We start from the raw sequence: 72,089 nt of genomic DNA, 5'->3' as shown, positions 1-72,089 counted from the left end.
GTTTTAGGTTTGAAATTTCAGAAATTTGGAATTGGGATCTTGGTGAGTGTTAGGTTGGATTTTTGGTGGAATTGTGTTGTTTAAACCATCCTATTGTTGTGATTATTAATTGGTTTTGAATTGGGAGCTTTGGGATGGCTTAAGGTGAGGTTTTAAGCTTGAAAATGGTGGGTTTTTCTTGGTTCGAAGGGTCGGGCCGCGGCCCTTGAAGGCTAAGATGCGCTGAGGATGGAGGGCGGGCCGCGGCATGGTCCTTGTAGGGCCGCGGCCCTTACCTGTTTCTGGGCAATTTTGTGGCCCTGTTTGGGGGCCATGCCGCGGCATGGTTGGGCCATGCCGCGGCATGGTTGGGCCATGCCGCGGCGCTTAAGGAATTTTGGGATTTTGAGAATTTAAGCTTGGGAATTTAACTACGGGTGCTCGGGATTGAATCTTTTTATATTTTTGGTGAAGTTCAATGTTCCGGGGACTAGAACTTGGTTTAGAAACTCATTTGAGATTAATCTTATTGGTATCCATTATCTTGGTTGTGACTAGGTGTTAAGCTAGTGCTCGGGAAGTGGATCGTGCTCGGGGGCCGTCATTTTTCTATTTAAAGCATTTGGAATTAAGGTAAGAAGACTATAACACCCGTAGGATAGGGCATGGGCCCATAGTATGATTGCGGGGCGCGGCCCTATATTGCATCACATGTTAGGGTGCAGACTTAAATGAATTAATATTTGATTGCATGTTGTTGTGTTATGTTATATGTGTGATTATAATGGAATGAACGGCAAGGGCCGAGAGCGGCGTAGGCCGGGTACGGCAGTGGGGCCGAAAGTAGCACACAGCACATGGGATGCTTATATTCAGGGTGGGACCCAAGGGATACATGAGTTATCCTCGCGGTGAGAACCGATACCCCAGGCTTCGGTAAGGCTCTGGGGCGGCATGGTCGTGTTTGCTTAGTCTAATGGTTGACTTGTTTATCTGTGGGCTATCTGATATGATTAAATATATATATTTGCATATGTTATGTTCTGCATGAGTTTTCTTGCTGGGCTTCGGCTCACGGGTGCTCCGTGTTGCAGGTAGGGCAAAGACTGAGTCAACCAACCATGAGTACGGAGAGCGTGAAGCGACGCGTACATGTTTGGCCTGCCCGACTGCTTTGGTTGGGGGTTTATTCGAAAATGGCTGTAATAATCTATGATTTTTATGATCAATCAACTGTAAACTCATTTCAAGATGTAAATAGTTTTCAAACCTTATTTTGGGATCCCAAATGTTTAATACTAGAAGTTTTATTGAAACGACGCATTTTTCTAAGATTACAGCCTTAACTTTTATTTAGTCACACTTTTGTTTAAAAACCTCGGTTAGCGAGCTCATTGTACACTGTTTTGTCTTAAAACTCACTTAGTAACGACTCTAAGGAAGTAGGGCCTTACAACTTGGTATCAGAGCGAGCCAAGGTTTATTGGTTCTGGAGATCGACCGAACATGTACGCTCGCTGTCAGTGACAAGCTCGACTCAGGGTTGGTTGGTATGATTGATTCATATGCTTGAATAAATGTTTGATTGCCCTATTTGCCTGCTTATCTATATGGAGCATGAGAAATGTGTTGGCATATGCATGAGATGCTGTTGGGCTGGGCCCTTGATTATTGCATGTTGAGATTGATGCATGCTGAATAATACTATTATGCATATGGATGAATATTGGCATAATGGTTTACATATTGAGTGTATGTGGTTAATTTTCTGAATTAAATTCATAAGTTATATCCGTTTATTTGCTTGTATGAAGCATGTTGAGACCTGGATATACTTAGTGATGTTAAATCTGGTAGCTAAATGTGTGACATTGTGGATTTGGCCTAATTATGCTTGTGTGTGCATGACATCTGTGGATATTTGGATCTGGATGCGGTTTGGTTCAGAGTAGGAACCACAGAGTTCAGGAGTTGGGTCAGTTTTGACAGGTGAACTCGTGTTGTTGGTTCCTAAAAGGATTTGTGGACCTGATATTGTGTTGAGAGGGGGATTCTAGATATAACTTGGAGTTAAGATCTTTAGTTGTCCCTGAAAGCAACAGCAAAGGGTCACTAGGGTGTGAGTAAGCTGTGGAGTTTGTCAGTCGTGACGGGATGGAAGGGTAGCGGATTTCTCTGGGGAAATAGCTAATTTCGAGGTTTTAACAGTAAGGTTACCGGTGTTGGTTTACTGTGAGGTATGGACAGATAAGGGTACTATATGAAAGGGGTATAGGGTGTTATCCTCTAGTGTTGAGGAAGGTTCGAGTTGACAAGGAATTTATCAATAGATGAGCAGAGTTAATTCCACCCTTGGTTAAGAGGACGAGAGATCCTGATTAGAGGGTTATGTTAAATGTTGAGGCAGAGGGATGCCTGGAATTGGTACTCGGGCTGAGGTACTGGCTTAATGGGTTGGAAAGAACCTAGATGATGAATGGTTAGAAGAGATTTTAAAGACATGATTTGAACTGTGGAGACGGGTGGACTAATAAGTTTGGTTTGGACTGTTGGGGGTAACAACAATGTAAATCAATGGGTTTGGTGAATTGGATAATTCATTTCGGGAATTTCTACTGGCGGATGTATCCGGAATTGATGGCGACCCATTTAAGGATTTGAGATCTGGAATGGTCTAAGGTAATTGGGCTGCTCTGAGGTAAGAGTTTATCGTCTGCATGTGGATGGCGGAGAGGGCCATGTTGTTCGAGGAATTGATGGTTGATGTATAGAGCATGAGTGCTAGAGCCGCAAGGGCAGTGCTTCCTTTGATGGAATTAGTAAAGATAGATTCGTGGTAGTCAAGTTAAAGGAACCCCGGATAGTTCTATGGCTTCTGGTTTACCAGAAAAGGGGAAAAGTCTGATTGATAAGAAGGTACTTGTGTTGATAGGACGCAGCGAGGTCGGATTCTCAATTTTGAGGTAGAAGGACCCCAGTCAGTGCTTGGGCACCTAATTTGAGATTGGAAAGAAGCCTGATCGAAAAGGTAGTTATCGAGATGGCGACAGGAACCAGGAAGGTTATTGGGTATGCATGAGGGAAAGGATGCCACCTGAGAGGAGGTCAGGCGAGGGCATGACGTCTACCTGGAATGACTCGGTATGATAGAATGGTTTTTCCCGTGGTGAGGGAACGAAGAACTTGAATGCCTCGCTACATTCGTAGTTCGAGGATGATTCCTCGAGGATGAGTATTTAACTGACGAGCTTATGCTTTGGGCATGTAACGAACTGGAAGGGCTCGGTGTTGAGAATGTTCCGAGAGGGAGATGGACATAGAGAGGTTACCTCAAAGGTCCCATTTGAGAGGCCGAGGACAGTAATACTTATTGAGAAGGAATTAGAAACTCTGGCAGATGGATTGTTGAGGATATCATCTGGAGTACGTAAAGGAGACAGAGCTGACCAGTAGGAAAGTTATGTGGGTATGCAAAGAAAGATTTAGGGAATACTTCAAGGTCAGACTACAGATAGGATTGGTATAAGGGATGTTGTAGAAGACGGTTTTGGCCGACAGAAAGTCTATTGGAGCAATCGAAGGAATCTGAGCCTGGTGTAGCTAGTGTGTTATACTGCGAGGATTGCTAGTATCGTCGGGTTAGGACGAAAAGTACAATGTTGGATACAAGATGGGACGATGTCCCCAAGAGTGATCTACGACCTGGTTATTGCCAGTTGGAAACCAAGGACAGAGACATTTCGTGGATTGTCTAGTTTGCGCCGGCTAGAGTGTGAGGAGTTGGTAACAAAGATTCTGGAATGGTTCAAGCTACAGCAGCACAGGTAAGTTCTTTAGACAGAGAATGCATGAACGGTGTGGGCCAGTCCCCTTCAAGCTCACGAGCAGTGCATGTGGATTACTCCCAGACGGAAATGGTGAGCAACTGGTTATTATGCTGAAGACGTTAGTACCCAGAAGGCAGAGTCTCAGGTAAGGTTCTACGGAGTGTTAGTTGGGTGTCGTCAGGAGTTCTCAGATTACAGCTGCAAGAAGAAAGGACAGGTAAGAGAAGAATTGATCTGAAGCCGCAAAGAAGCTAATGAAGAGCGTCTGAAGAATTGAAATCATAACAAGACTGGTAAGCGCGTCATCTATTGCACAAGCACCTCCGGAGACGACTACATCAGAGATGAGAAGAACAGCAAAACTTGAGGTTAGACGGATTGAGTGGTGTCAAATCAGAAAGAAATTCAGAAGACAAGGTAAGATTTGATTGGTTACGGACGATGATGGAATTTTTGTGTGTTATGATTAAGTAAAGAGTGATGGCATAAAGGACTTGATCTATGATGAGGACATGGACTTGTAGGGGTGCATCACAGATTAGGCACGCCCAGGCGCACCTGGCGCGAGGTTGGATCGAACCTTGCGGGAGACGAAAGTATGAACCTGGTTGATACACTTAGAACGTTAAGTTGACAGTTATGCATATCATAAGGTGCTTGAGTATTGGGTATTAGTAAGAAAGATAGCGTTGAAGACACAGAGGTGGTGAAAAGTAACGGACAGATGTTCAGTGTTTGAAATCCTCGATTGAGCGAGGGGAGTTATAATTGGAGACGGAACTCCTAGCTGTGAGGCATATGTCAGTCAGGGGATAGCGCCATAGACTGTAATAGAGTGGACAAGGCGACGACTGAGTTTAGCGTAACGCTAGTAGGTATGATTAGCTGGTGAGTGTCAATGATCTATGGACTTCAAAGTGTTGGCTTGAGTTGAAGCAGGGAAGGACCCTGCTGAGGTAGTACAAGTTGGGATACCAGGAATGGATGAAGGATCCAATTAGATTTGGTTTATGAACGAGAATTCTGAACGGATATCATTCCACCTCCTAGGGTACGTCGTACCGGGAGGGTCGAGCAGGTGGCAGAATCTAGTGTTTTCCTTTGGACCCTAAGGGGTTAAGTGATGTGGCAGTGTATGGTGGAAATAGACCACTCTAGACCTTGAGTAAGGTGTTTGGACATGAAAAGTTTTAACTCAGTTGATGGAATTAATGTGGTTGGGTCAAGTGAACTGGTTTCAGGATGGAGCGTCGATGATATCGAATTGAGACCCTATAGTATTTTAAATTTTGGAATGGATTTAGAGAACGAAAAGAACAGAGTGGGAATCTGGGATTATCAGTTGATTGCAAGTGAAGTGGCAGTCTGAAAGCTTATCGGATATCTTAAGAAATTAAGCACTGAGTAGGCGAATACTTGAGGTATTAAGGGAAGTGTAATCCCTGTTGAGTTGGTCGTGGTGGCAAATGCTGGCGTCTTGTTAAAGTAACACGACATAGGACATGGTAAGAGGTGAAGGATAGTGAATACTACGATTTGGCATTGGTTCAGAGAGAACGTCGAAAAGGTTGTTGGAACTCTTAAGGCAGGAGTGTCTGCCTATTTGAAAGCATAAGATCTGATAAATTGTTAAATTATGAGGAAATAAAGCTCCGGAAGGAATGAGTTGCATCTCTGCGTAATAACAGACGAGGATCTGTAAGGTGTTCAGAGAAAGAAAGGAGAGTTCTGACTCTTGATTCAACATAAAATTCTGAAGTTGTACTAAGGGTTAGGCCAGCGGGGCCTACAAGTTGATCCCACCTGGTAGAGGTGATGACTTTTGAGTATCTCTGGAATCAGGAATAAGACAATGAATTGGTCATTGTAATCTAGGCAGACCCTGAGGCTTCAGCAGGGTTGCGGTGTAAACGTGAGGCTATCGAGAGTAGGGCTATTAGACAAGATCTTGTGGGGCAAGATTGTTACGCCTGAAAGAGTGTTGTTGGGAACTAAAGTAAAGGCAGTGGACCTTGGGATTCAAGGTCAGAGTTGCGGGTTTACTGACTGATGTGTTTGGATAAATTTCGAGGACGAAATTTTTATGAGGAAGGGATAGTTGTAACGACCCAAAATCGCTAATAAGGCTTAAGGGCCTTGATTAGTGTGCCAGGAGGGCATGTTGGGATTTATGTGTGATTTTATGAGTTAAATGCATGGTTATGATTTAAAGCGTGTTATGTGACTATTTGATTATTTGAGATGCATGACTATGTATATTAGTATGCATGTAGGCCCGGATTGTGTTAGCAGGACATAATTGCAATTTTGGCCATGTTGGGCATAACTGTATTAATATGTGATGATTGTTGAGACCACAGTGGTATGTGGGTGTATCCGTGATTTGTAACTTTCGGCACGAGGCGATCCTAGAGCTGGATAGCGGGGAAAAGTCACAACGGGGCATTATGATTGACTTTGGGCAAGTCAAGGAGTATTTTTGGTATTGGGTTATGAAAATAAATAATTGGAGATATATTTGAGGTTAGGATGTCTAGGCGGGAATACTGGGGGATTTTACCATTTTTGCCTCGGGGATATTTTGGTATCCCGAACCTTGAGGTAACCAGCTTAAGTTATAAAAACAAAACAAATAAACCATTTGGAGACTTAGAGAAACCGACCCAGCCTCCACCCTCTCCTCTTCTTCTTTCTTTCCTCTTTCTTTCATGAAATCCACAGAAATCTTAGGAGAAATCAAGCTTGAATTTCTGAATATTGATAGTGGGATTTGGAGGTTTAGCTCAAGAGTTAATCAAGAACAAATCAAGGTAAAGGTAAGCAAGTAATTCTTTTTCTCAAGTTAAATTCTGAGATTTTGTTGGGTTGTGAATGTTTGTGGATTTTGATATTCAAGGTGGAGTTTGAGGCTTGAAACTTTGAAGATAGGTCATGGGATCCTTTGGGAAACGATTCTACAACTGAGGTAAGGTTTAAATTAAAGTTTGATGGTTGAAATTGAGAATTTCCATGGTTGGTTTTGAGTTTTAGGTTTGAAATTTCAGAAATTTGGAATTGGGATCTTGGTGAGTGTTAGGTTGGATTTTTGGTGGAATTGTGTTGTTTAAACCATCCTATTGTTGTGATTATTAATTGGTTTTGAATTGGGAGCTTTGGGATGGCTTAAGGTGAGGTTTTAAGCTTGAAAATGGTGGGTTTTTCTTGGTTCGAAGGGTCGGGCCGCGGCATGGTTCTTGGAGGGCCGCGGCCCTTGAAGGCTAAGATGCGCTGAGGATGGAGGGCGGGCCGCGGCATGGTCCTTGTAGGGCCGCGGCCCTTACCTGTTTCTGGGCAATTTTGTGGCCCTGTTTGGGGGCCATGCCGCGGCATGGTTGGGCCATGCCGCGGCGCTTAAGGAATTTTGGGATTTTGAGAATTTAAGCTTGGGAATTTAACCACGGGTACTCGGGATTGAATCTTTTTATATTTTTGGTGAAGTTCAATGTTCCGGGGACTAGAACTTGGTTTAGAAACTCATTTGAGATTAATCTTATTGGTATCCACTATCTTGGTTGTGACTAGGTGTTAAGCTAGTGCTCGGGAAGTGGATCGTGCTCGGGGGCCGTCATTTTTCTATTTAAAGCATTTGGAATTAAGGTAAGAAAACTATAACACCCGTAGGATAGGGCATGGGCCCATAGTATGATTGCGGGGCGCGGCCCTATATTGCATCACATGTTAGGGTGCAGACTTAAATGAATTAATATTTGATTGCATGTTGTTGTGTTATGTTATATGTGTGATTATAATGGAATGAACGGCAAGGGCCGAGAGCGGCGTAGGCCGGGTACGGCAGTGGTGCCGAAAGTAACACACAGCACATGGGATGCTTATATTCAGGGTGGGACCCAAGGGATACATGAGTTATCCTCGCGGTGAGAACCGATACCCCAGGCTTCGGTAAGGCTCTGGGGCGGCATCGCCGTGTTTGCTTAGTCTAATGGTTGACTTGTTTATCTGTGGGCTATCTGATATGATTAAATATATATATGTGCATATGTTATGTTCTGCATGAGTTTTCTTGCTGGGTTTCGGCTCACGGGTGCTCCGTGTTGCAGGTAGGGCAAAGACTGAGTCAACCAACCATGAGTACGGAGAGCGTGAAGCGACGCGTACATGTTTGGCCTGCCCGACTGCTTTGGTTGGGGGTTTATTCGAAAATGGCTGTAATAATCTATGATTTTTATGATCAATCAACTGTAAACTCATTTCAAGATGTAAATAGTTTTCAAACCTTATTTTGGGATCCCAAATGTTTAATACTAGAAGTTTTATTGAAACGACGCATTTTTCTAAGATTACAGCCTTAACTTTTATTTAGTCACACTTTTGTTTAAAAACCTCGGTTAGCGAGCTCATTGCACACTGTTTTGTCTTAAAACTCACTTAGTAACGGCTCTAAGGAAGTAGGGCGTTACATATTCTACTCACAATTTGGCACAACCAATGTTATATATAAACTGAATTTCAAATTGATGAAGGTACATCATAGAACCCCATTTCAACAAACAATTAAGAGAAATAAATTAAATTAGTTGAAAAGATAAAAGTAAACTCATCTTCAGGTCGCCATTTCGAGACTAAACCATTATCTGATGGACTGATGGGAAGACAAGCCTCAAAAGCCTCATGTCGAGATTCACACAAAACCATTGTTTGAGGAAAATAAGCCATACTCGTGGTAGTGGCAGTCGTGCCATTGCCATAACTACTACTAGCAGTCTTTGAATCCATTCTCTGCGAACTTAAATCAACATCATCATGGCTCAAACGTACTCTTCTTCCAAATAATTCGAAACAACCGCCACCGAAGATTGCAAAAACCTGGAGGCCATCGAATCCCCCAATTCCATTCAAATCGAAAAAGGCCTCAATAAACAGAACCAACAGCTCAAGAATAGATCAATCAACCCTTCCCTAATCGAGAAACCATAACTAAAAACAATTCAACCGATGAGCACCAGAACGCCGGAAAGATTCAAGAAGAAAAAAGAAATGGAATACAAGAATGATTCAGAGAACTAGTCAACGAAGCCGCTGAACCAGCGACGCATGGAGAGTCGTCTAATGAAAGAGAGAGAATCTAGCTCGAGAAACCCTAGAAAGCCCAACAGACTTCTCTGAAAATCCTAGGTCGGGAGGAAGAAGATTTGAGCCGCATAAAAAAATAAATAAAATGAAAATAATAATAAAATAACAGTGGCGGCACAAACAAAACATAAGGGAAAAAAACAGAGCAAAATAGGATTTTGTCAAAGAAGAGGAAACCAAAGAAAGAAAGAAAGGAAAAAAAGAAGAGAGAGAGAGTATATGCGAGCCGAAGAAGAAAACGGGGATTGACTTCGAAGACGTAGCTGAAGAAGAAAATAGGGTAGTACAAACAATGTAATTAAAAAAGAATTAGCTGGGAAAAATATAACTTTCACTAGTTATAGGCGCGCACCCAAAATAAATTACCGCCATTTTTTCCTTTTACCACATATAAGTATATCATAATACTTTTTCAGTAATATAATATTTTTATGTTATGAAAAGGGGTATTTGGTGTAGTGACCTATATTGGATGCCCAGAATGTAGTTTGCATCTCCCAAATCTTTCATTTGGAACTGCTTGGCTAGCCATTTCTTTACATTTTTCAATGTTCCTATGTCATTTTCAATCTGTAGAATAACATCAATGTAAAGAATTAGGAATACCACAATGCCATCTTTAATTTTTTTATAGACACAAGGCTCATCAATGTTTTGTTCAAAACCATAACTTTTGATTGTGTCATCAAATCTCAAATTCCTAGATCTAGAAGCTTGTCTGAGTCCATAAATGGACCTAAGAAGCTTGCAAACCTTTTGCTCTTGACCTTTTATTTCGAACCTTTCTGGTTGAGACATATAAATGGTCGTGTCAAGATAGTAATCAGAAATGTTTTCTTGACGTCTATTTGCCATATCTCATAATCCATGCAAGCCGCTATAGACAAGAGTATGCGAATGGATTTAAGCATGGCCACAGGAGAAAAGGTTTCTTCATAATCAACCCATTCTCTTTGAGTATAGCCCTTGGCTACAGGCCTAACTTTGAAAGTTTTCACTTTCCCATCCGCTCCTCTTTTATTCTGGAATATCCATTTGCAACCAATAAGCTTAACATTTTCATGAAGATATTCAAGAGTTCAAACGGAATTACATCGATTTCATTTCAAGGTTCATGGAATCTTTCCATTTTTCTTTGTTAGAATCGTCCACTGTATTTCTATATGTCAATGGATCATCTTTGTTTGTGTCAGACACAAGCATTTGAACTTCGTGTTAATAACAACTCGGCTGCGTGACAACCCTCCCATTGCGACGAAGCTCTCTATTATTCTTACTAGAATTTATGGCTTCTTCTGGTCATTGTTCATTGCGAACAGTTGGTGATCTATTTATTTGATCTGAGACCATCTCCTCTTATACAACCTTACTGTGAGGCTTGTGGTTGTTAATAAATTCATATTCAATCAAAGTAGCATTTGTCGATACAATTGTTTTCTTTTCTTTAGTACTATAGAATATACCACCTCTGGTATCTTTGGAATATCCCAAGAACATGCATAGTTCAGTGTTAGATTCCAGCTTTCTAGTCTTTCCTTTCAGCACATGTACCATTCCATAATTCTAACAGTGTCTTCTTGATAGACTTGGATGGAACAACATTCAATATCTACATTTCTCATTGAATGGCATAGCCCCAGAATGACAGTGGCAATGATGAATAGCTCATCATTGATCTAACCATGTCTAATAACGTCCTGTTCCTCATTTTTGAAACACCATTTTGCTGTGGTGTTCCATGTATAGTGAGTTGGGATTGAATTCCATTCTCACGAAAGTGGTCCTCGAATTCATAATCAAAGTACTTTCCTCCTCAATCAGATTGAAGAAGTTTCATTGATTTACCTAATTGCTTTTCAGCTTCAGCTTGGAATTCTTCAAACTTTCCAAAAGTTTCAGATTTCTTTTGCATCAAATATAGGTAACCAAATCTTTAATAATTTTCAATGAAGGTGACAATATATTCAAACCCTCCTCTCACTTTCACATTAAGTGGTCCACACACATCATTGTGTACGAGTTGGAGTGGTTCTATGGCTCTTGAACCTTTTTGCAAAGAAATGTCTTTTGCATCTTGCCTTCTAGACAAGATTCACAGACTGGAAGAGAACCAATAGTTAATTCTCTTAAAGGTCACTCCTTTGCTAGTCTGTTAATTCTATCCAAACTAATATGCCCCAATCTCAAATGTCATAGATATGTTTCACTGTCAGAATTAGTCTTTTGATGTTTAATAGACCTTGGGTTTTCAACTTTAAATATTTCATATTTGTATACAAATTGCTCTCTTGTCTTAAGTTTATACAACCCATCATCTGATTTTTCATGACATATTTCAATACAAGATTTTAAGAAACACAATCAAATTATTATTGAAATAAATATCAAAACCTTGTTCATGCAATGTAGAAAAAGAAATTAAGTTTCTAGTAAATCCAGGAATAAAAAAAACATTGTCCAAAATAAGAAATTTATTTTTATCAAATTCTAAACGGGTTGTTCCAACTGCTTTGGCAGACACAATCTAACCATTGCCAACCCTCATAGTCACCTCATCATCAGCAAGCTCCCTCGAAGAACTAAGAATTTGTAAATAAAAGAAAACATGGTTAGTGGCACCAGAATTAGCAATCCATGATGATGTATCGTCTTCCACTAAGGAGGCTTCTAAAACTAGTAAATCATATTTACCTTTCTTCTTCTCTTTTAGGTCCGAGAGATACTTAGGACAGTTTCTCTTCCAATGACCCTCAACTCAACAATGAAAGCATGTCCCTTTGGGTTACTTTTTCTTGGAAGTTTTGTTATCCTAATTCTCTTTGTTCTCCTTGCCTTTATATGACTTTTTAGGCTTCTTTTTGTGTATGTCATTGTCCTTTTCATTAGATTTCTTTCTCTTCTTATTTTTCCCTTTTGAAGAGGAAGGTTTAGAATCAGCAACATTTGCTTCTTCTACTTTTGAATTATTTGAATTACTCTTATTGAGTGATTCGAAAGTCTACAACTCATTTAACAGCAGAGTCATATTATACTCCAATTTGCTCCAATTTGTTCATAACATAGTTGGTAGTAAATGTGGAAAAAGTTGGTGTGAGTGATTCAAGTATCTGGTAACTTGAGTCTTCTCATCAATGGTTGCTCCATGAACTTCTGCATCATGCATTGTATTGATCATGTTTAGAATATGTTCTCTGATTGAAACTCCCTTCTTCATTTTCATGTTCATGTAGGCTTTAGTAGCCTACATGCACTACGGAAGGTTTGAGCCTACTTCCTGTTGACGGTGATATCTCCTCAACGATATAAGGTTAGAAAACTAAGACTGTATTTCCAAGGGTATCTTAGAAGAAGATGGAGAAAACTTGAAAGAGTAAATATGCAAAACTACACTGGAGTCAAAATTGTATATTACTTAACAACCTTAGCATACCATCAATTTTCCAACCCCCTTTCTGGAGGGCTGATGATCTATTTATAATGGAGCTCTAATGGCTCCTCATACATTTTGGTCCCTGGGGACAAGATTGTACATAGGTACATTGTCAGGGTAGTGACACAGGTTATGGTGGGACAAAAAGTCATGGTGTCGGCCTGGTATCTAGTCAGAGGCATGCATGTAGTGCTTCCACTCTCTGTACAAATCCGTACCTCCACTACTTGTGTCATACAGATGTCATGGTCATGCTTCTGTCATCCTCATGGTCATACGTCCTACACCCGTACATGTATGGGTGCTTTGTACCTGATGGTTATGCATGCGAGGCATGCGAGGGTGCGAGGCCCAACGTAGTGCGAGACCCTCAGGCGCATGGCGAGGCATGACAAGGTGCGAGGGTGCAAGACCCTCGAGTGCATGGCGTGGCATGTGAGGGCACGAGGGTGCAAGACCCTCAGGTGCACGGCGAGGCATGACAGGGTGCGAGGGTGTGAGACCCTCGAGTGCATGGCGAGGCATGCGAGGGCACGAGAGTGTGAGACCCTCGGGTGCGCGGCGAGGCATGACAGGGTGCGAGGGTGAGAGACCCTCAAGTGCATGGCGAGGCATGCGAGGGCACGAGGGTGCGAGACCCTCGGGTGTGTGATGAGGCATGATAGGGTGCGAGACCCTCGAGTGTATGGCGAGGCAAGCGAGGGCACGAGGGTGCGAGACCCTCGGGGGCGTGGTGAGGCATGCGAGGCACTTGCAAGGGTACGAGGGTGCGTTGGTTGCGAGGCGCTTGTGAGGGTACGAGGGGTGCGAGACCCTCAGGTGCACAAGGCTCGGCATGGCATGGAGGGCCTCACTGTGCGAGGCTGGCCGAGGCAAGGAGTGCCTCGCTGTGTAAGGCTGGCCGAGGCAAGGAGCGCCTCGTTGTGCGAGGCTGGACGAGGCCTATGGTGTCTCGCTGCACAAGCCTAGGCGTGGCATGGTGCGAGACACCCTTCTAGGCATGAGGCCCATCTAAGGCATGAATCGCTCTGATGGTGCGAGGCTATTAGCCTAGGGAAATGTTCACCTATAATTTCCATACTTCCATCGGGGAAAGCTCTAAGGGAAATTATTCCATATTCCCAAGACCTACATGTCCGAGCCCAATAGCATGAATACCCGACCTTTAGCCATGTGGTCTAACTAGGGACCAAAGATTTTTTCCTTGGTCAATTTTTTGCATTTACACATCCAAGCACACCCTATACATGTTCTCACAAACCAAGCCTTGAGGTAGATATTGGCTAAGGCTGAAGTGTCAGGTCGACTCTTAAAGTTTGAAGTGGAACTCTGACAATTTGAGATCACATCTCACTTGAGAACAATGATAAAGGGCCAATCACTAGTTGATTTCATAGTTGAATGCACCAGCCTATCCAATGAAGAAGTAATAACCCCAACTCAAGAGCTGTGGAAACTTTACATTGATGGGTCTTCAAATGAGAGTGGATCGGGGGCAGAGATCATACTGGTAACCCCCGAGGGACATAGATTTCATTTTGCGTTGAGTTTTATATTTGATGCACACGAAACACTACTATTGGGGCTCCGAGTGGCTTGCAAATCAAAAGCCAAGGCCATACACTGCTATACTGACTCCTAACTTGTGGTCAACCAGGTACTAGGTGAATATCAAGCTCGACGGGCAAAAATTGCAGCGTACCTTGAAAAGTAAAAACAACATTTGAAAGTTCGAATACTTTACAATCAAATAAGTTCCAAGGGAACATAACTCGAATGTTGATGCTCTAGCTCGACTCGTAACCACTAGCGAAGTCGACACACTCAATGTGGTTCCAGTAGAGTTTTTTCCACAACCAAGTATCTCTGAGATGGAAACAAGAGAGGCCAACATGATTGATTCGTAACCAACATGGATGGCACCTATAATCGATTACCTTGAAACTGGGAATCTCCTTAAAGACTGAAATGAGGCTTGAAAATTGTTATAAAAGGTTCTAAGATATACCATCTTGGAAGGAAGATTGTATCGAAGATGTTATGCCATTGTTACGATGTGTAACTTCTCCTATAGCAAAAACAATCCTTGAAGAAATTCATGAAGGGTTCTACGGAGATCATGCAGGGGGGCATAGTCTTTCGAAAAAAGTAATAAGGCAAGGATATTTTTGGCCCATGTTAAAGGCTAACACATTCACATATGTCAAACATTGTGACAAATGCCAGCAGTTTGAATCAATACCTCGAGCTCCACCAACCGACCTCACCATGTTAACCTCCCCATGGCCATTTGCAGTATGTGGCATAGACCTCACAGGTTCGCTACCAATGGGGCGAGGTGGTGTTAAATATGCAATTGTAGCAGTCGACTATTTCACAAAATGGACCGAAGCTGAGCAATTAGTCCAATCACCTCAAATAAGTTCATAAACTTCGTGGTAAAGAACATCATATGTCAATATGGGTTACCGAGGAAGATAGTTTTTGACAACGAAACTCAATTTGATAGTGAATTATTCACTCGATTTTGTGAACGAAATGGAATTATAAAAAACTTCTCATTGGTGGCACACCCCAGGAGAATGGTCAGGTCAAGGTTGTTAATAAAACCTTGAAGAGCTCAATCAAAAAGCAACTCAAAGAAGCAAAAGGGAAGTGGCCCTGTGAATTACCACAAGTACTATGGGCCTATAGGACAACAACTTGAACCTCAACATGGCATACACAATTTTCACTAGTCTATGGCTATGAAGCAATGTTGCCAATCAAGGTCTAAGTATTAACACTACGATGTGAGATGTTTACGCAAGACTCGAACCAGTTACAGCTTGAAGAATCCTTGGACCTACTAGAAGAAAAGCGAGATGAGGCTTAGCTTCGAAATTTGCATACCAGCAATGAGCAATAAGGTACTTCAATAAAAAAGATCCAGCGGGCACATTGGACTGGGAGACACAGTACTCGGACGAGTATTTATGGCCATGTGAGATTCGATAGCCGGTGTACTCTGGCCTAACTGGGAAGGACCTTATTTGATCGAATTCATCATTCGGCCTGGAGTCTATAAACTAGCTCGATTAAATGGAGAATTGGTCCCACGAGCTTGGAACGACGAACATCTACGACCATATTATTAGTAAAATTTTGGAAGATGTTTATTTAATGTAGCAAAGATTCTATTCATTTTATTATTATCAATAAAATACTCTTCATTTTTATTTTTTATTTGTTAATTTTTTGCTTGGAACTCAATAACAAAACAACATAAGATTTTGCTTGGAACTCAATGACCAAAGGCTTGAAAAAATAACAAAAAATAAAATAAAATAAAATGAAGCAGAAGTGCAAGGAAATTGAACCTAGCATGAGCACGATATAACAAGTTCATAATAACCAACCAATGCACTCTGAGTTGGAATTTTTCTTGCAAATATTTTTAACTTCGAATTTACTTTGGGAAATAACAAGGTAAAAAAATATGATAAGTAGGAAAATAACTGGACTAATCCTTACTACAAATTTTTTAAATAAAAATTTAAAGTAGTTGTGATAGTAGTCAAGCTCATTTAAACGAGATTGAATTAGGAGCACAATCATGAATAACCATACATAACAAGTGTGGAAGTTTATGTTATGCTCGAAAATTACTTGTATGGACAAACAAGTGAAATCACTCCTTTAAATAGTGTAAGCTCGTAATATTTTGATACTTGATAAATATTGAACATACTATAAACTAAAATAGATATATACATAAATGAACATATAAAATGGCTCAACCATTTGAGCTATAAAATTGTCATGGCCCAAGGGCCTTAAATATTTACAAATTCAAAATAAGGGTCAAAGCCCTTGTAAGATAAATAAAAAATTACTCATGCGCAGTCGCAAACTCCACTTCTTCACCCTTCTCCTCGTCGGTCCTAGCCTCTTGAGTTGTGACTTCGACAGTTTCCTCCTCAGCAAGGTGAACTCACCATTTTTCCAAGAAAGCTTCCTCCTTGTCAGCTAGAAAGGAAGTGTCAATGTCAGGATTCATGGACCATATCCTACACATGGCCATGTCGGTAGAAGCGTCTTTCTTAGTTTTGAATTCTTCTGTGAGACGATTCTTCTCTTCCTCCATCACGTCAAAGGTGGCTTTCTTCTCCTCTTCGAGCTGGGCAACTTGATTCTGAAGGCGATCGAGCTCTAATTTTTTAGAATTAAACTTGGAGCTTTTAGTCTCGAGCTCAGTCTTTACACAATGAAGCTCGACTTTAGTGGCATCATGATCTGATTTAGAACAATAAATCTCATTCTTCTGATGCTCATACTCGGTCTCTGCAATCACCAATTTTCCCTTGGTTTCCTTAAGGGCATCCTCATCTTTAGTTTGGGCATCTTTGGCATCTTAAGCGAGCTTATGACTGACGGCCACCTGGAACGTCAAGAGGAAGTTCTGGCGATGGAGAATGAGTAGCCCATGAAATAGATAAAGTGTTAGGAAAAATAAGTCAACATTTATAAGAAGTTCTCAAGCTCAAAAGATACTTACGGAGACAATTAACGACAAACCCATGTCAAAAATGGAGGTTGAATTATTTCTCTTCAAGAACTCCCAGTTGAGGTCCTGAAAGTTGCTGAAGGTTTAACTGACTTGAGTCAAAAAGTATGAGGAAAGGTTGGCTTCTCAAGCACCAGCCGCATTGGCCAACATGATCTCTTTTTCACAAGTCGAGGCTATGAATTTTCAGACCAGAGCCAGAGCATCAGCAAGTTTCAACGCTGCAAGGTCGACAAAATTGTTTCCCTTGTCAATAGAAGGGACCTTGCTAGGAGGAGGAGGAGGAGTCTTTTCCATTGGGACAGGAGGATAAACCTGCTTCGAGGTAACAACAGGAGGCCCCGACACTGTTGTGGCAACCTGAGAGGAGGGGTTCTCAGTAACCTTTCCTACCTTCAAGGGAGAAGGTGGAGTTATTTCTTTCATTGAGGAGACTCGTCCTCGCCTCAAGCCTTTGGAGGCTTGGTGAGAAGATTGTCGAGGTCGGAGTCCATATCTCCTGCAAAACAAAGAAAAGACGCATGAATATTTTTTATAAATACTGGAAATAAAAGTTAATAATATAAAGTGGGAAACCTAACAGGAAGACCAAGAATCTAAAGAAAAGTCATCTGAGGATATCTTGATGACATGGGAAGGTTCTTCAGTTACTCCTGACTCTTCACCTCAGAATGTGGGAGACAACTTAGAAAGATCTTGCCAATCATTCGAGCCATATTGGGTCCCTAGACCTTCCCACATTTTGTTTATACAATGCATAGTTTAAAAATCAAATAACCAACTATCATCCCTATGTACAAAGAAGTCTACCCCCGACCAAGTCATGAAACTGTTTTTAGGATCTTCAAAGGAAACTATGACATTGGGCTCCCATTTGAAAAGTATGGGAGACAAACCTGATTGGTCGAGGACTACTTTACCTCCTCCAGTTGAGCTCTGAGACGCCTCGTCCTAAGCCTCGTTCCCTGAGCTAGATGGCTCAGTAGGGGAGGTGATAGAAAAGCTTGAGCTCGAACTTTTCTTCCTCTTTTTTCGAGATGGATCGGAGGGAGTGGGAATAGGAACTTCTTCACTTGAATTGTACTTGCATATTTTATCATCCTCAGTGGTCTCGCATACACCGATCAAACTAGACAAACGAAGCTTCTTCTCGTGCAGCATGTAACTCAAAGACTGCCTGCCATATGGAAGCTTCAATATTTCCTCATGATAGTCCACCATCTCTCTGGATGGCTTGGAATGATCGAAGTTAAATATAGAGCAACATAGTCGATAAGTAATTGAGCTAAGAGATTACAAGTAGTCTTAAGAGCATTAACGCAAATACTTACAGATTCACTGGAAGGAGTAGAATTTGGATTGTTCGAGACCATTGGTCCAGAAGAACTATTTTTTAAAGTTAGGAGGATGGTTTGGGAATGTCCTTGAACAACCTCTTCTCTCTGGGCCAGCTCAATAAATAATAAAACCCATCTCTTTGGAGGGCTTGGAATGATCGAAGTTAGCTACAAAACAACATAATGGATAAGTAGTTGAGCTAAGAGATTAAAATTAGTCTTTAAAGTACTAAGGCAAATACTTACATATTCATTGGAAGGAGTAGAATTTGGATGGTTTGACACCATTGGTTTAGAAGAACTATTTTTTGAAGTTGGGAGGATGGTTGGGAATGTCCTCAAACCACCTCCTCTCTCTCGGCAAGCTCGATAAATAATGAAACCCATCTCTGCCTTGAGCTTGAGTTGGGTTTCTTTTAAGGAAAAAGAGATACAGGATCTCGTATGCCGAGGGCTCTTCCTATTTCATCTCATGATATAGCGACGTTAGTGCCACTAGAACTCTGTAGGAGTTAGACTATAATTTGAAGGGAGCAATACCGACCCAGTTGGTAAAATAATCCTTTAAGGGCAATAATGCCCCAGCCTTCATATGCTCGCGTCTCCAAGCCATGAGCTTGTATGTTCAGTCTGGGTTGTCCTCAGCCAAATCATAACTACTTTTCTCATCTGGTTTTGGAGCTCGACAAACTAATTTAGCGTACAGTTTCAACCCATGTGAAGACAGGATGTCTGAAACCTGTCTAGTGGATTTAACCGAGCTCTTATAAAGATTGGCTTCGAAAAATTTACATTTGGAGGAGGGGAGGGAAGATACTTGAGGAGGGGCTGGGGTAGAAGACCTAGGGAGTTGTCTCGAATAACTCTCAACGAGTTTTAAGTAGAGCTCGTTGGGATGAAAGGCAATGAATGTCATAAGGGCACGGTCCAAATGTATGGGACAGATGTAGGAATCTCTCTCGGGGTGAATGGTTAATCAGAGGCTTTTTCTTTTTCTGTCTATTAACTCGATGATTTGACATCAAAAATGAGCATTGATATCCTCGAGCTCTATTCGCCCTTCGTACTCACGAAAGAGTCTTTGATTTTGAGAGAACAGAGACTCAGGTTGGGGTGATGGAGGTTGGTAAGGTATGGCGTACAAGGGCCCACAACAATTCTTCTCGGAGGACTACAATAAGTATAAAATAATAATTGGGAAGAGATATCTTGAAAATTCGAGCTAAGACAGGCTCGAAATAATGAGATAGTCATCTCAAATAATTCAGGCCATTATAGGCTCGAAACATCGAGATAAATCCCACTTAAAGTTGGAAGTTAACTTCCCTTTTGGGCTGTTCCGATTTTATAGACAAAAGGGTAGTTACCCAAAAAAGGGATATTATCGGTTTGTGTGCATTTAAACCCTACTTTTAAAATCCTATTTCTTGTACTACATGAAATCTTACTCTAAACAAAACATTTTTCCCCAAAATTCCTCATTTAAACAAATCAAAACCCTCTATTTCCATAAATTTTCAAGAAAATTTCAAGAACATGTCAAGAACAGTTTGAACAAAAAACTCTTAGTGCATGTACAAATATTTCGACAAGGAAATATACATGAAACTTACTCAAATAAGTTTGAGGGAATGATTGGATTGATGATTAAAGAATTGTGGGATTGGAGAATTCCTGTGTTTTTTTTTTTTTTGAGAACATGCAACAACTTTCCCGAAAAGATCTGGGCCCTTAAAATGTCTTAACACATGATCCTAGGGACAACATTTAATCTAAAAAATTGGAGGCAAAAATTTGGCAGATGAAAGGGCGTGGGTAGAAGAATAGTTATCGGTTTCTATTAATGTCCATTCCAATGCTCACACATATACCCACTCGAGTGTGGTAGCTGGGCACGTTTCGCAAAAGAGAAGTTCAAAAGTTTCTCTCTCTCAAGGCTCGAATAGATACTTTGGAGGGGGCAAAATGTTATACCCCAAATTTTGAGACAAATTTATCTAATCTCGAAATGTAGGCTCGTAAGACTGGGGACCGAATATATAAAGTAAAGGAAATATTACCATTTATAAAAATGAATATATATCCAGAGGCAACATCATTAGTCCTGTTCGAGCATGAGATGTAAGCTCGAAGAGAGAAGTCTGTCCTGAAGATCAACCTCGGAAGCACGATACATAAAGATGCAGATAGTAATGTGATAATGAACTCGAACCACGATGTAGGCTCGAAAGCGCAAACATAGTGGACAATAGACGGTTATAGCATGCCTATAATTGTGGGGTTACTTAAAACCGTATTTAAACAATCCTATTTTTATGGGATATTTGATATTTCAAATATTAGATTGTATTTTGAATTATTCTATTGTATTTTAAATTTGAATTAAATATCTGTAACCAGGCCTATAAATTTCTAGATTTATTCATTTATTTCTCACGAACAAATTTTGTACTCAAAGCTCTGTGAAATTTCCTTTAGGCTTTAACGCAGATTATCTCAATAATATTGTCTCATGGACTAGGTAGATTTAACTACTGAACCATATAAAAAATCTCTTCTTTTCTTTTCCTCCTTGATTATTCATGAAAACTTAATTTCTCTTATTTAATTTTGGTAGATGAAAAACGTCGTAAACATTAATCAATAAAATCCCTAATACCACATAATTTATAATTAATAAATAAACATAAAAATATCATAAAATAAAAACATATTTTATAAATATATTTTTAAAAACAAAACAGATATCGAAAAAAATCTGAAGCTTAGCGTCAAGATGTTAGCCCAAGAATGGCTCCCAATAAGTGGGTGAATTAGGAATTTGACACTTTTTCAGAATCTTAAAAACTCAACTATTTATTTGTAGCGTCTTATGAATCTTTTAAGTAATAAATAGATAGACAATAATATAAACACATTATAAATCATTTTAAGGGATAAAATCATGCAAGCTCTCTCTTCCGAGGTTTGGTTGATAATCTCACCACCTACATCCTCGGACTTCAAAGCACCAAGCCTTGAGTTCAACTAATGGAAAAGTTAAGGATTTTATTAATCCTTTTACAACTAGGATAGATTTCACCAAGGTACTACCCAAACCTCTTACAATAGACTTTCTCAAAGGCATTATCCCACCTTACTCGGATTGTTGAATCAGAGCCAATCTCACCATATGTTGGGTTGTTGTTTAAACCGGTACTGTTGCCAACCTTTGATTAGGTGTCAATCTGACCAATATAAGGATAAATGAAAGCTTAAGTACAAGAATCTAATCTCGCTAAAGATAATGAATAGAATGTAAAAACCTTGAGAAAGATACACAAGCACAAATGAATGGATTAAGTTTGGCTCAAGTGTGTGAAAAGTGTTTTGGAAAGAGATGTGAAGAAATATAAGTTTAGAATACTTAAAGGACATGTATATGTGATCTATAGATGGTAGAAGATTAGTAAAATGATAAAAAAAAAATAAGACAGGTCTATTTAAAGCTCCAAGTGAAAACTAGTCGTTGGCGACACATTTTCTGAAATTTGGAGTGTTGTCTGAAGCAAGCTGGTCGACCGACTTTGGTTACAAATCTGGGTTTTTTGGCTACAAATTTGTTATTTTCTAGTTATGAAAATACTAATTTTGCATGTTTGTTTGTTTGCATAAACTTATTTCCAACTACTGTAATATAATTTAAAACTTTGAAAATACTTTATGAAAATATTTTCAATCATTTTAAAACTTCATTTCATTTTTAAATGATTTTAATCATTTATAAAAAAAACAAATTTTTGGTTACTTGTGAAAAAAAATTGAGCCCCTAAATGATTAATTCAAGTGTGCTGCATGCAAATAAATTTACAAAAATAGAGATGATAACTCAACCTTAAGAATACTAGTCTTGAAATCTTTGGCTATTTGATGTCTTCTTGGAATGCACTTGTTTTTCTTAAATCTTTGATTCCATCTACTTGATTATGCTTTTGTTTATTATACAAGATAAGTAATTTTCTATAAAATCAAGAATATTTAGGGAAATCTATAATCAAATATTGTTTATCATCAAAATAAGAGTGACGAAGACTTTGAGTCAACACAAAAGGCTCGGAAGGGGTGGTCTTGTTATGCTCTTGGGGTGAGGAAGTGAGGGAGGGGGAGAAGGTGAGACTAAGGGAGAAGGGAGAATGTTTGAGGGTGGAGGGAGAGAGAGTTATTGAAAATAGGAAGAAAAAAAAATGGGGAAGGGGTGGCACCTAGGTTGTATAATTGCATAGACTTTTGCGCACTTTAAAAGTCTTAAAAGGCACCACCAAAAAAGGTTTTAGACCTTAATTTAACATGTACTTCGAAGCTAACCTACCATGGGACTTTTCTCAAGGATTTTTGGGAAAAGTGCTAAGAAAAGTCAACCATTTGACGCAGTCCAATTGTCAAAAGCAGGAGAATTCCCACTCAGCTTCTACTAATGCCTTCAATTAGAAAGTGTTGGCAAGAGCTATCTTTCCAGGCGCTATTTTTTTAGGGTTTGTGTCATATAAGCATATGTAAATACATCTTGTTATGGAATTAAATAAAAGTACATTTTTTTTTATAATTGAATGTTTGAATTATTACTAATTAATTACTATAAATATCAAAAAATTCCATATTCATTAATAAGAGTATGACCTTGTATGAGCAAGAGAGGATTAAGATCATATATAATAAATAAAATAGTCAAAAACATATTAAAGTATGAAATCTTTAATGAATGGTATCTAGTACTGTTCAGTAAGTATTTTTGTAATACATGTGATCTAGGTCCAGATCGCTGAAGTAGATAGACATCTTAGTGAAGGTACTTTATATAATTAGATTATATATGATTGGACCGATGTGAATTAATTTCTTTATAAACATATTGTTTGCTATAAAGATTTAATTCATATCAATACGATGATCATATGTAAATCAGTTAAAATCCTGATTAGTCATGAACTCCTGTTCATGTTTATCGGGTCTTTTGATTAACTCGTTAATGTTTTTTAGAATAATGAGGATAATGACTTTTATTTTGGAGATTCATCATCATGAATTTCTCGGAACATGATCTTACAAGATTTGGAATTCAAGCTTTCCTAAAACTCATTTTTCCAAATTTTTTTTCTTCATTAGTTCCCCATATCCATGTTTGTCCAGGTGAGTTCAATGTTGCATTATCTTATTTTGTACCTGTTATTTTTTTCTTTTAATTTTTATTTAGAAGATCGTTTATTATCGATCATCATTTTTTTCTCTTATTGTGATTTCTATGATCAATAATAACTAGTTCTATTTATTTATACATTTTTTTAACAAAAATGTCATGGGTTTGTATTGGACTAAACTTGAGTTTTCTTTGTATTTTTTCTTTTATATTTTTGCTGATTGAGTTGATCATTTTGAAATTGATTATTCGAAGTTTTTTAGTAGCAGTTACTTTGTTTCGAGTCGCATTTTTTAGTTTCGCAGTGTTTTTTTTTCTAGATTTTATGTAGTAATTATGCTTTAGATTTTGATTATTTATGTTTAGGTTTTGTTAGGTAACTAGTTTCAATGTATCAGTTTGATAGTTCATGTTTTTGTTAATTGTTTTTACTTATTGGTGTTTCATGTTTATTTCAATGGATTTAGGTAACTGGTTTATTTATTTTAATTTATCTTGCAATTTTCTTTTTGTTTACAATTTGTAACTTGTTTGTTGTTTATTTATTAATTATGTTAATGTGTTTATTTTTTTACATGGAAATTAATTCTCTTCAAAAGAAATCATTGCAAGAATTGATTTTGCCTTTTGCTAATTCTTCTGAACAACAATGTCTTCGTGGTTCTGAACAAGAAAATGTTCCCATTGGTGTTATTATTGTTGGGATAAATGTTGAGAGTGTTGCTCAAGGTATTGGATCCTCATATGGAGGTGGAGATAATATTTTCAATGTCTCTAATATTGCTAAGAAGAAGAATGAAGTTATTCCTAGGAAGACAACAACAAGTCATGTTAAGTGTGTTGCAAGGAAGAGTAAAACTCCTCCATCAAACGTTCATGGAAGTGATCCTCATGTGGTATGGTTTTTATGTAACTGGGTTATGTTGTTCGTTATTCTCTACTTGTTCATATAACTGTAACTTGTTTCTTGTTTAGTATATTTATTGTTATTGTGTGTTTGTTGTTTTGTATATTGAATGAAGCTCATTAGAAGAATGATCCCGAAGAGAGGTTTGGAAGAAATATTCAAACATTTAATGAGGCCATTGTTATTAAAGAGTGGAATGCTAAGTTTACCCATAAACAGAAGGAGTTGTTTAGGAAGACTCCCTTTGGTCATTTCTTGCAAGTTTTTGACACACTTTCAAACTAAGATTGTTCAACTTGTTTTGCTGAGGGAAATGTATCATGAGAGAGAGGTTGTTGAGATGTGGTTTAACATTGGAAGTGTTAGGATTGGTTAAAATACAAAGCTCGTGTGGTTTTACATAAGCTATGTGTAAAATACAAAATGGTCTCACATAGTGAAGATGTGAAATTTAATTTTTTGTTGTCGACATTTAAAATTGTGTTTTTGGGTCCAAAGTGATACATTGAGGTACCTGATGTTAAGATTTGATAAATATAATGGTTAGGTTGTTTACACAATGAGATGCAAAATAATTAAAAGTTTTCACATAAGTTGAAGTGAAAATATGAGATTGTGTAGTAGGCATCTATAATTGACTTTTATTGGTCTAAAGTGATACAATGAGATATCTATACATTCCCTAAAATTTTGGAGGCATTTGGAGACATTTTGGGGTCACGCTCGGGGTGTTATTGCAAAGGCATCTGCGTTGCCTCACTGTGGGAGGCGATGCAATCCCTAGAAGTGCCTCGGAGACAAAACCCCTAGCAAGCAATGCATCGCCTGTTGGGTGGCGACGCATCACCTGGCAGACGATGCATCACCACCTAGTGGGTGACGCATCGCTTGGGAGGTCCACATGGGACCCTACAATTATGTTTCTTAGCTCCAAATGATGTGTTTAAAAGCTCTAATCCTTTTGGTTAGACTTGATGATGATGCCTACACCATATATAAGGGTTATTAGAGTTTTAAAGCCTTGATCACACTTTACAACTCTCTCTCTCTCTCTAACCTCTCTCTCTTTCTAGCTTTCAAAGAACATTCATTTTCTCCAATAAACTCATCAAGAATTGCTTGACCTGTATGAGTTTCAAGGCTTGTTTCTCCACTTCTCATTCCACTTTTGTGAAGCTTCAAGCAATAAGGGAAGGCTTGGATAACAATATAATTATTTTGTATAAGCCTTAGATATTCCCCAAGTTTTAAGATTCAAGTTGCTCAAAATAAAAGGTTGCACCTTTCTAAACCCTAACTTTGTAATTGTGTTTACAATGTTAGTATTGATGATTAAATGTTTCTAGTTCATCTTATAATCATTTAATCATTTAATTCCTTATTATCAAGATTTTCATTCATACAATGAATATGGTTCTTTGATTATCAAGATATGCTTTCATACTTTGAATAAGGTTCTTGATTAGCATCTAGGGTTTCTAATATTGAACTATTCTTTTTATTCATTGTTGATTAAGAAAGTGTAATGTCATAAATTTCCAACAATAAAAATCTCTAATTCTAATTACTTTCTTTTGTGTTTTGCATAATCAACAATGAGGGAAATTTGTTCATCTTCTGCAATCTTTAAATCCTTGCTTCAAGATTTGGTTTGTGTTTAACACACAACCATGAGGGATCAAAGAAAATTCTATTTGGATATGCTCTACATGAATATGGATATGTGTTTACCCAAAAATGGTTTTGATGACATGGCAAATAATTCTTACACGTGGATTGACACATGGCGGAATTGAAGGACAAAGGTGCTGTTCGGCCATCGACCAGGAGCACACCTCATCGTCAGCATTAATTTTTTGATACGACCAGAATGATCGTGAAGCCTGATTTGTTTCCTTCTTAAGTTGTAATCTAATATTAACTGAATTTGAATATTTCTTCATAATTATCCTTGATACGCGATTATTAAGGAAAGATAGGACACGTTAGCATGTGTAACCCTCCTTGAGCCTATAAATATGCATGAAATAGCTCAAGGAAAGGACTTTTTTTATTCATTAGCTTTTTTGCTTGATATTGAGTGAGAAAGAGCTATAGTGATTGTTCATCATTTTATTGTAATCCTTCCAAGGTTTGTGAAACTCAAAGAACCCTAGTTTTTTTTATCACAGCTTTGAAGTTCAATAATAACAATGCACTAAGTGGACGTAGGTTGTTACCAATCTTTGTGGCCGAACCACTATAATTCCTTGGTGTTTTTTCCCTTTCCATTAGATTATCTTTTCAAGCGCGTTCCATATTTTGTCGTATATTTGACCCCATGTCGTTGGCTAATTCGAGGGTCAACATTTTGGTGCTTTCATTGAGAGCTTGTGAAAGAATCTAATGGAAAAAACATCCAAGAAGACCGAACAGGCCGCTGGCGCTGCATCATCCCAGCCTCCTCCTCCAAATGTGGCTGCGGACGAACCACATTTGGAGTTTGATGAGGAGGAGTTAGATTTTGAAACCTTGAAGGCAACACTGGGGGTGTTGCAGGATGAGTTGGCCAATCTGAGGGCCAATCAAGAGAATGATGTAGAGATAATGGCGTCGCAGCAAAGAGAAATAGAACGCCAGCGTCAGGAGCTAAGCGAGCGGCAGGCTGAGATGGATCGTCGACAGAAGGATGCCATGGCCGCCCTTGAAGCAGCCATCCAGCTGGCTATGAATCAGGATGCGCCAGCCTCCTAGCCAGATCAGCCACCAAACGGGCCGCCTCAAAGGGGTCCCAATCCTAGTCCTCTGCTCCAGCCAATAAGCCCTCAAAGGCCAGAGCAGCCGCCTATGGCTCAGGATGATGTCCCAACTAGGGATCCTGATCTGCAGCCTCCATCTCAGGCTGGTCGAGGCAATCCCCAATGCTAGAGGCATAATAGGGTCAGGCAACTGCCCCGCAGCCCTAGACGCCCAGGGGATGAAGAGCCGAATCTACCGAGCAGGGGGCAGTGTCCTTCTGCCAACAGGAGGAACTCCGAGACAGGCTTTGCGTTCAGGGGCCCCCCATGGCATAACAATGCATGAGGACCCACCAACCAGCACTGGCCTTCCCTTGATGCTCGGGAAATGCCAGCCCAAGGAGGCAACAAAGTGAATAGCCAGTCACACCATAGTCAGCCACAATTCAAAGATGGTCGCAACTACAATGAAGCTGATTCCGGCAGAAGAAATGCTGGTCGGAGGAACGAAGAAAGAGGTGGAGGCAGGTGCCCCCCACCTAGAGAGGACCAGCCAGCGGGCCATAACGCTGGGGGGCAGCCCAGGCAGCAGAACGTCTTTAGTCGGCTGGGTGCCAGCGAGCAGAGGCAAAGAGACGATGATCTGAGGGACATGCTTAACGACTGCCGTGAAAGACATGATGAGTGCATTCCCCCAGTACCAGTGGCCCCAGCAATCCCAAAAGTTGTTCAGGCTCAGATCGATGCCCTAAACCAAGTGGTGCAGCAGCTGGTCGGGGGCAAACATCCCACATTGAGTACGATCGAAGGAGAGGCACCCCTTTCGTACAGAGGATTGTTGTGGCTGAAACCCCCAGTAAATTCAAGATGCCAACACTGCCAAATTTTGACGGGTATGGAGACCCGGTATCTCACATTAATAAGTTTGAGATACAAATGGATATACAAAAGGTGTCAGAAGATGCCTGCTACCGTATCTTCCCCGCAACGCTGTCTGACACCGCCCAGGAGTGGTTCTTTAAGTTCCCACCTGCTAGTATAGTATCATGGGAAATGTTCGTAAATGAGTTTTACGGACAATTCTATGTGGGTCGCGTGCACCCCACTAAGGCCAACCAGCTGGTCGAAATACGCCAGAAAGAGGGAGAGCCTTTGAAGGAGTATGTTCAACGCTTCATGCAAGCTGCAGTTGGAGCCAAGACTGTGGGCGATGAAGGTAAGATGATGGCCCTAACTTCTGGGGTTAGACGCCATTCACCCCTCTGGAGCAGCCTCAGAAAGAATGGGGTAAGGAGCACCCACGAGTTCTTAGATCGAGTTGATCGGTACATCAAGCTCGAATACGCGATTGCCAATGAAGGGAAATCGCCAACAACAGACAAGGGGCCCAAGGAAGATCCCACCAAAGCCGCCAATGGATCGGAAAAAACCAATGGCAACGACAAAGGCAACAGGAATAGAAATGGTAGAAATGGTGGAAAACGGGCGAACAATGAACCCTCGACCTCCGAGAATAAGCGCCCCAAAGGCAGTCGGTATGAACCGAGATTCACCAACTACACTGCCCTTGTGGAAAGTCGAGCTGAGGTCTATCAGGCGACCAGCTCAAACATGCCCTACAAAGATATCTCCAAGAGAGATACAACAAAGTTTTTTCATTTTCACAACGACTACGGGCACAACACAAACGAGTGTAACAAGCTGAAGGACGAGATTGAGTTCCTGATAAGGCACGGGCATTTAAGAAGATATGTGCGAGCCACAGGAGGTTCTCAACAAGAGGCTCAAGGTAGCAACAAGCAGACGCCTGCACGCCAACGCTCCCCACCTTTACAGCCAGCTCCTGTGGCAGGCACTCTACTCACCATCTGCGGAGGCCCGCATCTTGCAGGAGATAGTGGCAAGGCAAGGGAACGATACGCTCGAACCTTTCACCACGACTAGGACATCGAGATGATGAGTGTCGAAGATCGAGCACCAAAAAAGTCTCAAACAGAGGAGGAACTGATAACCTTCTCTGACAATGACGCCCAGCATGTGCGATTCCCACACTCTGATCTGCTGGTTGTGGACGTGCATATTGCAAACATGATGGTGAAGAGTGTATTGGTCAATATAGGAAGATCGATCAATATCCTATACAAGTCTTCGTTGGAAAGAATGAAGTTTTCCATAAAGGACCTGGAGCGATGCAACCAAACCATTTATGGTTTTTCAGGAGAAGGGCTCGCCCCAACAGGGTCAATTAGACTCCCAATTACAGCAGGCACCGCACCTGCTATTAGGACATTACTCACTACTTTTATAGTAGTTGATTATCCTTCGGCATGCAATGCTGTAATTGGGAGACCGATTTTAGTCGACCTGTGAGCCGTCACCTCGATATGGCACCTCGCCATGAAATTCCCAATAGACGTAGGGATAGGTTGCGTATTGGGAAACCAGAGGGAAGCGAGGGAGTGCTACAACGCCTCGATCACCAAGGCGAAGAAGGGTGTATCGAGAGACGCTACCAGAAAGGAGTTGCAAATGGCGATTGATGTTCAGGGCCACTCAGGTGATAATGTCACCAAATAGAACGTTGCCCAAAGTGAGGACAGGGATTTGGATCCTTGCTTTGTGGATTTTGAAGAAGAAGTGGGACCCATCAAGGACCTTGAAGAGGTCCAACTCAATGAAGAAAATCCGACCAGAGTTATGAAATTCGGTAAAAACTTAGAGACAACAACAAAACAAGCACTGGTGGAGCTTTTAAGGAGGAACCAAGAGGTCTTTGCCTGGTCGCACAAATACATGGTTAGGATAGATCCTGCAGTCATCAGCCATGTCCTAAAGATCGATAAGTGTTTTCCACCAGTGCAACAAAAAAGAAGGCTGCTCGACAAAGATAGATCAAGGGCCTTAAAAGAAGAAGTCGAGAAGCTGAAGGAGAATAGGTTCATCAGGGTGGCGTTTTATTCATCGTGGGTCTCTAATCCTGTACTAGTGCCCAAGCCGAATGGCAAGTGGCGTACGTGCATGGATTTCATAGACCTAAATAAAGCCTGCCCCAAAGATTGTTTCTGACTCCAAAGGATCGACCAGCTGGTCGATCCCACTGCAGGAGATGAGATCCTCTCATTCATGGATGTATACTTCGGGTATAACCAAATTAGTATGCATCCCCCTGATGAAGATCACACTAGCTTTCGGACTGATACAGGGCTCTACTGTTACAAAGTGATGCCCTTCGGTTTGAAAAATGCTGGTGCGACTTACCAGCGACTTTTCAACCACATGTTTAAGGAATTGATCAGTACAAACATGGAGGTCTACGTCGACGACATGCTAGTCAAGTCGAAGAAATCAGAAGGGCATGTAAGGGATTTGCAGGAGTGCTTCAACGTCTTGAACAAATATCAGATGAAGCTAAATCCCCTTAAATGTTCCTTCGGAGTAGGATCAGGGAAGTTCTTTGGATTTATAGTTAACTCGAGGGGAAATGAAGCCAATCTCGAGAAAATTAAAGCCCTGATCGACATGAAATTGCCAGTAAAGATTAAGGATGTTCAAAGCTTTACCAGAAGAATTGACGCTCTAAGTAGATTCATTTCAAAGTCAACAGATAAGTGCGTCCCATTTTTTAATCTACTCAGGGGCAATAAAAGGTTTGAATAGACGGAGGAGTGCGATTAGGCTTTTCAAGCACTAAAAACACATATGGTGCAACCACCCATCCTGTCAAAGTCGGTCAATAAAGAAACTTTATTCATCTACCTGGCGATCACGGAATATGCTACTAGTGCCGTTCTAGTAAGGGAAGAAGATGGTGTGCAGAAGGTTGTTTACTATGTAAGAAAAAGGTTGATTAGAGCAGAACAGCGGTACCCGCCCATCGAAAAGCTAGCCTATTGCTTAGTTTTGGCCTCCAGGAAACTACGGCCTTGCTTCCAAGCTCACCCAATTACGGTCTTGACCAACCAGCCTCTTCGACAAGTCCTGCAAAAACCAGAGGCTGCAGGTAGATTGCTAAAATGGGCAGTCGAACTCAGGCAGTTCGACATATCTTACTTACCGCGAGCAGCAATAAAAGGACAAGCCCTGGCTGACTTCATTGCATAATTCATTGAACTTACGAATAGTGAGCAGATTGAAGAGCCTAAGGAGCCTGAATGTCAAAGCCTAGCCCCCACGTGGAAATTATTTACAAACGATTCTTCTAACGAGTGCCACACTGGAGCAGGAGTGATATTGATAATGCTGGAGGGGCATCGATTTCACTGCGCAATCAGATTTGACTTCACTTCTTCTAACACTGAGGCCGAGTATGAAGCTCTACTCGCTAGATTGCAGTTGGCCAGGGACATGAATATAAAAGTGCTTGACATCTATAGTGATTCTCAGCTAGTGGTGAATTAGGTCTTGAGAGAATACCAAGCGCGAGGTTTAAAGATGGTTTCCTATCTGAACAAAACAAAGGATCTATTGGCTCAGTTCGACAAATACAGTCTCGAGCAGGTACCTCACGATCAGAATTCCAATGTGGACGCTTTGGCCAAATTAGTAAGTGCGAAGGATGCTGTTACTCTGAACATAGTGCCAGTTGAGCGACTATCTGTACCAAGCATCCAAAAGGAGACCACTTTGGTGATCTAGATGGCGGATACGTGGATGGCACCATACGTAGAGTATCTAACGCAAGGCGTGTTACCGACGGACAGAAACAAATCCAGGACCCTTCAGCGGCAAGTTGCTAGGTATATCCTGGTCGATGGAATCTTGTACCGAAGGGGATACTCAATGCCACTCCTCAGATGTGTTACAAAGGAGAAAGCCAGAGAATTGATGAAAGAGGTGCACGAAGGTTTTTGTGGAGACCACGCTGGAGGGCAGAGTTTGTCAAAAAAGATCCTGAGGCAAGGATATTTCTGGCCCACAATGAATGAAGATTCGATGGAGTTTGTGCGAAAGTGTAACAAATGTCAAAGATTCTCCAAAATCCCATGGGCAGCCCCTAATGAGCTTAAATAGATGCAAAGCCCATGGCCATTTGCAGTTTGGGGTATCGACCTATTCAGATCTTTGCCCACGGGAAAAGGCGGTGTCAAATATGTTGTGGTTGTCGTTGACTATTTCACCAAGTGGGCCGAGGCTGAACTGCTTGCAACCATAACGACCAAGAAAGTGCTGGATTTCATGATTAAGAACATCATTTGTCGCTATGGATTACCAAGGAAGATCGTCTCGGATAACGGCACCCTGTTTAACAGTGATTTATTCACGGACTTCTGCAAGTGGCATGGTATTCTTAAGAGCTTCTCTTCAGTCGCTCATCCTCAAGCAAATGGACAAGTTGAAGCAGTCCACAAAACGTTGAAGGATACACTGAAGAAAAGACTAGAAGAAGCTAAGGGGGCGTGGCCAGAACAATTTCTTGAAGTACTTTGGTCGTACAGAACTTCCCATTGAACAGCAACGGGTCATACTCCATTCTCTTTGGCTTATGGAAATGAATCTATGTTGCCTGTTGAGTTAGATCCGCCTTCGCATCGCAGAATAATGTTCGATCAAGATTCGAGCAGCCAGCTATTGATGGAATCCCTGGACTCAATCGATGAGAAACGTGAACAAGTCCAACTCCGAGTAGCTGCGTACCAGCAAAAAGTCGCCCGGTATTTCAACTCTAAAGTGCGAGAGATAAAGTTCAGCATTGGGGATCTTATACTCCGAAGAGTTTTTCTAAACACACGCGACCAAGCTGCTGGAGTACTCGGACCTAATTGGGAAGGGCCATACCAGATTGAAGAAGTCCTTCACCCAGGCACCTATAAACTTGCACGCTTAAACAGAGATCTCGTTCCTCGCTATTGGAATGGAGAACACCTGCGCAAGTATTACCAATAAACAATTCTTCTTAAAGAATTGGCTTGTATTAGTTTTACTTTTTACAAGTTTTGAAAAAGGGTTGGTCATTTTATGTGACCGATCGCTTATAAGTGTAAGATCTTATTGATCACTCGTACAGACATGTTTCATCCATTTATTACGAGAAATATAAGGGACTGTGCGCAACCAATCATTTCTTGCCAATTATTGTATTATTACAAGTATTTGCTCATTACGTGAGTTGTTTTGTTGTATTACAATTTTAATTATTTTGCTCCGAGCAGTATTGTTCAAACAGGTTTTGGTCAAGGCAAGTGACCAAGGACCTAAAGCTCCTTGATCACTTAGGGGGCATATAAGGTACAAGTAAGCAAAGCATATCATCAAAAGGTATGTAAACACATGAGCGAAATAAGTGAAAACATGCTAGGGTACTTAGAGTATTTTTCAAAAAATTTGTATTTTGTTAAATCAAACCAAAGTTCTATGCTAAGTTCGGTCATGCGAACAGATGTTATAATAAAATGAAAATGTATTATAATATCAAAAACGGATTACTTTACACCGCGAGCAGTATTGCTCGGATGTAATTGTTTAATTAAAAGGAAAATAGCTGCCCGCGCAGCAATAAAAAATTAATGTCTTTACATCACGACCAGTAGGTCATGTAATTAAAAGATTAAAAGAGAAAAAGGCTAAGGAGCTGATGGGTCTTGAGGAACGTCCTGGTCGACAGTTGCGCCAGCTTCGTTGTCTGCACCATCTATCCCTATTGCCAAAGAGATCTCCGGGGAAGCAGGTACTTTAGCCCTCTCTTCTTCATCCAGGAGAATGGCACACTGAGACATTAGAGTCCGCCTTAGGTATTCTGACAGATAGTTGAAGTTAGCCTCCAGGTTGTGCTTCCAGAACTCGTAGAAGCAAAGATGAGTGGCTTCCTTGTACTTCTCCAAGTTCTTGGCTTCAACTTCCTCAAGCTCCTTCACGCACTTTTCCAGTTCCTCCGTCTCCTGCCTGCTCGCAATCAAATCAAGCTCGAGCTGTGAGGCTTGTTGGTAGTTGAGTTTGGAGCTTTCCCTGAACTTTTCTTTGTCTTCATTGGATTTCTTAAAGCCATCCCGAACCTCCAGCAGCTCCTCTGTCAGAGTGGCTTTTTACTCGAGCAGTTCCTCTTTCTGCTTAGACAGCTCCGTACTCTTCTCAAGCAACTTTCCATTCTGTTTATTTAGCTCATTGTTCTTCTCGAGCAACTCAACATTTTTCTCTTCGAGCGCTTTCTTAACCTCAGCAAGCCTGGTGTCGAAATTTTTGGCCCGGGACACCATCACCCCAGCACGGCACCAGCCAGCGGTCATGGTTAGTAATCCCTATAATCAGATAAAAAAGGATAAGGCGATGGCAGAGAATCGAAAATAAATTTTTTAGCATCAGGAGGTAACTTACGCTAACTATTTCGTTCAGCCCTCGGTTGAGTATTTGGTTAGGCTCCATGGAAATTGTTTCGGTAATAGCCTCTTGACTGTATTTATGTTTGGAGAGCTTGTATATCCTCTCCCTGGCTGAGCTGACCACAATGCTGGACAGGGAGCCTTTGGGCTGAGTACGATGTGTTTGGCTAGTAGGGACCTGAGGAGTAGGTTGCTGGTCGACGGGTGTTGAAGGAGTGGAATGTTGATCGACTAGAGGAATTGAGGCCGACTGCTCGAGTGGGGATAAAGGTGGTGTGTTCTCCTTCGAAGGGACAGTGGCTGGAGGGTCCTCGGTTCGAGCCTTCTTTGAGGCGATTTTACTGCTCTCCCCTCGAGACCTCTTGCTGTCCTTCTTCTTGCCAGAAGATGTAGTAGCAGCCTGGTAATGCTCGAATACGTCTTCAGATGACATATCTGTACAAAAGGAAACAACACGAGAAATGAGACAAGATATTTATACGGGGCTAAAAATGAAAGTGAAGAGATTATAAGTAAAGTACCCGCGCTACAACTACTGGTCGCTACATTACTTACTGAACTACTTACTGCCTGGAAGAAATCTAAACTTAAGATTGGAGTATACTTAAAGTTGCTGTCCCCGTCAAATAAGTGACAGGGAATTGGCAAACTATCTAAGAGCAAAAGATCAGTACCGTTCTCATCTAAAGATTCTTCGATGGGAGCGGGGGGTTCAGTGGCCTTCTTTTTTCCTTTTTCCCTTTGGGGCGGGGGGAGCAGCAGCCCGCGGAGTGCTGGAAGGTTCCCTGATTGTTGCTCCAGTGGCCCTCCTCGAAAGAGGTTATTCCATGGCTAGGTGCGGCTCGGGAACCTCTCTGCCAGTAACACTCCCCGCTATTGGCTCACTCACATCCTGATGAGGGGCCAAAAGGCCGAACAGCCTAAGGTTAGCCTCTGTGACTAGATGCTTGACGCTTTTCTCCATGTCAGTCATTCTGGCAAAGAGGGCTGACCTTAACTCCATGTCTGGAGTGGGGTCTGGTCGCAACCATGGGCCTGAAAGGCACTAAAAATCTAAGAAAATGTAGAGAAAAAAAATCAAAGAAAAAACTCCTAGTAGTACCTCCCCACGTTCGTGACCAGGTTGTTCGTGACCATGAGTGAAGGCCAGGTTGTTCGTGACCATGTCAGTCATGAGGAAGAACTCCTAGTAGTACCTCCCCACGTTCGATATGTGGGCGGTGTCGGTCAGGAAGGTGCGCCCTGTTTCCTGATGACAAAAATGAAAGAACCCTGTACCTTCTTGGTTGGGGTTAGACTTAAGGTCGAACAAGTAATTAACCTTCATGGGGTGTTGGCACAGGCCATTTTTTGTGGCTATATAGGATATAGAGTGCTGCAAGCATTCTATACCCGTTGGGGGTTATTTGGAAAGAGGAGACCCCGAAGTAGTTGGCCACCCCTTGGAAGAATGTATGAAGAGGCAAGGTAGCCCCTACTTCAATATGGTATCTCGACCAGGCGCTGAAGGCGCCTCTGGGCAAGTTCGCCCGTTGGTCTTGGTTGAGTCGAACTAATGTCACCCCCGGGAGTCCATATTTCCTAATATAGTTGGCGATCATCCTGATCGTTACCCAGCTTTCAGAAACAACATACCATTCAACATCTGGTTGAATGGCATTCCGGGGCTGGGCAAGAGTTTGGATATTAGGGTAAGGAGTATTTTCTGCTCGAACACTGGTCGAGGGAATTTCAGCCCGAGGAGCAAATTGATTTGAAGGATTGGGAGTTTTCTTTTTCTAGGCTGTAGTTTTTGCTCGAGCCATATTTTGAATAAGGATAGATGGAGTGTTTGAAGTGGCACGAGAAAAGGGAATGTCAAGTATTAGCGATGACGGTTGCTCCTCGTTCTCAAGAAGCTAAGCCAATAAGTCATCGTCAATGGGTCTTTCTCCTCCCCACAGTTCTATCATGAAAGCTGCGAACAGAGAAATGGGGAGATAAGACGTAAAGCTTAAAAGCTTGTGTTGAAAGTTGGAATAACGTTGCTCGCGCATACAACCAGCAGCATTCTAATAGAACAACTAAGTTCTATACGAGCAGTTTGAAAAATAGATTGAAAAGTGGAAGTGAAAAGTTTTTTGGGAAAAAGCTTTTTCGACTCCGAAGGGGCGGGAAAAACCCAGTTTTTCACCTAGCTTAAAAATCGAATTTTTACTTCGATTTTATGCCCTAAATCTACAATCTCGACTACCAAACTGGCTCCTAACTCCTACGGAACAATATTTCACTACCCTATCAATCATCTGTCAACATGCAAATAATCCCCATACATTTTTAGCCAAGAACATGAAAGGATTCAGAGATGAAAGCAAGCATAAGACAGTTTCGTATGGAAACCCAAAAGGCAAGAAAGTTCGTGAAACTTACTCAGGTAAAGATTGAAGTACAAAGGTGAAAGCTTTTGAACGTCCGCGTGTAGATGTTTGAAAATTTCTGGGCTCTGGAACACGAGTTCTTCAATGTTCTTCAGGAAGGCAAAGTATGTAAAATGTGAAAAATTATTCTGAAGGGTCATTTATACTAGCCGAGGAGCGGTTACCAAGGTAATCATTAAGTGTAATTTTTCAAGGAGTGGGGAAGCGTGATAGCCGTCGGACACATTCTTGGGAAATTGAAAGGACCTGATTAGACATGATTAGTCAGCTTTTTCGAGAAAGCATGGGCGGTTCTTACAGATTTTGTGGCGTATTCGAAGAGTCGGTTTCCTAAGTTTACTTATTGTTGGTCGCAATAAGTAAACTTGGGGGCAAATGTTTATCCAAAAATGGTTTTTGATGATGTGGCAAAGAATTCTTACATGTGGATTGACACGTGGCGGAATTGAAGGACAAAGGTGTTGTTCGGCCATCGACCAGGAGCACACCTCATCGTCAGCATTAATTTTTTTATACGACCAGGGTGATTGTGAAGCCCGATTTATTTCCCTCTTAAGTTGTAATCTAATATAAACTGCATTTGAATATTTCTTCATAATTATCCTTGATCCATGATTATTAAGGAAAGATAGGACACGTTAGCGAGCCTATAAATATGCATGAAATAGCTCAAGGAAAGGACTTTTTTTTATACATTAGCTTTTTTGCTTGATATTGAGTGAGAAAGAGCTATAGTGATTGTTCATCATTCTATGGTAATCCTTCCAAGGTTTGTGAAACTCAAAGAACCCTAGTTTTTTTTATCACGGCTTTGAAGTTCAATAATAACAATACACTAAGTGGACGTAGGTTGTTACCAATCTTTGGGGCCGAACAACTAGAATTCCTTGGTGTTTTTTCCCTTTCCATTAGATTATCTTTTCAAGCGTCGTTCCATATTTTGTCGTATATTTGACTCCATGTCGTTGGCTAATTCGAGGGTCAACAATATGTCAACAATATGTCAACAAAGGATGAGACAACTCAATGGGATTACATACTTAAGGAGATTGGTACCATCAAATTCCTTATTTCTAAATATGTAGATTTCAAGAATTTGAATGAAATGTGTTTGCTGCCATATTTTTGTGAGTTTGAGTTTATTGTTTATGTTAAGAGTACAATGAATGTTAATAAAAAATGCAAGGGTTATTGTTATACTTGTTTTGTTTGTAAAATTATTGATTATCATGTATGTATGGTAATTTTAAAATTAACCATGATGAGATTAGGGTTAAGACAATTGATGATGAGACCATTGCATTTCTAATTAAGTTAATTGGGTTACTTTGATTGATGATGAGATCTATATGACCCTAATTAAATACAATGTATTAAATGAGGAATGCATTGTAACCCTAATAGAGAATAATGCATTCAATGAGGAATGAAAAATAACTCTAAAGGATATTGACATTGTTTATTAATATAGTGATGAGACTAATGCAACCTTAAGAGAAGTTAAACATGCCAACGCAATTGATGTTGAGATCATTGCAACGTTGAGCAAAGTTAATGCAACACAAGGAAAGGTGCAAGGATGGTGGTATGATACTTGTGCCACCATTCATGCAACCTATGATAAAACTCTTTGCAAAACCTTTGAAAGTGCAAAGGTGGGACTTGAAGTCCAAATGGGAAATGAATAGAAATCCAATGTACTTAGAATGGGCTGCATTAATGTGTTATTCACTAATGGAAAAAAAGTGACCCTAACTAATGTTTTCTATATTCTTGATATGACTAGAAACATTATAAGTGGAAGTCTATTGAGTAAATCAAGTATCAAAATGAAATTTGAATCTGGTAAACTTATTTTGACTAAATTTGGCACTTTTGTTGGAAAGGGTTATTCATGTGATGGGGTGATCAAGCTAAGTACTCTTGATTATGACAATAATAATATGGGATCTAATTCTTGTAATGTGATTAATTCCAGTTCTATTACTTTGTGGCATAATAGACATGCTCATATTGGTTATAATACAATTGAAAGAGTTGTTAAACGTGGATTAATTAATTGTGATGTGAATGAGCACAATTGTATGAGTCTATTTTAGTACAGTTTTTAGAGTGTATTTTAGTCTTTAAAGGTTTTTGTTCGATATTATGCTTATGTTTTGTTTGTATTTTCAGGGTTTAATAGTTGATCAAGGGATGGCATGGATGTGGTGTGAAATGTGCTGAATTGAGGATGATTTCTGATTTTTCTGCTTATAGTTTGATGAGTGATTCCTCATGGATGCCTAGAGATACCACAACAGTGAAAATGGAGTTTGAAAAGTAATTTAAAATTATTGGACAACGGGGTCACGATGCTTCTAAGTAGAGTCGTGATGCATTCAAAGTCAGAGATGATGCTAAATTATGGAAACAGAAGGGTCGCGACGCTTGAATTAAAGTCGCGGTGTGTGCACTCATTGTTGAATAGAGTCACGTCGCTTTAAAGAGGGGTCGCGAAGCATGAGAAATCAGAGGCAAGCCGAATCTGGGCATCTGGAGGTGGTCGTGGTGCATGTACGAGGGGGCCGCGTCACTAAGAGTCCATACATGAACGTTGAAGGGCATTTTTGTTCTTTTTGGCTGAAACATTTTAGGGTTGAATATTTAAGCATTTTTTTTAGAAATAAAAGGGAATTTATCAGTTTTAGTGCAATTTTTATGAAGGGAGGCAAGGAGAAAATTTATAGAACGTTTTCAGAGGTCAATTCTAAAGTTATTTTTCCTATTCTTTAATTTTCTTTATGTTAGATTTTAGTATTATGGGTTTCTTTGATATGTTGAGGAACTAATTTTAGGTTTAGGGTTTTTAATTGAATCTCTTGAACCTCTTTTATGAATTAATGCAAAGTTTATGATTTCTCTTCTTCTCTATTAAGATCTGTTCAATTTGTGGTTTTGATATGTGATTGATTGGCCATCTTTTTACATAATCTATATGAGTTTGAATTAAAATTTGAAAAGTGAGGTTTGAATATGCTATGATTGCTCAGACATAAATTTACTCTTGAACGAGAGTATCACGATTGTTTGTGTGGTTTTTTAGTTTTCATATTAATGCTTCTTTTATGTAAATTTATCATAGAAATATAGAAAAGTCTCATTTAGGTCGAGTTTAATATTTCATAAATTGAGTATTAAATGTTTTGGTAAACTCACTATCTTAATAAGAAAGATTGAGAATCTTGCATTAGTAAATAATATAGTGGATAGTTGATAAGATTAAATTCCCTAATTTGTCTTTTCTTGAATTAGTCTCTACTGTTAATAGTTAAGTTTTAGTTCAAAGGTTTTATAATTGTTTGTTTGTTTATTTATTTAATTTTTAGTTTTTTTAAGAACATTAAATCTTTATTGGTCAAATAGAATTGGAAATTAATCGTTGGTAATTGGTGGTCATTCTTCGTGGGATGATGATCAGATTTACCAAATATTGCTACAGTTGTGATTATGTATACTTGCGCAGCAATAAATTTTGCAACAAGTATTTGGCGCTATTGCTGCGGGGCTGAAATATTATCAATATTAAAACAGTTAATTTTATTTCTAATTTGGTTTGTTATGTGATTAGTTGTTCTAATTTTCTTTGTGTGCACTTTGTGATCTCTATTTCAGGCACCATTATTATATGTGTAGTATAAGAGGAGCTGACAATTTAGTTCCTATAAATCTAGAGATAGAGAGAACTTGTAAGTGGAACCAAAGAACAAAGAAAGAAAAAACAGTATGGGTGATAATGTTAATGATGTCGCTGCCACTCAGGGTCAAGGCCAAGATGCACGTACACTTAGAGATTATATACTTCCTACCGTCACAAGAATACAAACATGCATAAGGGCACCAACTGTTACTACCAATAATTTTGAACTAAACTAGCGATCCTCCTAATGGTCCAGTTCACAGTGCAATTTGGCGGACTCCACACAGAAGATCCTAATATGCCCTTAGCTAATTTTCTTGAGCTATGTGCTACTTTCAAATACAATGGGGTAAGTGACAACGCCATTCGCCTAAGGTTATTCCCATTCTCGCTGGGAGACAGGGCCAAAAGCTAGTTGAACTCCCTTCAATCCAATTCCATCAACACATGGGAAGAGCTAGCTTAGACATTCCTTGCTAAGTTATTTCCACCAGCCAAAGCTACAAGGTTAAGGGGTGAGATAAATAATTTCCTTCAGAATGACAGAGAATCCTTGTATTATGCGTGGGAAAGGTTCAAGGAGTTGTTGAGAAAATGTCCTCATCATGGGATAGAAAAGTGGATGTTAGTCCACAATTTATACAATGGATTATGTGGTACTGCTTGCACAATACTAGATGTCGCAGCAAGTGGAGTTTTTATGAGTAAAAACGCTACTGAAGCATATGAGCTATTGGAGGAAATGGCCATGAATAATTATCAATGGCCTGTTGAAAGGGAGAGAAATAGGAAGGTAGCTGGTGTACATGAATTAGATGCTAAAACAACATTGACTGCTCAAGTTGCTTCATTGACTAAGCAGTTGCAGCAGAGTACTGTGTCAGGCAATGCCATTTAGATGCAAACAGGGTGTGAAATTTTTGGGGGTTCTCACTCCTTTTATCAATGTAAAGCAGTTGATTCTCATCCTAATGGTTCGATGGAGCAACCTCAGGTTCAAGCCATAGGCAATTTTAGAGGCCTTATAACAATCATTTCTCGAACTCTTTTAATCTCGGATGGAGAAATCACCCAAATTTCTCGTGGAGAAATAATCAAGGTCAACAACCTTCATTCCAACAGTAGTATCAGCAATCGCTAGTTCCAGCACCACAATAAGCTTCTTCTTCTCAATAGCCTAGTCAATCAGCTCCTCCAGAATAGCCTAGAGAACTACAAGCTGCCTTATTGACTCTCACTAATACACAAGCATAGTTCATGATTGAGACAAGATCATCTATCAGGAATTTAGAGACACAAGTGGGTCAGCTAGCAAACATGTTAAATAATGGGCCTCAAAGGAATTTTCCTAGTAATACAGTGGTAAATCCAAAAGTGTAATGTCAGGAAATTACTTTGAGGAGTGAGTAACAATATGAGCAGACTAAACAAAAGGGGATTGTAGAGTAGAAGACAGAAGTGGGAGAGATCCTAAGTCAGTTGAGCAGGGGGTTACTGAAGACCTTTAGTCAAAAAAAGAAGCTTCTCCAATGAATGTTGAGCATCATGCCAGAATTCCTTATCAGTAGAGGCTTCGGAAAACCTCACTTGATAAATAATTTTCCAAGTCTGTAGAGGTATTTAAGAGGCTCCACATCAATTGTAATGCCCTGGTTACCCCAAGACAGTTACTGTGAACTTTGAACCGTGCTTAACTCGCTGATCGAGTTCTTTGGTTATAAACGTGCATCTAGGTGTAATTGATAGGATAAGTTGTAAAACCAATCAAAAGGAACGGATATATTTTATTTAAAACATAAAACTGTTCATGGGCCCACAAACGTTTACAAGTTATTTAAAGTACAAAATGGTCATTACATTATAAATTTACAACCCGCCGACCTAAGCGGCAAAAATAGGGTTAACCCCTAGTCCCTCTGAGAAACTTCTTGGCCATGGTGGTCAAGCGGCCATGTACACATCGCCACCTAAGCTCTCCACTCAAGGCTAGGTGATATTTTCTTTCCCTTTACCTGCACCACATAGCACCCATGAGCCAAAGCCCAACACGAAAACTCATTACTGCATGTAAGTAATATCTAATGATGATCATGATAAGTGAATATCACTTTGAGGTTCTGTTTAACCATAATGGGGCTTATAGGCCTAATCAAATGAGTGACTGATGAGTAAGTCACTAACGTAAACCATATGAGTGACTGATGGGTAGTCACTAGCTTAAACAGATGAGTGACTGATGAGTAAGTCACTACGGGGCTCAGCACCCATAGCCATGTGACTAAACTATCACTGGGGCTCTCTGGCCCTGGCTCTAAGTGACTAGCCTTAGGCTAGACAAGCACTTTTAATATTCATCGAACTTGAGGTCAGTCCAGCATTAATTCTCATTTGATTCATTCAATGCAGATGTCTATTAGATCTAATCTTTGTCGACTTGCATTAAACACGCTAAGACCGTTCTTGACTTATGAGTCAATACCGTGTGACCATTACTCAGTACTACTGTCAAACTTGACTAATGAGCCATAGCTTCACAGTTAATAATGACACCATTGCCAATTCTGACTAATTAGTCAGTGTCGTGCACAAGTGAGTAAGAATTGCTAAGCATTCGATATGAAATCAATGTCCACATTTAAACATTCAACATGCCTCAAGAACAACCATGCATGTCACATATGGGGTGCAGTTTTCTCACCTCTGGTTCGAGCGAGGGATAATACAGAACAACCCTTGAGAACGATTGACCTTTTGATTCCTTAGCAGTTACCTAGCCATAACCAAGTATAACCTTCATTAATGAAAATCAACAATAATAGGGTCTTGACCTAAACCTCACTCCCGGGACCCTGAATTGTACCCAAACGGTGAGTAGATTCGACCCCGAGCCTTAAGGATTGAAACCCCGAGCCAAAAACCCTTAAAAATGCCTAAAATGGGAATCTGATGGAATAGGGTAGCGCCCCAGCGCTATCCCACTAGCACCCCAGCGCTATACTCAGACCCAAAGCCTCCTGGGTAGCGTTGTAGCGCAATCTAGTGGGCGCTATAGCACTACACCCAGACTGAAATGGCCAGAAATCTTTCCCCTTCGACTCCACCATTTCCAACCTGAACCAAATGCTTCCAAACCTCTTTTAAGTCCCAAATGAACCCAAAAACCAACCCCACATGTCATGGGCATCACAACCCCAAGAGCCCTAGCCAAAAACTCCCATCAATTTCCCCTCAACCAATCAAGAAAACCAAGCTGAAAACTATAACAAAAACAGAGCAAAGCTAGAGTTTTAATGGCTAAAAACTTACCTTAAGCTCATATTAGGACCCTCTTCAATGGTGGAATACAATCCTAAGCCCTCAAGACTTACTTTCCTTACTTGGTTCCTCAAATTAAGCTAAAAAATTCAAGAAGAAAAGGAAGATAAATGGTGTACAGGAGAGGTGTTTTTGATACTCTGTTTTTTGCAAGTTATATAGCCTTCAATGGCTTAAACTAATCCTAGGGGTGAAAAGACTAAAATTCCCCTAGGTCAAATAAAGTTTTCTAAAGGCTCCCAAGGGTAAATTCGTCCTTTTCCACCTATTTCGTCGATCATAATTAACACCTTCCAATTCTCATTATTCTTGATATTCTCAAATACCAATAATTCATACCCATTTACCCTTTAATTCCCGGCAACGCTTTATTCATTAAAATCACCCCGAGACTCACCCCGAGTCCCGAACTTAATCCCGTTATGACTAAATCGCTAATCTGCACTCAAGATTATCTCATGCTGAATAGCTCGAACAAATCCATATTATAATGTGGCATCAACAATAGATCACCGACATGCATACAAATACACAATTACGCCCTCAACATCATTTTATAATTCACATAAACATGCATATAATAGTTTAATGGTATAATAAATCAATTATGGCCCTCCTGACCTACTAATCCGACCATTAAACTGCATTAGAGTTTTCAGGGCATTACAACTATCCCATCCTCACAGAAATTTCTTCCTCAAAATTTACCTGAATAGCTCGGGATACTGATTCTGCATATCTGACTCCAGCTCCCAGGTTGCTTCCTCGACCTTGCTATTCCTCCAAAATACCTTAACCAAAGGTATTGTCTTATTCCTGAGGACCTTATCTTTTCTGTCAAGTATCTAGACTGGTTGTTCCTCATAAGAGAGATCTGCCTCGAGCTCCATATCTTCATAGCTCAAAACATGAGACACATCAGATACATACCTCTAAAGAGCTGAAACATGAAACACGTTATGCACTACTAACAATGCCGGAGGCAAGGCCAACTTGTAAGCCACCTGACCAATCCTCTCCAAGATCTCAAATGGACCTACAAATCTAGGGCTTAGCTTGCCCTTCTTCCCAAATCTTCTCACCCCTTTCCATGGTGAGATTCTAAGGAAGACGTAGTCTCCCACTTGGAACTCCACGTTCTTGCGCTTGGGATCTACATAGCTCTTCTGTCTACTCTGAGAAGCGAGCATTTGAGCTCTAATCTTCTCAATGGCCTCACCAGTCCTCTGAACTGCCTCAGGACCCAAGTATCTCCCTTCACCTGTCTTATCCCAATGAATGGGAGATTTGCACTTCCTACCATACAGCATCTCATAAGGTGATACTCCAATGGTAGACTGATAGCTGTTGTTGTAGGAAAACTCTATCAAAGGTAGATACTTACTCCAAGATCCACCAAAGTCCAGCACACATGCTCGCAACATGTCTTCCAATATATGGATCGTCCTCTTAGATTGCCCATCTGTCTGAGGATGATAAGCAGTACTGAACTTCAACTACGTTCCCATGGCCTTCTGTAAACTCCCCTAAAACGTGGAAGTAAAAGTGGGGTCCTGATCTGACATGATCAACCTTGGTGCTCCATGGAGGCGCACGATCTCTCTCTAATAGAGATCTACATACTGGTCAACTATATAAGTAGTCCTCACTGGCAAGAAGTGAGCTGACTTGGTATAGCGATCCACTATAACCCAAATAGAATCATGCTGACCAAAAGTCCTGGGTAACCCCACCACGAAATCCATCGTGATGTCCTCCCATTTCCACTCTGGGATATCCAGAGGCTGTAATAACCCTGCCAACCTCTGATGCTCAGCCTTGACCTGTTGACATGTAAAGCACTTAGCCACATATTCCACTACATCCCTCTTCATCCCCGACCACCAATACAACGATCTCACATCGTGATACATCTTTATGGTGCCTGGATGCAAAGAATAAGGTGTAGTATGAGAATCATCCAGAATCTCTCACCTCATAGCAACGGAACACATATCCGTCCCTTGTATCTCAGCAAGCCTAAATCAGACATTATATAATCTCTGGATGCTCCAGCCAAAACATCCTCTCTGATCTTGATTAGTTGTGGATCACTCAATTGACCCTCCTTGATTCTCTCTAACAATGTAGATTGTAGCGTAATATTGGCCAACTGGCCCACCAACAACTTTATACCAGCTTTGGTCATATCATCTGCTAACTCTTTGGCTATCATCCTCGCACTGTAAATTTGCCCTGGACCCTTTCAGCTTAAAGCATCAGCTACCACGTTGGCTTTTCCTGGATGATACAAAATTTCACAATCATAATCTTTTACTAACTCCAGCCAATGCCTTTGTCTCATATTCAAATCTTTCTGCGTGAAGAAATATTTCAGACTCTTGTGGTCTGTATAGATCTCACACTTCTCCCCATAAAGGTAGTGCCTCCATACCTTTAAAGCAAATACCACAGCCGCCAACTCCAAATCATGAGTGGGATATCTCTTTTCATACTCCTTCAACTGACGTGAGGCATAAGTGATTACCTTCCCTGACTACATCAGAACACAGTCCAAACCCTGATGTGAAGCATCGCAATAAATCACAAAATTCTCCTGATCTGTTGGAAGACTTAGAACTGGAGCTGTAATCAATCTCTGCTTCAATTCCTGGAAGTTGTTCTCACACTTATCTGACCACACAAGTTTCTGATTCTTGCACGTCAACTCAGTCAATGAAGTAGAAATATTTTAGAACCCTTCCACGAAATGCCTATAATAACTTGCCAATCCAAGGAAACTTCTAACCTCATAAGCATTCTTTGGCCTTGGCCAATCTCTAACTGCCTCAATATTTACTAGATCTAATCTTTGTCAGCTTGCGTTAAACACGATAAGACCATTCTTGACTTATGAGTCAATACCATGTGACCAGTGCTCAGTACTACTGTCAAGCTTGACTAATGAGCCACAGCTTCACAGTTAATACTGACACCATTGCCAATTCTGACTAATTAGTCAGTGCCATGCACAAGTGAGCAAGAATTGCTAAGCATTCAATATGAAATCAATTTCCACATTTAAACATTCACCATGCCTCAAGAACAATCATGCATGTCACATATGGGGTGTAGTTTTCTTACCTCTAGTTCGAGCGAGTGATAATACAGAACAACCCTTGAGAATGATCGACCTTTTGATTCCTTAGCGGTTACCTAGCCATAACCAATTATAACCTTCATTAATGAAAATCAATAATAATAGGGTCTTGACCTAAACCTCACTCCCAGGACCTTGAATTGTACCCAAACGGTGAGTAGATTCGATCCCAAGCCTTAAGGATTGAAACCCCGAGCCAAAAACCCTTAAAAATTCCTAAAACAAGAATTTGATGGAACAGGGTAGTGCCCCAACGCTATACTCGGAACCAAAGCCTCCTGGGTAGCGCTGTAGCGCCCCATAGTGGGAGCTATAGCGCTACACCCAGACTGAAATGGCCAGAAACCTTTCCCCTTCGACTCCACCATTTCCAACCTGAACCAAATGCTTCCAAACCTCATTTTAAGTCCCAAATGAACCCAAAAACCAACCCCACATGTCCTAGGCATCCCAACCCCAAGAGCTCTAGCCAAAAACTCCCATCAATTTCCCCTCAACCAATCAAGAAAACCAAGCTGAAAACTATAACAAAAACAGAGCAAAGCTAGAGTTTTAATGGCTAGAAACTTACCTCAAGCTCATATTAGAACCCTCTGCAATGGTGGAACACAATCCTAAGCCCTTAAGACTTACTTCCCTTGCTTGGTTCCTCAAATTAAGCTAAAAAATTCAAGAAGAAAAGGAAGATAAATGGTGTATGGGAGAGGTGTTTCTGATACTCTGTTTCTTGAAAGTTATATAGCCTTCAATGGCTTAAACCAATCCTAGGGTGAAAAGACTAAAATGCCCCTAGGTTAAATAAAGTTTTCTAAAGGCTCCCAAGGGTGAATTCGTCCTTTTCCACCTATTTCGTTAATCATAATTAACACCCTCCAATTCCCGCTATTCTCAATATTCTCAAATACCAATAATTCATACCCCATTACCCTTTAATTCTCGGCAATGCTCTATTCATTAAAATCCCCCTAAGACTTACTTCGAGCCCCGAACTTAATCTCGTTATGATAAACCGCTAATCTACACTCAAGATCGTCTCATGCCGAATAGCTCGAACAAATCCACATTATAATGTGGCATCAACAATAGATCACTAACATGCATACAAATATACAATTACACCCTCAATGGGCCAAATTACCAAAATAGCCCTCTGATGAAATGTGGACCCACATGCATGCATTTAACATCATATTATAATATAATTCACATAAACATGCATATAATAGTTTAATGGAATAATAAATCTATTATGGCCCTCCTGGCCTAATAATCCAATCATTAAACCTCATTAGAGATTTCAGCGCATTACATCAATATTCCCTTTCTCGAGGCCCTAGAACAAATGCCTAGTTATGTAAAATTTATGAAAGAGATTTTATCGAAGAAAACAAAGATGGAGAATTATGAAACTGTGGCTTTAACTAAAGAATGCCGCAAAAATTTGCATAAGAAGCTTCCCCAAAAGCTTATAGACCCATGGAGCTTTACAATACCATGCACTATTGGAATTCTGAGTGCAAACATGTTGTGTGTGACTTAGGGGCAAGCATAAATATGATGTCATTATCTATGTTTCTTGGACTTGGTTTGGGAGAAGTGAGACCTATGACAATAACTCTATAGTTGAGTGCAAACATGTTTTGTGTGACTTAGGGGCAAGCATCAAAGGGGGATCATTGAAGATGTGCTAGTGAAGGTTGACAAGTTTATATTCCCCGCAGATTTCATCATTCTAGATATGGAAGACGACCATGATGTTACTATCATCCTTGGCAAACCGTTATTGGCCACTGGGAAAGCGTTGATTGATGTTCAAAAAGGTAAGTTAAGATTGAGGGTTCAAGGAGAAGAAGTTGTTTTCAATGTGTTTAAGGAAATGCAGTTCCCTCGGGCAAGTGGCAGTTGTTTTTGTATGGATATGGTAAATGAGGCAGTATCTAATACAAGTTTAGGAGAAGATCCTCTTTAGTTAGCCTTAACTAAAGTTGAAGTGGAAAATGAGGACAGTAAAGAGATAATGGAGTATGTCAATTGGGTGAACTCGTATAGACCGTACTTTGGAAGAAAATTTGATTTTAATCTTAACATAAGGTTTGATTAATATAGCTGGTCCTAGAAATAACATTTATTATAACCTAAGGTTTAGATAGAATAATTAATAACGTGACACTTGTCAAATGCATGTTTATTAAGGATCGATTTTAGATGAATAATTTAATAATGGATAGATCTAGAAGCTCTAGAACCTTCCAGGAGCTATTAGGATCACATTTTACTCAGTCAAAGTTGTTTAAACAAATTCAAGTGTACTGAAAGTGTACAAAAATGTGTTTAAAATATCAGCGTATGCTGATATATCGCAATCATAGGGGTCGATACATCGCCTAAGGTTGATACGGAAAACACGTCGACTTCGCATGAACGAAACGACGAAGGCTTAGGGCATAGGGGTAGGCAATATATTGCCTATAGGGGCGATATATCGGCCCTTTGTGGAATTTTTTAAACTTTGTGGAACCAAATTAGAAACAGCCATTAACAACTTAGATTTGCTCCTGAACATTTTTGACCGAGTTCTGGGCATCTGTTGAACAGAAAATTCAAAATTTATTCAATTATTATTCATTTATTTTTTTTTTTTAAAAGGGGTTAGTTTCACTCCATGAACTCTATAAATAAGGCGTAGCACTCAGCCATTTCATTCGTCATTCAAGCATTCTTTAGAGCCTTCAAGCTGCTAAGTTTATTCTAGAGAGAAAACACTATCTAAGCTTTTCTAAACACTTGGGAAGTAAGATAGAGTGATATTTTGGTATTGAGGTGTAGATTGGAGTTCTAGGATATCAAAGGTATTCTTATCCTCAAGTTTGGTTCATTATAGTTCTTTTATTTTCTTTCATTTTCTTCCAGATCCTAACTTGTTATTATGGTTTTGGTTAGGTGTTTAAGTTTCTTGAAACTTAAGGTTTTCAGTAAGTTTCTATCTTGATGGTTTAGATCTCCTTTTCATCTTCATTTCTTTAGAAACTTATGATTCTTGCTGTTTGGTTTTAGGAGTTATCCAATCCCGTTCTTGTCTCCAATATCCCAATTTTTGCTAAGGAAAATAGGTTAGATTGTATGTGTTATGATATGTTTATCTGCTATGTTATGTTTATGTATATATATATATATATATGTATGTATATGTTTTATGTTGTAGTCACTTGGGAAATATAGTTGCTTAGATAGCAAATAAATCCCAAGATTTTTTATCATTATCGTAGATTAGAGTTATGATTAAACCTACCTTGATTAGTAGATAGAGAACCTAGATGGTTTATCATATACTATTTTGTGATCTAACCTACCTCGATTAGTAGACAGAGGACCTAGATGGTTTTATCACATACTATGGTAATGAGTTAATTGCCATTAATATTGTAGTCCTGTGTTTATATGATATACGATTTTACGTATGTTTTTAGTCTTATGATTTTTGTTATGTTTTAGTAGATTTTTCTTCCTAGGCATTAGGCCCATTCCTTTTTATTTTAGATGGTGCAGGAAAATAAGCTCAGAAGGCGGGATGGATTCATGGCAACTTTGGCATGTGTATTGGGGATGTACTGAATGGATGGACTGCTGGAAGATCGACGATGAAGTTTGTATTTTTGAGTCTTTTCATTTATGTAATTATTTTTTCCGCATTTAGTATTTGAATAATTAACTAAAGGTTTAAGTTTTCTTTATGTTTTATGTAATAACAATGGGATCCCGTATTTTGGATTTTTATAATAAAGTTCTATTATTTTATGCATGTCTTCCAAAATAGTAGCTATGTCTTAGTAGTTTTTAATGGTCTGGGGTCTTAGAATTAGTCGGGGCATTACACGAAACATCTATCCACCTTGCTAATGAATGGTGTCTTCTTTTACATAAATGATGAATGTATACAAGCCTTTAAGACAATTAAAGAGAAGTTAACTACAACACCTATAGTTGTTGCACCATACTGGGATCTACCATTCAAATTAATGTGTGATGCAAGTGATTTCGCAGTGGGGGTAGTTTTGGGGCAGAGGATGGATAAGGTATTTCGAACAATATACCATGCAAGCAGAACATTGAATACTGTTCAACTAAATTATGCTACTACGGAGAACAAACTTCTTCCTATTGTGTTTGCCTTTGATAAATTCAGACCATACTTGATTGGTAATAAGGTTATCTTCTATACATACCACTCTGCTATTAAATATATTATGATAAAAAAAAAGATGAAAAGCCTCGTGTAACGTCCCAAAATTTGCTAATAAGGCTTAGTGCCTCGATTAGTGTGTTGGGAGAGCATAATTGGATTTATATGTGGGATTAATTGAATATATGTGTGATAATGTGACATACATAATTTATATGGTGAAATGAATATATATATATGCATGTTTATGTGTATTAGATGAGCATGTGGGCCCATTTTTGTTAATAAGGGCATATTTGTAATTTTGACTCGTTGAGGGTATAAATGTAACTATATATGTTATGTTATTGAGACCACATTATTATGTGGATATATTCGCAATATGTTTCTCAAGGCGATCCTAGTGAGCGAGTTAGCAGAAAAGTCACAACATGGTCAAATACCCGGCTCGGGGTGAGCCTGGGGTATTTTGGGAAACTTAGTGCATAGTCGAGATTTATCGAGTAATGGGTAGTTATTTAATGGTTATTTGGGGATGTCAGGATTAATTGGAATCTATTGTACCCTAATTTTAGCACGAGTTCATTCACTCAGCTCGGGTACAGCTGGCAGATAAATACACGGAGAAATGACTATTATCCATGTGGACAACTCGAGATTCATAGTGATCATATGTGGTGTTAGGCGTCCTGAGTTTATCCCGAACTAAGGTACAATGTCTATGAAGCACAAGCTTGGGGGAGATATCCAGCTCATGGTAATTAAAAAATATTGCATACTCAGGGATCCCCAGAGACTCGGGATCTGTTCAAATGTTTATTTATGACCAGGATGTCATATTTATTGTTCGAGATAACAGGAACTTGTTAATTCTATTATCAAATCATATCACAATATAAATGGGAATTATTTTTATTAAATATAGAAATTATTAAAATGCGTGACTGACTCACGCGGTTACCCAAATATGTCCATGGAATTCCTCTATAAATACTGGGAATATTGGACAGGAAAGGGGACCATTATTTTGTAATACAAAAACTCTGCCAAAATAGAGAGAGAAACAACAATAATATTTACTCATGGACTAGGTGGATTTTAACCACTGAACCATGTAAAAGTTATGTGTTCTTCAGTGAATTTTGTTTATTGTTCATTACGGTTTATCATTAAGCACTAATCTGCCTTCTTATTTCTTAATACATTGTTGGCGAAAAACTGTGTCAATAGTTTGGTGCTTTCATTGAGAGCAAATTAGTGCTTCATCAAAATCCACGTCGATTCTCATCATGGTGCTCACTCGCTCAATGGCTGATAATGAGATAGAACAGCCTGGTGGGCAGGAGGCCCATCACACTGTTGTTTCAAACGAGCATGGCCCTGAGATCCAGCAATGTCCGGGAAAACAACCGGTGGGACAACGCGACACTGGGAGTTCGGCGTCATTTCCACCGAATCCAAATATAGATTACATAATTGTCATCAAGTTGGAAAACATGCAATTGAGGAGCCATCTCGCTAAGGCAAATAGGCAGATTGGGGAGGTTTTGGCTCGGTTACCCCTTCTTGCAACCGATGATAACATCAAAAAGTGGCAAAGTGGGTCTCACAAGTCCCACAGGAATAATCGATCCAAACCAGGTCGATTAGTCAGAACCCCCACCCCAAGTTCTGTACCTGCAAAGCGATATCACCAAAATGTTCGACCCAACGAACATCATAGGGGTCATCAGCATGTCAGCCGGTTGGTTAGGACTGCAACCCCAAGTTTGGTGCCTTCTTCCTAGGTCCCCAGGAATGCCCTTGGCAATCCACAAGGAGGGTTAGGGATAGGCTCAAAAAGACAAAATGTTGCAACAAATCCTCCTATGTCACGATCAGATAGTCAGGCACAAAGAACTAGAGACATTGGAGTAGAACATAGGCGAGCTAATTTAGTCTACCCTGATGGAACGAGGATAGCCTCACCAATAAGTCATCCCCCTTCGCCTATATGACATCCGAAACCACCTCATCCTCAACGGGGCATTCCATCTTATGGAGACATTATGAGGAATCCTCCCCCATCTTTCAATACTTATGTTCCATGAACACGTGTCGAAAATCCAAATCCTCGGTCACAACCGCGAGCTGTAAGTTTCGTAAATGGGAGTTATTGGACTGAAAGTCATCATAGTGGAAGGTCCAAGGGTGACTTAAGGAATCAGTTGAGTTCAGCACAGAGCCCTCGGTACGATTCACAACCTGATTTGCGCGATCGTCTGAATTCGTAGAGAAGAACTCTAGCTCGGAATAAAGATACTAGCTATACTCAACAAGAAGGAGGTCTGTCCATAGTATGTGATAACGGGAATGCCCCACAAAACCAAGCTTGAGCTTGGAGGAACAATAACCCATCAAACACATACGCTAGGATGGGAACGGTTGAACAGCGCCCAGGTAACCTAGGGACTTGGGACCAAACCCTTGAAAGACTAGCTTTGATGAAAGAGAAAATTAAGAGGCTTTTATCTGGAAAAGAAAAAGATGATTGCAACTCAGAAGATGATCTCAAGCCTTTCGCTCCAAATATTGCAGCAGCCACATATCCGGTAGGCTTTAGAATGCCACACTTGTCAAAATTTGATGGAGATGGAGGAGAAGGGGAGTCTAAAGTTAATATTTCTTGGATCCTAGGGGGTTCAGGTCCTTCCTCGGGGCTGGATTCATCTACGTATTGTCTAAACCCAGGGGAAGATGCACCCTGGGGCAAAGAAGACTAGGTCCTACGATTTGTCCCATATTCCTCAAATATGGCGGATCTAAAGTGTAAGGTGTTATCAACTATTATTGTGCCCCTAGGGTAGCTATTGTCGTAGCGTACCACTAGGTGGTCTACGCACTGGAGAAGGGTTACATTTAGATCCAGGTTGGAAGGATGTCGGCTAACATGCTGGTTCGGGTTATAACGAATTAACCTAAAGTCGGCAACAGCCTGATCTAATTCCCTAAAAAGGTATGGGTTACCTTGGCCGGAAGGGCCGGCTGCTGCACACCTTTTTTGGGGCCCTGCCGTAGAAGCAGCTCGATCAGGATTAGGTCTCTGGTCCGCTTCAGGGGCCCTCCTTTTTCACACGAGAGGCATCTCGTCCTCTTCTTCCTCGTCATCCTTAGTGGTTAGCAAGGCCTCTTGAGAGGAGGGGAGCTCAGGGATCACCGGAAGAGGAACACGGGTGCTCAAGGACAATGTTTGACCCTTGCCATGCAACTTACAGGCCAGCATCATGACGTCATTCATGACCTGGCAATAGTCTTTTTCACTGGGGGAAGTCTGGACAGCTTCTCATACTAACCCCTGAGGGTCGTAGACTTTTCTGTCCTTACAAATATGGTTGCACGAGAAACAAATTCAATTAAGACATGTACAAAAAAAAAAGAAATATTTTCAAGGAACAAAATTCATGTGCTGGATTTAAAAGGATGGAGGACTTACAAGGACAGTTGAAGTACTGGTGTTCGCAGCTCTTGAAGCCATTCGACATAATGAATAGATCTTTATAGTCGTTTGGGTGACTAGGAAGCTCAATGACGGGGGCGGAGTTGGGAAACCGTGTGAGGTAATAAAACTCGGCACCTCACCCTCTCTGATCAGGGCTATCCTTGAGGCAGAATAAATATAGTATGTTTGTCAGGGTGGGGGCCTCCCACTCGTGTTTCAAGAATAGATACTTCAGCCCCGCCATAAGCCTATAGGAGTTTGGGGGGAGCTAGAATGGAGCCAATTTTACGTAGTTCAAGAAGTCCATGAAGTGTTAGTCCAAAGGAAGGAATGTGTCGGCCTTCATATGCTCATTGCTCCAGGCTGCATAATCATCCTGGAAGGGGGCATAGCTCCATACCCCTCAAATGCAGATCGGGCGAGAAGAATTCCGGATCCTACTTCTATGTTGTGACTCAACAGGATTTTGTTGACCTTCCCTTGAGTCATGATTTTCAAGACTATATGCTTAGCCTCGAAATAATCCTTGGGGTCGATAACGAGCCCCTTCTCCACCACCGGACCAAAGTGCGAGATGGGAGAATCAGAGGCGACCTGCTTCCCCTTGTTCTTGTGTTGAGAGGATGGGCTCAAGGCATTTTTCTTTGGAGCGTTTTTCTTCAGAGGAGCCATCAGATCGCCTAATGACAAAGCAAGCTAGTTAGTAGGCGACCTAAGATGATCTATAACTATGATGCGAGAGTACGAAGGACGAAACGAGTTATTTTGGTTAAACGAGCTAAAGTAGGCCTTAGCCTCATCGCGTGATGCCACGTGATATCCTAAGCTACGCGCCTCGATTTCCTAATAGTCCCTTGATATTTAAGGATCCGTGTGTCAGAAATGTCAAACCACTACTTTCCTTGGGAAGCAGTTTAGTGCAAAAACACCCAAGAAAACGTGACCCCTAAGCTATCTGGTTCTAAACCTAAAGACCCTTTAGTTTCTTTACCCCGAACGGGTATTCATTAAATCAATTATTCATGAGGGTTACCCGGATTTACCTAGAAATCTCCCAGTTTTACGGAAATTTTATTTCTAAAACATGTTTGGACTCACCCATTGAACCTAAATCAAAACCTATTCCCTATGGACATTTAGAAACAGCCTAGTAGTAACTACAATGAGTGTTGTGGATGAACATAGTTAAGAACAGAAATTCCATTTAAAACAAAAAAAGAGAAAAAACTTTTCAAACCAAGGGATGAGATAATTACGGGAAAATATGTTCGCTGGTTAGAGGGAGTAGATTCGGCAATGGGAAGCTCCTAGAAAGCTTCAGAATATCTGGGCACGATGAACAGTTTTGGGGATTCTGGGGAAGAAGGGAAGCTTGGAAGTTCAGAAAAGGGAAATTTTTAAATGCAAAGGCGGTGAGGTTTGAAATCTGGTCATCCTATTTATACGTAAATTATGGAAATTAATCTGGGCCATCCAATTGGGTTAGCTCAAGATCCAAGGGCCAAGATTAAATAGACCAAATGGCGACAATTATTGCAGTCCTCAAAATCCGAATAGATGCCAATTGTGGTACACTACATGTCCAGTACTCGAGTAGTAGGCATGCATGCTTTTATGTAACAAAAGTCTAAAAGCCCCTACTGTGTAGGTCAGAAAGTGACAGCATTCTACATGAGCAGGAGCTTGGGGGGAAAATATTGTATCCCAATTTTAGCACGACTTCATTCACTCAGCTCGGGTACAGCTTGCAGATAAATACACGGAGAAATGACTAAGGGAAATTGTTGACGCAGATTTTGGCCAACAGTGTATTAAGAAATAATAAGGTGGATTATTGCTTAATAAACCGTAATGAAAAATAAATGATTTCACTCAAGAACACAGAACTTTTACGTGGTTTAGTGGTTAAAATCCACCTAGTCTACAAGTCTATATTATTGTTGTTTCTCTCTCTATTTCGACAGAGTTTCGGTATTACAGAATAATGGTCCTATCTCCTGTCCCATATTCCCTGTATTTATAAGGGAATTCCATGGACAGGTTTGGGTAACCACGTGAGTTAATCACGCATTTACGTAATTATTACATTTAATACAAATAATTCTCATTTACATTGGAATATTATTTGATCACAAGGTAAATGTACTCCTAATATCTGGGATATTAAATATGATAGCTTGGTCATAAAATTATACGTATAAAAGGATCCCCAGTCTATGGGGAACCACAGATATGCAATATACTAAAGCTACCACAAGTTGGATATCTCCTCCAAGCTCGTGCTTCAACAAATGTTTTAATATTCTGAGCTCGCGCTTCACAACCTTCGTGTCTGTAGCTCAGGTTAATCCCAAGATGCCTAATGCCACGCGTGACCACATGAAACTGGATTTGTCCATGTGGATAATAAGCAAATATCATTCCTTTGGTTATTTCTCAGTATATTTATTTGCCAGATGTACCCGAGCTGAGTGAATGAACTCAGGCTAAAATTAAGGTACAACATTTTCCCCCCAAGCTCCTGCTCGTGTATGACGTCGTCACTTTCCGACCCACCTGGTAGGGGCTTTTAGACTTCCGTTACATAAAACCACGCCTGCCCACTACTTGAGTACTGGACACGTGGTGTACCACAATTGGCGTCTGTTCGGGTTTTGAGGACTACAATAACTATCTTGTCACATTTTGCCACTGTTTGTTCTGTTTAACCTTGTCCCTTGGATCTTGAACTAACCAAATTGGATGGCTCAGATTAATCTACACAATTTACGTATAAATAGGATGGCCAAATTTCAAACTTCACCACCTTTCATTTAATTTTTTTCCTTTTCTGCACTTCCAAGCCTCTCTTCATTCACAGAAATCCCAAAAACCGTTCATCATACCCAGCCACTCCGAAGCTTTCGAGGAGCTTCCCGTTGCTGAGTCTATATCTTACCATCTAAGAACACACTGTAAGTATTTCATTCTTTGGTTTGAAGAGTTTTTTCTTTTTTGTTTATCCAATGGAATTTCTATTCTTTACCACGTTCATCCGCAACATTCATTGTAGTTACTGTTAGGCCACCTCTAAATGTTCTTAGAGAATAGGTCTTGACTTAGGTTCGACGGGTGAATCCAAAAATGTTTTAAAAATAAGATGTTCATAAAACTGGGAAATTCCTAGGTAAATCTGGGTGATCCTAATGGTGCATTAATTTAAAGAATACCTATTTGGCAGTAAAGGAAATGAAAGGTTTTTAGGTTTAGAACCAGATAGCTTAGAGGTTACATTTCTTGGGTGATTTTTCACTAAACCGCCTCCCAAGGAAACTAATGGTCTGGCATTCTGACACACGAATCCCAAAATATTAGGGGTCTGTTAGGAAACCAAGGCGCATTGCTTAGAATATCGCATGGCATCACGCAATGGGGCTGAGGCTATCCTTAGCTCGTATAACAAAAGTAAACCATTTCCGTCTTCATACTCTCGCATCCCAGTTTTAGATCATCTTAGGTCACCTATTAACTAGGTCGCCATGTCATTAGGCGATTTGATGGCTCCTCAAAAGAAGAATGCCCCAAAGAAGAATGCCTCGAGCTCTTCCTCCCAATAGAAGAAGAAAGGGAAACAGATCGCCCCAGAATCTCCCATCCCGCACTTTAATCCGATGGTGGAGAAGGAGATCAAGGTCGATCCCAACGCATACTCAAGGCTAAGCATATCATTTCCAAGATCATTACTCAGGGGAGGGTGAACAAAATTATGTTGAGCCACAACATAGAGGTCGAAATTGGAACTCTCTTAGTCTGACCTGCGTTCGAAGGGGAACGGGGCTGCTCCTCTCTCTAAGACGACTTTGCAGCATGGAGTGATGAACACCTAAAGGTTGGGGTCTTCCTCCCCCTAGACCAATACTTCGTGGATTTTTTAAATTAAGTGAAGCTGGCTCCATTTCAGCTCCCCCCAAATTCGTATAGACTTTTGGTGGGACTGAAGTATTTGTTCCTAAAACACAAGTGGGAGGTCCCCACTCCGGCAGACGTTCTATATTTCTTCTGCCTCTAGGCAAGCCCCAACCAAAGGGGACATGGTGATGGATTCTACTACCTCACGCAATTCCCTAACTTCGCCTTTGTCATCGAGCTTCCCAGTCATCCAAACGACTATAAAGACTTGTTCTTTATGTCGAATGGATTCTGAAATTGTGAACATCACTACTTCAACCGATCTCGTAAGTCCTCCATCCTTGTGACCTCAGCTCGTGAATTTTTATTTAAGATATATTTTTTTTATCTTAACTGAATTTGTTTCTTGTGCAGCCATATTTGCAAGGACGGGAAAGTCTGTGACTCTCGGGGGTCAGTACGAGAAGTTGTCTAGGCTTCCCCACTGTGAGAAGGACTACCACCAGGTTGTGAATGACGTCACGATGTTGGCTTGTAAGTTGATCTACGAAGGCCAAACTCTAGCCTTTAGGACTTAGGCTGCCCTTCCAGTGATCCCCGAGCTCTCATCCTCTCAAGAGGCCTTGCCAGCCATTGAGGATGAGGAGGATGAAGAAGATGAGGTGCCTCTAATGTGAAAAAGGTGGGCTCCCGAGGCTGTCCGAGAACCCGATCTAGAACGAGTTGCATCAGGGGCAGCAGTCGGCCCCTCCAGCCAAGGTAACCCATACCCCTTTAGGGAATTGGATAGGGTTGTTGTCGATTTTAGGTTAGTTCATTTTAATCCAAACCAGCTCATCCATCGTCATCCCTATAACTCGGATCGAAATATAACCCTACTGCAGTGCGTAGACCACCTAGTGGTACGCCATGACAGCAGTTATCCTAAGGGCACAGTCGTAGTAGATAACACTTTAAACTTTAGATTCATCATTTTTAAGGAGTATGGGACTAACCGTAAGACCTGGCCTTCTCTACTCCAGGGTGCATTCGCCCTTGGATTTAGACAATATGTAGAGGAATCCAGCCCCGAGGAAGGACCTGAACCCCTTAGGATCCCAGAAATATTAGTTATAGAATCCCCCTCTCCTCCATGAGTTCCAAGGCCGGAGGTCATGATAATAGACTCCTCCCCCAGCCCGAAGGATAGGATCTTTGTTTATTTTCTTTCTTTATATATATTTCTGACAACATTATTTGTGAACTAATTCATTTTTGTTCTTTTCAGACGAAGAGATGGGACAACCCGGAGCTCCTGACCTCTGAACTGCTTTCCAAGCTAGGAAGACTGGCTCAGGCCCCATTGTGAAAAGGCCCAGGATTACGAAGAAGACCCCCTGCAGCGGGAAACACCTCAAAATCCCTTGCAAAGGGGAAAGAAACGAGCACAACTCATGAAACAGCTTCGGTGACTTCTATTAGCACTAGGAGGGTTCCCCCTCCTCCTCCTCCACCTCGATTCATGCCTCCTTAGGCTCAAGTGATACAATCTGAGCCTCTAGCCCCCACTGTCCCAGCCCCCACCATCCGAATACCAGTAGATCCCCAGGATCTGGAGAAAATCCCTGAAGCCTTTCGGGGTATCATTTATGAGACTGAGAGCCATATGGTGGGGCACGCCTATAAGGCCAACTCGAGGGATCTGAGGACCATTGAGGAGTGCAGCCCGGAGAATTTCATGGAATTAGCTATGGGATTAACCTCACTGTAAGTTGTCTTTCCTTGGTGAAAAAATTCTTTCTATTGTGATCAAGGGTACATTTCTAACTTGTTTTGTTATTTTGCAGTCTGTCCTGGCCCAGTATTGTAGCATAGCCTGTGCTAGGGCTAGAAACGATGAGCTCTGAGCTGATTTGAATGTTGCCAACACGGCCCTGACTGCCGCTCAAGAAGGCGAGCAGGCCGCCAAAGCTGCCTTGGCAACTGCTCAGAAGAATGAGCAGGATGCCAAGGCTGCTCTCGCCTCGTCCCAAGAAAGCAAGCAGGCTGGAAAGACTGCATTGTCTGCCCTCCAGGCTCAAATTGCACAACTTCAGGCTGAGGTTGATGAAGCCAAAGCAAAACTACTCGAGGCTGAGGTCGCAATCAAATAAGAAAAGGCGGCCTCATCGTCGTCCATGGAAGAGATGTTGTACAATTATTGGACCTTCAACCCGAATGGGAACTTCTCTTTCATGGAAGTCAAGCTGTGGGATCCGTACCTTACAAGATTCAAGGCTCCGCTCTTGCAAGAACCGTCAGAGACTAGTGAGGCTTCCGGAGCAGCTGAGGGGAATGGCGAGGAGGTCACATCTTTGGGGCGAGTTGATGGAGCTCAATGATACCTCTTTTGTATTTGTCTGTAATTGTTTAACAGTTTTTTTATTAAACAATTTCCTTCGGGCTCAGTCCTTTGACTTCATCTAACCTCTTCTTCAGCCTTGCCTTTAAGGTTTTGTTCACAGCCTCGACCTGCCCGTTGGCCTGCGGATATGCTACTGAGGAGAAACTCTTCATAATGCCATATTTTTCACAAAAATCAATAAAGAGATCGTGTCAAATTGTGTCCCATTATCTGACATGATCTTTTTAGGAAGCCCAAATTGACATATAATACTTTTCACCGCGAAGTCTAGGACGCTCTTTGAAGTGATGGTTGCCAGAGGTTCGGCTTCAACCCACTTCGTGAAATAGTCGATCACCACCACCGCGTAACGAACTCCTCCCTTTCCCAAAGGTAGGGACCCTATTAGGTCGATTCCCCATACCATGAATCGCCACTGGGATGAGATCATTGTTAGCTCAACTGGAGCAACTCGGGCAACTATGGCAAAACATTGCCATTTGTCGCACTTCTGGACATACAAAATTGAATCTTTTGTTAGAGTGGGCCAAAAATAGCCCTGCCTCAGTATTTTCAATGCTAGGTTTTTCCCCCAGCATGATCTCCACAAAAGCCTCCGTGCACTTCTTGCAAAATGGTTTTAGCTTCCTCAGGCAGAGCACATCGTAGGAGAGGCAATGAATTACCACGTCGGTACAACATCCCATCCACTATCACATACCGTGGAGCTTGATAAAGTATTTTTCTTGCATCCTTTTTATCATCAAGTAGCCTTCCTGTTTAAGGTATTCCCTTATGGGAGTCATCCAGGTCGGTCTTGTGCTGATCATTTTGACTTCTATCATTTTTGTTACACTCGGATTCTCCAAGAACTCTATTGGCACTACATTCAATGTGTCAACTTCTTTTGTGGTGGCAAGTCGTGCCAAGGCATCAGCATTTGAATTTTACTCATGAGGTATTTGTTCAATAGAACTGTACTCAAATTTAGACAGTTCTCCCTTCACCTTAGCTAGGTAGGCCTCCATCTTGGTACCTCGAGCTTGATATTCTCCCAACACCTGATTAATCACGAGCTGAGAATCACTATAGCATTGGATGACCTTCGTCTTGAGCTCCATTGCCACTCTCAACCCAGCTAATAAGGCCTCATATTTGGCTTCATTGTTGGACGCATCGAATCCGAATCTTAGAGCTATATGAAATTGATGCCCTTCTAGGGAGATTAAGATGATCCCAACTCCTGATCTGTTCTCATCTGATGATCCATCCACGAATATTTTCCATAACTCCTGCACCGGTTCCTTCAAGAGCTCCTCTTGAAATCTGGTGCATTCAGCCTCAAAATTAGAAAGGGCCTAACTTTTGATTGAGGTCCATGGCACGTACAATATCTCAAACTAGCTAAGCTTGATAGCCCATTTTAAAATATTTCTTGATGTTTCAGGTTTTTGCAATACCTGCCTTAAAGGTTGGCCGGACATGACGTTGAATGAATGGGACTGGAAATATGGTCGGAGCTTCCTGGAAGCCAATATCAGACAGAATGCCAGCTTCTCTGTCAGTGGGTATCGTGACTAAGCTCTGAGAAGTCTCTTGCTTATATAATATACTGGTTTTTGAGCACGTTCTTCTTCTCGGACTAACACGGCACTAACTACATTTTCTGTCACAACCAAATAAAGGAACAAAGGTTCTCCAGTCATAGGCTTAGATAACACTGGGAGCTCGGCCAGGTGTGTTTTTAGTTCGAGTAATGCCTGTTCGCACTCCTCAGTCCACTCAAATTTTTTGTTTCCCCTGAGCAAGTTGTAAAATGGCAGGCACTTGTGAGTAGATTTTGAAATAAAATGATTCAAAGATACCACATTTCCAGTCAGGCTTTGAACTTCTTTTCACGACCTGGGCGAGGGCATTTCTAACACTGACCTAATTTTCTCGGGATTTTCCTCTATTCCCCTCGTGTTGATTGTAAAACCCAGAAATTTTCCAAATGCCACTCTGAAAGTGCACTTCTGAGGATTCAGCTTCATGTCATACCTCCTTAAGATTCCAAAACATTCTTCTAGATCGGATACATGGTTATCGATAGTCTTTGATTTGACAAGCATAATCGACATACACTTCCATACTTCTCCCGATCTGATTAGCAAACATTTTGTTGACTAAGAATTGATATGTAGATCCGGAACTCTTCAACCCAAAGGGCATGACTTTATAAAAATATACATTATTTGGGGTCATAAAGCTAGTATGTTCCTGGTTCGCATGATTCATCGCGATCTGGTTATATCCAGAATACGCATCCATGAGGGACATGAGCTTGTGACCTGCCATGTCATCTACCAACTGATCAATCCTTGGTAGTGGAAAGCAATCCTTGGGGCAGGCTTTGTTCAGGTCTGAGAAGTCGATGCAGGTCCTCCATTTCCTGTTTGGCTTTGGGACCAACACATGATTAGCGACCCAGATTGGGTATTTTGCTTCACGGATAAACCCGCACTTTAGTAGTCGAGCCACTTCTTCCTCAAGAGCCTCAGCTCTGACTGTTCCCAACCGTCTCCATTTCTGGGATTTTGCAGGCACGTTCCTATCCAACTTTGAAGTGTGCATGATTGTACTCGGGCTTATTCCCACCATATCTTCATGTGACCAGGCAAAAACGTCCAGATTCTCTTGTAAGAAATTGACCAGCTCCTTCTTCCTTTTATCATCCAGATTCTTCCCTTTATGGCTCTCGAAGCTTCTTTAGGGTCAATGTTTACTTCCTTGAACTCCTCTATAGCTTGGAGTTCTGACCTATCTTCACTTATTTGTGGGTCAATGTCTTCACGTGGGGCGACATCACTATCCTCGTCTTGTTGAGGTTCTTCCATCCCACAAGTAACTTCTGCTTCCTGAGATTCCTCACCTCTGTCATTTATGACCATAGCCTGCTACTCGGGTTGTGATTTTCCCTTCATAGAAATGCTATAGCATTCTCTGGCAGTGATTTGATCACCTCTAACGGTGCATATTCCCACAGCTGAGGGGAATTTTATTGCTAGGTGGCGGATAGAGGTTATGGCTTCAAATGCCATCAACGCAGGTCAGCCCAAAATCACATTGTATGTAGCTGGACAGTCGATTACCACGAACTCAAGTAGCTTGGAGACAGTTCGTGAGCCTTCTCCCAATGTTACAACTTATTCGATCGTCCCAATGGCTCCTGACCCTTCACCGAAAAACTCGTACAGAGTCATTGAGGTCGCCTTCAATTATGTTACAAACAACCACATTTTTTCCAGGGTGGACCTAAAAAGTAGATTCACAAAACTCCCGTTATTTACTAGTGTCCTCCAGCCCCTCCGGTTGGCGAGCTGAACGATTATGAACAAGGGATCGTAATGTGGGAATTGGACGTGGCTAGCATCCTCTTCTGTAAAAATGATTGGTTGTTTTTCCAATCGTTCCCTTTTTTATAATCGTTGTTCCGAAATGAACCTCTTCTGGGCCCCTCTGCTCGTGCCTGCCAGATGAGGTCCTCCTGAAATGGTGGCTATATCTCCCCCTATTATCGGAGGAGGGTCGTCCCGATTCGCTTGAGCTCTGATTTGACTTACTGGAGCTTTGGGGACTGACGGAGGGTTTGGTACAGTGGCCTGATTGGGGACCATCCCATTTCGGGCATATTGGGCCAAAGGTCCCGCTCTAATGAGAGTTTCGATCTCATCCTTCAGTTCTCAATAGTCATCAGTGTTATGACCGATATCATTATGGAATCGCCACAACTTTGAAGAATCTCTATTCGCCCTCTGGTTCTTCAACAGTTCTGGCTTATTCCACAGAAGGCGAGCATAATTTGCTAGGAAGATGTGCTCCCTAGTGTCTGTTAGGTCAATATAAGTAGTGTAAACAGGTTTGAATTTCTCCCTAGACTTATTTTTCTTTGTTCTGCTATGGTCGCCCTCACCGTTTCCCTTCCTTTCTTTATTTCCTCCTTGGATATTCGAGGTAACGGTTTGAGTCGTAGCTGCAACGTCTGTTACTGCTCCAACGGCTGGACAGGGAGCTGGCTGGTTCCTACAATGGAAGCTCGCACCTCTTCTAGCTTAATCCATTCTTGAGCTCGGGCCAAGAATTCATCCACACTCTTAACTCCTTTCCTTTGGAGTTCTTGCCACAGGTCACCCTCGATGAGGATTCCTGTCCTCAGTGCCATCAGCTTTAAGCTGTCATCAGCATCCCTAGCTCCTGCAACAACATTGGAAAACTGACTTAGATATGCCTTAAATGTTTCGCTAGGTTCTTGCTTTACATTGACCAATGAATCAGCCTCAACGCAAGCTGCTTGTGAAGCTCATAATTTTTTTTTGAACTCAGAGGAAAACTTCTTCCACGAGCTTATGGAATGTCTCTTGTATTTCTTAAACCACTGCCTGGCTGGCCCGACCAGAGTTGCAGGGAATAAAATACACCTTAGATTGAGTCAGAAATTGTGGGCCATCATCATGGTATTAAACATTCTGAGGTGATCTGACGGATCTCCATCTCCATCAAACTTTGACAAGTGTGGCATTCTGAAGCCTACCGGATATGTGGTCGACAAAATATTTGGATCGAATGGCTCAAGCTCATCCTCTAAGTCACAATCGTCTTTATCTTTTCCAGATAAAAGCCTCTTTATTTGCTCTTCCATCAGAGCTATCCTCTCGAGGGTTTGGTCTCTGGTCCCTAGGTTACCTAGGGGCTGTTCAATAACTCTCATCCCATCGTATGTGTTTGATGGGTTATTGTCCCTCCAAGATCGAGCTTGGTTTGGTGGGGCATTGCCATTATCACGTACTATGGAGGGACCTCCCTCTTGTCGAGTATAACTAACATCTTCATTCCGAGCTGGATTCTTTCTTTGCGAATTCGGACGATCACACAAATTGGGTTGCGACTTGTACTGAGGGCTTTGCACTGAACTCAATTGATTTTTTAGGTTGCCCTCGGACCTACCCCTACAACGACTTTCAGTCCAATAACTCCTATTTGCAAAGCTTACAGCTCACGGTTGGGGCCGAGGATCTGGATTTTCAACACGTGTCTGTGGGATGTAGGTATTGGCAGATGGAGGAGGATTTCTCCTAGTGTCTCCATTAGCTGGAATGTCCCGTGTAGGACGAGGTGGTGTCGGATGTCTTATAGGTGAAGGGGGATGCCTTATTGGTGAGGCAATCCTTGTCCCATCAGGGCGAACTAGATTAGCCTGCCTTTGTTCTACCCCATTATTTCTAGCTCTCTGCGCCTGACGATCTGATCGCGACGTAGGAGGGTTTGCTGGAACATTTTGTCTCTGTGAGCCTGTCCCAGCCCCTCCTCGTGGATTTCCATGGGCATTCCTAGGTGCCTATGGAGGCATTGAACTTGGGGTTGTGGTTCTAACCGATCGACTGACATGCTAATGACCCCTATGGGGGCCACTGGGTTGAGCATTCTGGTAATCTAGCCCTGTAGGCACAGAACTTGGGGTGGCAGTTCTTACTGACCAACTTGGTTCGGATCGGTTATTCCTGTGGGAATTTTGAGACCCAATTTGCCTCTTTCCGACATTAACGCCAGTTGCAAGAGGGGGTAATCGAGCTAAAACCTCCTCAATTTTCCTGTTTTCCTTAGCGAGATGGCTTCTTTACTGCATATTTTCCATCTCAACGGCAGTTAAGTAGTCTGGGTTTGGATTTGGTGGTCATGACACTAAACTCCCAGTGTCGCCATGACCCACCGGTTGCTTTCCCGGACGTTGTTGGACTTCAAGGCCATGCTCGTTCGAAACACCGGTATGATGGGTTTCCTGCCCACCAGGCTGTTCTATCTCATTATCGTGCATTGAGCAGGTGAGCACCATGATGAGATTCGACTGGGATTTTGATAAATCACTAATTCTTCTCTCAATGAAAGCACCAAATTGTTGACACGGTTTTTTGGCAACAATGTATAAGAAATAATAAGGTAGATTAGTGCTTAATAAACTGTAATGAAAAATAAATGATTTCACTCAAGAACACAGAACTTTTACACGGTTCAGTGGTTAAAATCCAGCTAGTCCACGAGTCTATATTATTGTTATTTCTCTCTCTATTTCGGCAGAGTTTCGGTATTATAGAATAATGGTCCCCTTTCCTGTCCAATATTCCCAATATTTATAAGGGAATTCCATGGACACGTTTGGGTAACCGCGTGAATCAATCACACATTTACGTAATAATTACATTTAATACAAATAATTCCCATTTATATTGGGATAAGATCTTATCATAAGGTAAATGTGCTCCTAATATCTAGGATATTAAATATGACAGCTTGGTCATAAATATACGTATAAAGGGATCCCGAGTCTCTGGGGATCCACAGATATGCAATATACTAGAGCTACCACGAGCTGGATATCTCCTCCAAGCTCGTGCTTCAACAGTTGTTTTAATATTCTGAGCCCGCGCTTCACAACCTTCATGTCCGTAGCTTGGGTTAATCCCAGGACGCCTAACACCATGCGTGACCACATGAAACTGGAGTTGTCCACGTGGATAATAAGCAGATACCATTCCCTTTATTCTTTCTCCGTATATTTCTTTTCCAACTGTACCCGAGCTGAGTGAATGAGCTCGGGCTAAAATTAGGGTGCAACAGAAATAATATTTGCTTATTATCCATGTGGAAAACTCGAGATTCATAGTGATCATACGTGGTGTTAAGTGTCCTGAGTTTATCCCAAACTAAGGATACGATATATGTGAAGCACGAGCATGGGGAGATATCCAGCTCGTGGTAATTCAAAAATATTGCATACTCAGGGATCTGCTTACGTGTTTATTTATGACTAGGTTGTCATATTTATTATCCGAGATAGCAGGAACCTATTTATTCTATTATCAAATCATATCCCAATATAAATGGGAATTATTTGTATTCAATATAGACATTATGTAACTACATGATTGACTCACGCAGTTACCAAAATCTGTCCATGGAATTCCCCTATAAATATTGGGAATATTGGACAGGAAAGGGGACCATTATTCTAAAATACCAAAACTCTACCAAAATAGAGAGAGAAACAGCAATAATATTGACTCGTGGACTAGGTGGATTTTAACCACATAAAAGTTCTGTGTTCTTAAGTGAATTTTGTTTATTGTTCATTACGATTTATCATTAAGCACTAATCTACCTTATTATTTCTTAATACATTGTTGGCGAAAAATCGCGTTAACAAAATCTATAATGTTATTTGAGGTTTAGCGGGAAAGGGGTGGTAAATGCCGAGTTTTCCCTTGTAATCATTAAAGGGCTAAGGATGAGGCTAGAGGCGTTTGATTCTTTTATCCCTAACCTTAGATGGACCTAGGCTGTAGAAACTTTGAGGAAAAAGAACCAAAAACTCTCTCTCTCTCTCTCTCTCTCTCTCTCTCTCTCTCTCTCTCTCTCTCTCTCTCTCTCTCTCTCTCTATCTATCTATCTATCTATTTATCTATTGTTCATCTCTCTCACTTTCTCTTGCAGTATTGGGAAGCTCTAGGATTTTTGGGGAGGAAGGCTTGAAAACTAAAGCTATGAATTAAGGAATCGAAGCTAGGGAATGGATTAGAGGCAGCTAATGGTCGTGATCTCAGTAAGGTAAGATTTATGCCCTAGTTTTGAGAGAGCTTTGTTATGGTTTAAGTGTTTCCTTTAGGGTTAAACTTATTGCTCTGATTTTGATTTTGGTGAAGATATGGATTAGTTTATGGGGTAATTGTGATGCCAATGTGTTGTGGTTGAGAGTTCTAGACTCAATTTTTGGGTTTACTTATGTTTAGGGTGAATTTTGATGATTTTTCCTTGGGGAACGTAGGAAAAGTGTTGGGAATCCTGAGTTTGCAGGGTCGCACCACGGCGCTGTTCTTGGAGCGCCATGGCTCACATGAACTTAGAGGCCTAAGGGGGTTCTCTGAACCGCCTTAGCATTGCGGCGCTGGGTAGGTCACGTCGCGACGCGTGTCGAGGAGAAGGACTTGGGAGGCTCTCTGACTTGTACAGGGTCGCGACACCTCTAAGGAGCGCCATGGCTCAAATAGAGAATGTTGGCCAAATAGGATTTTTATGCTCGGAAACACAAATGTAAAGGCTCGAGAAAGATTCTACTACCCGGTTTCGTAGAATTCGAGATCCTGAAGGCAAAAAATTTACATTGAAGCTCTTATATAGTCTAAATGATTGATGGTTATCCATTATTGCATTGTGACTAGGTTTATAACTAGGGCTCGGGAATAGGGATCATGCTCGGGATCGCCTTATACATTTTGCTCGGGACTCAAAGTTATAAAAATGCACCCTCATTGTGATCGGGGCTCGTACGCCCCTGTAAATGGATATGACTGTGATTATAGATGTGATTATTCAACTAGGCATGCATGTATATGCTACATTTGATTGTGTACTGTACAATCTATACGTTTGATTTTATTTATTCTGAAATTCCATCCTAAGGGAGTCGGGGCCAACATCAAGCGTGCTGAACGCAGCCCGGTCTAAGCGAGCCGGGGTCGGCCATAAGATCCGAGTGCTTGGCCTAAGTGAGCCGGGCCTAAACATCACCTAACTACTCGAAAGTGTCAATAGCACTTGTCTAACTCATTGACTGCTAAATTGAATTATGTGTTTGTTTGACTAGTTTAACTAGTAAGCTTATTTCTTATATTATGTTGCTTATTGAATTTGTCAATTTAAGTATTCTTGTTGAGCCTTGGCTCGTGGTGCTTTGTGGTGCAGGTAAAGGAAAGGGAAAGTTGGACCAGTCATGATTTGAGAGCTTTAGGGGCGGCGTGTACATTTGCAGCTGCTCGACCGCCACGGCTGAGGGATAAACAGATACTAGAGCCATAAATTTGATTTTTTTGCTTAGGCCGGCTTGCGTTGTAATTATTTTTTTAGTGTTGTAATTGCCTTGTAAACACTTATTTGTTTTTTGGGGTCCCTTGTATAGACTCAACTTTTTAATGGAAACAATTATTCTTATTATCAAAATCTTTAAACCCTAATCCATTAATTATCCTTAGTTACACATTTATATCCAAATGACTTGATTAGCAAGTCCAACACTATTTAAAATACACAATGTAATGGTCTTGGCTAACCATATCGTTACAACTTGGTATCAGAGCGGTCTAAGTTTAAGAGTTCCAGAAGACTGGCTGAACATGTACACTCACCACTAAAGACAAGCTCGACACAGGGTTTGGTGACTATATATGTGATTATATGTTTAACTACTCAAATGAAATATAAATGTCTTATCTGCCTGTTTAATAGGAAGCATGAGATATATTTATAGGGCATGGCCCTTTTCATCGCTACTGTATGTTAGTATTATTGGAATGCATGTTAGTATTATGATTGCATATTTTGCTTGATTGTTGTCATTGGACCTTGGGGTGACTTTTAAAAACATGTTATCATTTCCTAATCAGTCGAGTTATTGATTGCAAATATACTTGGAGATTTATGCCTCCAAGGCGATCAATTCGACTAGCCGGCACTGAGATCGAGGCTAGAGATGATAACTAGGTTCAAAACCCTCCGCCAGTCCCTGAGAACTGGCAGAAGAAGCGTGTTGATATGCAAGCCAGACATTAGATTCAAGAGGAAGAAATTCGTTTGTTAAGACAGTAGGTTCCACTAGGGAACGCTGCACCAGACTTTCCACCTGTCATGGCACCAGCCGTACAGCAGCCTAAGATTGAAAACAGGTGGGAACCGTTGTACAAGAGATTCAAGAAACAACATCCTTCAATCTTTGAGGGAGGGCCAGATCCACTTAAGGCTGAATAGTGGATGAGCCTGACTACCTCCATCTTGGATTTATGAGGGCGGTAGGTAATGACAGAGTGGCTTGTGCCACCTTTATGTTCTGAGATGATGCTCGCATATGGTGGGAGGTGGCATCCCAGACTCAAGATGCTTCTACCATGAGTTGGGATGAGTTCATAGTCTTGTTCAACTAGAAGTAATACAATATTGTTGTTAGGGAGACGAAGGTGAACGAGTTTACTAGTTTGGTACAGAGTAGTATGTCAGTTACTGAGTATGCACTGAAATTTGATAGGCTGACAAAGTTTGCACCTGATCTAGTGCCTACAGATGCAGCCAGGCAAGACAGTTTTTTTCGGAGGCTGAATGCTATGATAGCCCGGGATGTGCGAATTTCATTAGTGCCTAGGGAGACTACTTATGCTTAGGCAGTTGAGAAGGCTCTCGCAGCTGAGGAATCAAAGAACAAGATATGGAGGGAAAGCGCTGCACGACGGGATGTTCAAAGGGCAGTGCCTCCATTTGTTGGATCTGGTACGGGTGGAGACCCTAGCAATCAGAAGAGGAAGACCACTGACTCCTCAACCACTCCTGGTCCTAATAGGAGGGGTCGGGGTGTCTAGGGCAGCAGTGAGACATGGAGTTACCCAAAGTGTGCTAGGTGTAGAAAGCACCATCTGGGTGAATGTCAGGTGAAATCATGTTACTTATGCGGGGTGGTTGAACATCTCAAGAAAGACTGCCCGAATTTGAAGAAAGAAGAACCAAGGAAGGCAGACAGCTTGACTCCAGCTCGAGTGTTTGCTCTGGCTTAGGCAGAGACTGAGGCTAATCCCTTGGTTGTGACAGGTCAGCTTTCTAGTGATGGCACTCCATATACTATATTGATTGATTTTGGTGCTACACATTCATTTTTTTCTAACAGAGTGATTGATAGATTGTGTAGGCCCTGTGATTATTATACTACATGGTTTGGGAATTTATTGCCTACAGGGGAGCTGGTAGTTTCTAGGAGATGGGTTAGGTCATTGCCAATGATTATGGACAACAAGGAACTATCAGTGGACTTGAATGAGTTGGTCATGATATTGGGAAATGATGACTTTTTAGCCTAAGGGTGAGGACCCCTTCATTTTTGTTGGTACTGTGCATGGACCCTACATTCTTATGATATCAGCATTGAGGGCTAGAGACCTATTACAAGGAGGTTGTATAGGATTTCTAGCTAGTGTGGTGGACACCACTAGGGTCATGCTAGTGGGACTAGAGGAGACCAGATTGATATGTGAGTTCTTAGATGTGTTCCCTGAGGACTTACCGGGACTATGACCACACTGAGAGATTGAATTCATCATTGAGTTGGCAGCAGGTACAGAACCAGTGTCGAGGGCACCATATAGAATGGCTCTGACAGAGCTAAATGAGTTGCAAGTACAGTTGCAGGAATTATTAGACCTGGGAT

At 41.0% G+C, this 72,089-nt stretch overlaps 1 non-coding gene across 1 annotated transcript; it reads right to left on the bottom strand.

Moving 5' to 3' along the window:
* Positions 1–40,960: 40,960 nt before the first annotated feature.
* On the bottom strand, positions 40,961–41,067 carry LOC133793101 (small nucleolar RNA R71). Its single transcript, XR_009874561.1, has one exon. It is a non-coding gene; the product is annotated as a small nucleolar RNA R71 (small nucleolar RNA).
* Between the last annotated feature and the right edge of the window lie 31,022 nt (positions 41,068–72,089).

Source organism: Humulus lupulus, chromosome 7, assembly GCF_963169125.1.
Source record: "Humulus lupulus chromosome 7, drHumLupu1.1, whole genome shotgun sequence".
Classification (NCBI taxonomy): Eukaryota; Viridiplantae; Streptophyta; class Magnoliopsida; order Rosales; family Cannabaceae; genus Humulus; species Humulus lupulus.
Note: the sequence above shows the minus strand (reverse complement) of the source record. Positions and strands in the feature narration are given on the sequence as shown.